The 71,630-nt window shown below is 38.2% G+C and overlaps 4 protein-coding genes across 13 annotated transcripts; 1 reads left to right on the forward strand and 3 right to left on the reverse strand.

Annotated features, from left to right (window-relative positions):
- Positions 1–337: 337 nt before the first annotated feature.
- LOC306852075 (polycystin-1-like) lies at positions 338–26,254 on the reverse strand (the record flags this gene model as incomplete). The annotated part of the gene is made up of 42 exons (XM_079388693.1): positions 338–1,329; positions 3,894–4,208; positions 4,292–4,426; positions 4,676–4,963; positions 5,073–5,244; positions 5,413–5,535; positions 5,681–5,822; positions 6,212–6,324; positions 6,830–6,984; positions 7,122–7,319; positions 7,409–7,611; positions 7,889–8,055; positions 8,135–8,249; positions 8,363–8,514; positions 8,602–8,660; positions 8,782–8,934; positions 9,333–9,456; positions 9,693–9,903; positions 9,969–10,112; positions 10,191–10,358; positions 10,459–10,654; positions 10,830–11,082; positions 11,183–11,333; positions 11,969–12,574; positions 12,674–12,818; positions 13,040–13,174; positions 14,726–14,870; positions 14,961–15,186; positions 15,273–15,558; positions 15,678–15,815; positions 16,333–16,497; positions 16,578–20,197; positions 20,467–20,603; positions 20,713–20,888; positions 21,615–21,746; positions 21,927–22,634; positions 23,897–24,162; positions 24,258–24,405; positions 25,020–25,138; positions 25,574–25,749; positions 25,858–26,035; positions 26,191–26,254. The coding sequence occupies 42 exons, from the start codon at positions 26,252–26,254 to the stop codon at positions 586–588; spliced, it is 12,051 nt and encodes a 4,016-aa protein (XP_079244819.1). The 3' UTR covers positions 338–585.
- Positions 26,255–31,598: 5,344 nt separating this feature from the next.
- On the reverse strand, positions 31,599–42,717 carry LOC306852767 (large ribosomal subunit protein bL27m-like). Of its 2 annotated transcripts, XR_013782671.1 has the most exons (5): positions 42,663–42,717; positions 42,164–42,289; positions 41,956–42,029; positions 34,746–35,174; positions 31,599–32,102 (listed from the first exon to the last, which is right to left on the reverse strand). XR_013782671.1 is itself a non-coding variant. In XM_079389833.1 (4 exons), the coding sequence occupies exons 1-4, from the start codon at positions 42,700–42,702 to the stop codon at positions 34,968–34,970; spliced, it is 447 nt and encodes a 148-aa protein (XP_079245959.1). In that variant the 5' UTR covers positions 42,703–42,717; the 3' UTR covers positions 33,338–34,967. The 2 variants fall into 2 exon arrangements, 1 of the variants encoding a protein (XP_079245959.1); XM_079389833.1 differs by lacking the exon at positions 31,599–32,102 and having other exon boundaries at positions 33,338–35,174.
- On the forward strand, positions 42,710–49,581 carry LOC306852766 (crossover junction endonuclease EME1-like). 4 transcript variants are annotated; one of them, XM_079389829.1, is made up of 9 exons: positions 42,710–42,764; positions 43,525–44,258; positions 44,424–44,551; positions 45,885–45,974; positions 46,348–46,472; positions 46,713–46,860; positions 46,959–47,074; positions 47,174–47,363; positions 47,544–49,581. In XM_079389829.1, exons 2-9 carry the CDS (start codon positions 43,553–43,555, stop codon positions 47,718–47,720), a joined length of 1,680 nt encoding a protein of 559 aa, XP_079245955.1. In that variant the 5' UTR covers positions 42,710–42,764; positions 43,525–43,552; the 3' UTR covers positions 47,721–49,581. The 4 variants fall into 4 exon arrangements, with proteins under 4 accessions (XP_079245955.1, XP_079245956.1, XP_079245957.1 ...); XM_079389830.1 differs by having other exon boundaries at positions 42,759–43,028; XM_079389831.1 differs by having other exon boundaries at positions 42,759–42,912.
- Positions 49,582–55,847: 6,266 nt separating this feature from the next.
- LOC306852055 (uncharacterized protein) lies at positions 55,848–61,787 on the reverse strand. Of its 6 annotated transcripts, XM_079388658.1 has the most exons (7): positions 61,704–61,751; positions 58,961–59,017; positions 58,583–58,811; positions 57,970–58,125; positions 57,679–57,771; positions 56,718–56,838; positions 55,864–56,625 (listed from the first exon to the last, which is right to left on the reverse strand). In XM_079388658.1, exons 3-7 carry the CDS (start codon positions 58,796–58,798, stop codon positions 56,606–56,608), a joined length of 606 nt encoding a protein of 201 aa, XP_079244784.1. In that variant the 5' UTR covers positions 58,799–58,811; positions 58,961–59,017; positions 61,704–61,751; the 3' UTR covers positions 55,864–56,605. The 6 variants fall into 6 exon arrangements, with proteins under 6 accessions (XP_079244782.1, XP_079244783.1, XP_079244781.1 ...); XM_079388656.1 differs by having other exon boundaries at positions 55,848–56,838; positions 61,704–61,733; XM_079388659.1 differs by lacking the exon at positions 58,961–59,017.
- Between the last annotated feature and the right edge of the window lie 9,843 nt (positions 61,788–71,630).

Consider the following 71,630-nt stretch of genomic DNA (forward strand, 5'->3'; position numbering starts at 1 on the left):
TTATTTCAAACTTGTTTCTTTCTTCTGTCGAACATAAAGTTAGATATTCTGAGAAATGTCTCAGGGGGTATATATAATTAGGAGAATACATTTTTGAATTGCTATATATAGGATTGAAAGTTTAATTAATCTTCAATTTAAGATTGAATTTGTTGGGAGGGAAAAATGATACAATGAAGTTTGTTTCACTCAAATTTACATATTCAGAAAATAACGTAATCTATAAAGAGTTTTTTTATTTGCTCAAATATGGCAGCAGCTCACAATATAGATTAATCTTGCTAATTTCTACTGACCTTAACTCTTTAAGATGTTTTAAATGATAAACACAAATGCTGATGTTTAAGCCACAGTTTGGATGGCCATGTCATTTTATTGGCAAAAATAAAACCGATTTGATTAATATACAAGAAGATACATGTCCCAGAAGAGAGATTGTGGTGAAATCAAAGGCAAACAAACATGAAAAGCAGTGTAAATAGGTAGAAACACCATTTACAAAATCTAAAGCAGTTTTGACTAACACACTGTGTATTCACTGTGTCAAAAAATTATTATTCACACTTAATAGCATATTTGAAACTCTTATTCAGTGTGCCATGCCCGTCTCTTAATCGGCATGTTGTCACATACATGCTCTCGGTCTCCGTCTTCACTCTGGGGTCTTGCTGGCAAGGCCACAGTGCTGTGAGATACAGGTAACCTCTGAGCGGTGTCAGCAGAATGGCAGGTGACTGAATTCCAGGCTCTGCGTCTTGGGACACCCCATTTTCTCTGGTTTGGGCTGTTCATCCTTCCATCCAATGCAGAAAGTATTCTCTTACCTAACTGAGCAGCCGGCCCCATCAGGGAGGACTCTGAGTGTGTAGCACGACAATGTGGAAGGGTATTAATGACACCTTGGAGAGAAGCTGGAGCGGGGTTCCATTCCAAAACAGAGGTAGATGGATGTCGAGGGAGCGGTGGTGGCTCTGGTGTTGGTTCTTGTTCCTTAAAGGTCACTTGCTGAGGCGGAGACTTTCTTCTCAGGTAAATTCTGCTCTGGATATGCTGTAGTTGGAGCTCAAAGTTATAGACTTCTTCGGTCAGCTGGTTGATGCGGTCAAAACCAGCCAGGAGGCTGTCAACACAGGGCACCAGGCGGTCCACATAATGCTGGAAGTCAAAACTGCCTGAAATGACAGATGAATCGGAGGCCAAAGAAGAGGCAGATGATCCCTGGCGAGGACTGATGGGACTGAGCAGGACGGAGAAGCTGGAGGCGTCAGAGCCCTGGGAGGATCTGGAGGGTGGAGGAACCATTCCCTCAAATTTGACCCTGTGCCGAAACTACAAAGAAATTAAAAGGAACACGTTTATATGTGTGTGTGTGTGTGTGTGTGTATATATATAATACTTTATAAATCATTGGCTGTCTGGATAAGAAATTTCAGTTAAATATATCATATTGGAGACAAACACAGTGATATTTGAGAAGTGAAATAAAGTTTATATGATTTATGGAAACTGTGCAAGAATTATTTCAACAAAATTAGGCATGTGCATAAATTGAGGCACCACAAAAGAAAAGTTAACTCAATATTTTGTGCATCCTCCTTTTGCAGAAATAACAGCCTCTGAACGCTTTCTATAGCTTCCAATTTGAGTCTGGGTTCTGGCAGAAGGTATTTTGGACCATTCTTCTTTACAAAACATCTCCAGTTCAGTCAGGTTTGATGGTTTCCGAGCATGGACAGTCCGCTTTAAATCACACCACATATTTTCAATAATATTCAGGTCTGGGGACTGAGATGGCCATTCCAGAACATTGTACTTGTTCCTCTGCATGAATGCCTTAGTAGATTTTGAGCAGTGTTTAGGGTCGTTGTCTTGTTGAAAGATCCAGCCCCGGCGCAACTTCAACTTTGTCACTGATTCCTGGACATTGTTCTCCAAAATCTGCTGATATTGAGTGGAATCCATGCGACCCTCAACTTTAACAAGATTCCCAGTCCCTGCACTGGCCACACAGCCCCACAGCATGATGGAACCGCCACCAAATTTTACTGTAGGTAGCAAGTGTTTTTCTTGGAATGCTGTGTTCTTTTTCCGCCATGCATAACGCCCCTTGTTTTGCCCAAATAACTCTATTTTAGTTTCATCAGTCCACAGCACCTTATTCCAAAATGAAGCTGGCTTGTCCAAATGTGCTTTAGCATACCTCAAGCGACACCGTTTGTGGCGTGTGCAGAGAAAAGGCTTTTTCCACATTACTCGTCCATACAGCATCTCCTTGTGTAAAGTGTGCTGAATAGTTGAACGATGCACAGTGACACCATCTGCAGCAAGATGATGTTGTAGGTCTTTGGAGCTGGTCTGTGGGTTGACTGTGACTGTTCTCACCATTTCTCTTGGTCTGCCACTTCGGGCCTGAACTAGAACTGTGCCTCTGGTCTTCCAATTCCTCACAATGTTCCTCACAGTTGAAACTGAGAGCTTAAATCTCTGAGACAGCTTTCTGTATCCTTCCCCTAAAATATGATGTTGAACAATCATTGTTTTCAGGTCATCTGAGAGTTGTTTTGAGGATCCCATGTTGCCACTCTTTAGAGAAGATGCAAAGAGGAGAAACACTTACAATTGGCCTCCTTTAAATTTCTCATGATTGGATTCACCTGTGTATGGAGGTCAAGGGTCACTGAGGTTACCAAACCAATTTTGAGTTCTAATAATTAGTGCTAAAGGTATTGAAATCAATAAAATGACAAGGGTGCCTCAATTTATGCACATGCCTAATTTTGTTGAAATAATTCTTGCACACTTTCCATAAATCATATAAACTTTATTTCACTTCTCAAATATCACTGTGTTTGTCTCCTATATGATATGTTTAACTGAAATTTCTTATCCAGACAGCCAATGATTTATAAAGGAAAATCATGAAAATTTACAGGGGTGCCCAAACTTTTCCAAAACACAGTGTATATATATATAGACATATCCATATACATATAGATAGATATCCATATTTAGAATTTTGCATTGCATTATTTTGTGTATTAGAGTTAAAGGTGATGTCCATAAACTTACGAAGTTTGGATTCAGTGAATTTTTTTTTTTTTTGTAAGAAGTTTGCATTTATTTGATCAATAATATAGTAAAACAGTAACATTAAAATAACTCTTTTCACTTACACTATTTTGATAGTCCACTTTAGACATGTTACTAACTATATGTAACTTTGCAACTACATGTCAACTAATGCTCATTAATTTGCAACTACATGTCGTCTAACTCTAGTAGACTGTTAAGGTAGGTTTAGGGTTAGTAGAATAAGTTGGCATATACTTGCAAAGTTTCTCATTTATTTCTGTGATGACAAAACTGCCATTACTTCAGTGTCACATGATCCTTCAGAAATAATTCTTATTTGCTGATTTGGTGCTCATGACACATTTTTATCATCCTTTCCAAATAATATTTTTTTACCGAAACTTTTGTAAGGTTGTAAATATTCGGCTGTTGTAAATATCCAACATGCACTACCATACATGTCCCATTCAAAAGTTTAGTTTTTTTTTTTTAATATGTAATTATTATTTCTAAATAGGATTTATCTATATTTTCTAATTAACTTTAAACTAATTCATTCAATTTATTAATTTAATTGAATTTATTAAATGTCATTTATTTTTTATTTATTTAAAAAAAAAAGTTACAATTTTTTTAGGATTAATTCCTTTTTTTGGGGGGGGGGGGGGGATTAAAGTGTCAATTGAACAAAATACATGTAAAAATAGATGTAAATGAACGCAAATGTTGCTTTATCAAAGCACCCTTATTGGCTTTTGTAGTTGAAAAAACATGGACATTTGGAAAGAAAAAAGAAATCTAGTCAGTTATGATATTTGTACCTCTTTGGTCTTGCTAAGCCCCATCCATAGCTTGAGCCGTTTAATGAGAAGCTGTACCATCTCAAAGTCCTGTGGTTCCATGGATGGTCTGTAAATGTCTGCCTGCACCATTCGGTAAGTTCGAATCAATACAGCAGCACATAGGCGCCCCAGTACCCAAAATCCTATGCCCACGGCAGACAGGCAGTAGAGAGTTCCCACCACTGGATGATGTTCACAAAGTCGACGCAACCCCATGTGCCCCCTTAGCAAACATAGCAGAGAGGAACTCGCCTGCCCTAAGGTCCTAAAGCCCTCCACTGAACCCGAGAATAGCTGAAAGAGACGAAAGAATGATGTGGAATGATTGTGCAAAAACACAATGGAAAGTAAAATTTTAGAAATAAAAAGCATTGTACCATGATGCCTATGTGAGAGAACAGAAGCAACAGAAGGAGCAGCAGGAACACTACGCCACAGATCTGAGGGAATACCTGTCGAATAACCCGACCAATCACCAACCATCGCCTAACAAACCTCAGGATCCCCACCATCTGTAAAAACACACCTCTCAATAGCTAAACTACATTTTGACTGACAAAATTAAGGATTGTTTGTTTATAGAGCTTGACTTTAACACATATTTTATTACAGTGCTTGCAAGCCATTTTAAGCCCATTTAATACAAATTCTGCAATTAATTCAACTCAAAAATCACAGATGACTTTTAAACTTTGGCTTTTTAGATAATTTCTTAGATCATATGTGTGCAAAAATAAAAATCCTTTGCTTGGGACCAATACCTTTAGAACCAAGAGGGTTAATAAAATTGCTGAGAGCTGACTGGATTTTCTGGCCAGTCTGGCAGAACTATGGAAGTCAGCAAAGGAGGAAGCCCGGGAGCGATCTCTGGAGATATAGGCTGTAGACGTAGAGAGGAAATACAGACGAAGAACAGCAGTTGCTAGCGTCAGTAGAGCTAACAACAGCTGAAACCAGCACCAGGCTTGCCTCAGGTGCTGACTTGGCTTCGTGATCAAGGCCCATACTTCAGCACTCACAAAGCACAGGCCAAACAGCAGTAACAGAACCTAGTGAGAAAAAAGCAGTTAATATGACTATAAGAAACCCACAAATCCATTTTAACTCTGTTCAAACTGTGAAATTAGTTTCTATTTAGTCTTGTAGAAGAGCAAGTACCGTCAATGTGACGTGTAAGTCTGGACTAGATAATGGAGAGATGTGAAAAGGCTGGATGGAGATGAAAGAAAGGACTCTGCCTGTCTTTGTTTGATCCAGGAGAATAGAAACCGGTGCCAAGATGCCCGTCTGTTTATGATAGTGAGTGAACTCTATCAATACTGCCTGTGTCCTGTCGTAGAAATCATAAGAATCACTGAGTTGATGAGTATGCTGGGTCTCTGATACTAATAACTTCCATACTTACAGTATGTGTGAAGAAAGTACAAGCCTGGACATGTAGAGAACAAGATATTTTATTCTACAGTAATATTTTGTGTATAATGGTGTGACATCATACCCTGTTGTCATCCACTTTGCCGTCTGTATGTCCGACAGGATCTGACGTGTGGATTCAATGTTGTTCCCAAGCATTACTTCCTCTGTCTGACTACATACACATGATGCACCCATAGTCTTCAACCTTGAGAGAGGACATTGTGATCATTTTCCAAAAGACAAGTGTACTATGGAAAATATTGTAATATTCTCAGCTGTTCAGGCTGCATAACATCATATTCGCATGCTGCGGCTGACAATCTCTCTCTTTGTGTACTGTTATCTCTCACCACGTTGAAAGTGCTGCAGTGTTCTTGCTGTGTGCTGAGGAGCTCTGCTGTCCAGGCTTGGCATGTGATGAAACATGAGCATACGTCAGCATCAAAGGAACTCGACCAGATTGGAACTTATCTCTGATGTTTTGACTGCATACTTTGAGGAGAAAAAAAAAACACTTTTACAAAGGTTATGATTTTATGGAAGCCCGTTTTCCCCACGGAATAAAAAATAAAAAAGGTAATTGCGACATTTTCTCTCACAATTCTGACTTTTTTCTCGCAATTCTGACTTTTCTTCTTGCAATTTCGACTTTACATGTCACAATTCTGACTTTATAACTCGCAATTGTGAGTTTCTCACACTTCTGAGAAAAAAAGTCAGAATTGTGAGATGTAAACTCTCAACTGCAAGAAAAAAAGTCAGAATTGTGAGATAAAAAGTCGCAATTACCTTTTTTATTTTTGGCGGAAACAGGGTTTCATATGATTTCATGTTATTATAACATTTTAACAATATATTTTTAGACCTATAGAAGTCCTTACAGTCTTGAAAATGAATTCTCTGTAGTCTTGCAGGGCCAGTTAAAGAAAGAGAAGGGTTTTCATACAGGTGTGATATTAATCTCTCATCTACCCACTGTTCAGCATTCATCCATCTATAATAAAAAATTAAAGTTAAAATAAAATTACTGATTCATGACAAGTTGCAATTTCGAAACCATCGACTAGGTTGTTTTGACCCTGCGGTCGAGTTAAATGTTTAATACAACCTTCTGGGTAGTTTTATTTATCTCAACTATAGTTTAAAAATTGCTGTATGGCTGGCTTAAAATGTGGGGGTCCCACTCCCACACCTTTTTTTCTTGAATTATCTTGGACATTTACTGTTTTTCTAATATATTCTGCATCTCTAACCAATGCATCACTGTTTCTATTAATATGGATTAATATGAGGTCTCGCAGACCCCAAAATTCAGCAGCATTACTATACTGAAGTAAAATTTCTGAATTGCATTTTGTGATACAATGGAGGGTTAAAGTTTTGATTAGGTCAGAGGAACATATTAAAAGAGGTTGACTTCAAATTCCTATTATTATTTTTATACAAATTACTGAGCTCTCAGGGACCTCAAAAAAGAAAAATCAGTTTCAGTGCCTTACCCTGATAATGCAGTGAGACTGGGCTGGCCTGGTGAAGCTGTGATCAGCATGTGTTTAATAGCTGAGTGAAGCCGTCTGCTGTTAGCCTCATGCACATGTTCCTGGTAGTTCACCATCAGAACCACCAACAGGAAAAGCATATAGACTAAGTATCTCTGATTATCAGCATAAAACATGAAACAAAAGACCATTAAAATTAATATTAATATCCATTAGAGTCAGAATACAACTGTTATAGGTCTCTGAGGACTAAATGAGTGCTGAATGGATTCATCTGTGGGTCTGAGCTCACCCTCATTAAGCCTCTAAGCGTTCTCAGCTTCCGCGCTTCCTCTTTAGCCTGCAGCAGGCCGTATCCACAGAGAGGATGCACCTTATCCCCAAGATCCTCTTCTGTTCTTTTGACTTCTGTCTCCTGAGCCAAACGGTCCTCCACCTCTGGGTCCACCGGTCTCGCCACAGCAGCCAGATATAGTGCCTGAATACAGATCTACAGAAACGTGATAACATAAAAATGTACATCTTTCTGTTTGTTTTTTTTTTATCTAAAGAGCAGTGCAAAATAGGTTTTTAGCTTACTGCAAATGGTTCCAACAGCAAGGCAGAAGTGAGGAAAGCTGACAGGGCAGACACCAACCACATGAGAACCACAGAGCTGGAAAACCTGCTTCCATATAGTCCCACCAGAGCCAGGCTTGTTCCCAAGAAAACAGCCACCAGCAGGTGAACCACACGCAGAACCCATGATGGAAGAAACAAGCCAGGTACACCACGAACAACACCTGAACAACAGTCCATACAGTTGTAGTACAGTTGGTATTCATTTTTATTTCCATGTCAGCATCTAAGACTATCTTCATGGCAAAAACTGAGTTGGAATAATACAAAAGTTGGATCAACACAAGGTAATTATGGGAATAAAGTGAAAAAAGGGTGAAAATGGGATCAAGAAATGGCCACGTGTTCACTCATGCACAACACCCCAGAGCATGTTCCTCGCTACCTTTCAGTATCTCAATTGAAATTATCAATTCTTTCCCTGTGGATGTGTGGGCTCACCAATGCGTGTGTTGGAGATGGTGCTTATAGAGTCGGGTGGGAGACTAGGGAGAAATGTGCTGGCATCACTGAGCACTGAGAGTGAGGAGGAGGACTTGTGAAAGCCAGGTTCAGATGTAGGCGTATCCACGCTCAGATCAGACCACTCACTGCACAAGCTGTCCTGGCTGAAAGAAAAAAGTACGTGACCATGTATCCTGGTAAACTGTGCATGGGCCAGTGTGAAACATTCTTTGCAGAACTCACATGTCAGACAGGATGGTGTCGTCGGGTGTGAAATGGCCACTGTCAGATGCTTCTGGCTCCAAGGAAAGTGTATTTGCAGGATCCAGGTCTGCAGATATAGATCTAAGATCTTCCTCTAAAAAAGAGCAAAGTGTTCCGTATAAGAAATAATTAAACCCCAACAAGTTGTATAGATGACTTTAATGTTGCTCTTTTGTCCTTTTGGAGAGTGATTGTGTTTCTTCAAACCTGAAGACCTGATTGGTTCTAAGGTGTCATGGTCAGAGGTCGGAGTTGACAAATGTAGTTGTAGAATGGCTTTTTTTCTCTTCAGAAGGTGATTGGTTCCTGTCAGCTCAGGCACACCAAATATACTGTCACATGATGGCCACTGATCCATTCTGTAAAATGTGTAACAACACTGTATGATTAACTTTTTAAAGACATGTAGTAGCCTACTGCAATTCCATGTAGAATAGACTTGGTACCGGTCATTCCCAGGATCTGGAGTATTCCAAAACTCTGAATCTAGTTTCTGCAGGGAATTCTTTTAGGGGGGAAAAGAAGATGCACAGAGAATATGCTGTAAAAGTATTCATTTAGGAAATTATGCTTGATGATTCTCTATAAAATCAATTAATTAACCATGAGAATGGACTTTTTCTCACAGTGAAAGGAGACGGTCCATCATAGATGGAAGAGTCGGGGCCTATCGGCAGTGACAGAAAAGATGAACAGGAGAGATCTGGGTAACTGAGGAAAACATCCATCTCCACGGTATGAGACACCGGAGAGGGAGGCAGAGATGCCTCCAATGTCACCTACAACACAATACATCAGCTTTGCACTATGGGTGGATTTTTCATGAATGCACTCTACCATTCAGTTTAATTCTCACTATTAACTAGTTGTTTATTAGCATGCCTATTAATATATTGTGTTTATTAGGCTAGAACATTTAAGGCACACATTCTACATGACCATATTCTGCATCCTTAATCCTACCCAATACCTAAACTTAACAACTACCTTACTAACTATTAATAAGCAACAAAAAGTGTTTATTGAGGCACAAGTCATAGTTCATGGCTCTTTAATAGCGAAAATGAATACAATAAAGTCTGACCTTAAAATCTTACCAACCCCAAACTTCTAAACAGTAGTTAGAAGTAAAAATGTGATATCTAAAGTATGGTTTCAGAAGGACTGACATATATACCTTGCTCTTGATGTTTTGGAAGAGAAATCTGAGAATGGTTTGGAAAGGAAACATCAAAGCTGCAACTGTTATTCCAACCAATATGTTCTCTGCATTCATCTCCATCTGGGTAGAGACTGGACCGCTGCATTCGGAACGGTAACAAATGTGAAGAATAACCCATTTGTATTGAGAGGAATGAGAGGAAATTCATTAATTTGTCTAGTGATGAATATTATTCTCTTGTACTTTCTTGTTCTTCTGTAGCTCGGAGAAGAACAGAAATTGCTTTGTTTTACAAGATGTAATTACCTGCACCTACAGTGTAAGCTATGCAATCTCAATCTGTTATCCATGGCCTTTGTAGGTCAAGTCTATTACCTGCTGCCCTTTCTGCCCACTGCTCCATACCAAACTGCCCCAGCTGCCAGATAAAGATGTAATAAGAGGGCACAGCAGGTGACCCTCTGGGCTCGGCTAAAGCGGCTGTGGGCCGGCCGTTCCCATAATGAAATCCACAGATGATGCTCTTGAAGGCCAAATAGTAACTGGGAATGTAGGATCCTCTTAAACTGCTGCAGCTCCTGAGGACCTACGGGGATCACAAGGTTATGAAAAGCAAATATGATTTACGCTGTACTGTATGTGTATACTTACAAGATGCTAAAATAACTTTCTCCACCCTTCCAGAATTCTTCTCATTCTCCACAGATAGCCAGTCTTCCACCAAAAAGAAGAACATGTTGTCTGTTTGTATGTCCCAGACTATCACATGTTTTAGGAACCAGGATGGGTCTAGACCTGGAAAACACAGCAGTTGTTTCGCAGAAGGATTTCTTATTTTAGAAAGAAAGAAGGAAGCTATTCACAGCCACTCACCTTTGTTGTCATGCCAGATGCGTATTTTCCAGATCTCTCCGAGATTGGCATCTGTTTCAACTTGGAAGTCATCCAGGCTATTCCTCTGGAAAGCTCCTTCTCTTTGAAGGTGACGTGAGCCACTTTTATTCAGGCCATACAGGCTAATGCCAACATGTGCAGTGGTACCTGGTGAATTCAGATGTTTTATAACTTGAAAATATCTTGTTTGTTGATTTTTATGAGGGTGATGAATATTTTTAGCATGTAAATTAAAGGTTATATTTACCAGATCCTCTTTTCCAGCCTGTTTTGACAAGAACTCTGTACTGGTAGCGACCTTTCTGACCACACAGAGGAACCCAACACAGACGTAGACTTTCCAGGTGATCCAGTTTGTGAGCGATAAGACCAACCAGCAGATGAATTACCAGCAAGACTCCACAAACTATTCCCACCACCACATTTCTCACTGGCTCCTCTGACTGTTGACACAAAAAAATTTTTTTATCCCGTATGTGTTATGTATATGTCAGAGTCTTATCACTTTTGATCAATTTCATGCATTCTTGCTGAATTAAAGTATTCATTTCTTTTGAACAGTAGTGTATTCCCTTGTAATGGTGAAATTATGTTATGTCTTTGAACAAAATGGCATACAGGTGGCAGCAGTAGAAGTGCATCAGGATGGATAAAGAGGCTGGCTCCAAACATAGTGAGGTGGTGTGTGAGGCAGTGGGCAGTGTGGGGGTTGCTGCCACTCAGAGGACTCAAGCCGTCACTGCTCCAGCGCCTCTCTTCAACACTGAAGAACCGGCACAGCACGCTGAACACACACACTGAGACGGACACATCCGCACCACTGATGCTACTGTTCAACTTCACAAACAGGTCTTTAGCAGAGCCATTCAAGCTGCAAAATTTACAGACACAATGAAACACAGTTTGTTTCCTATTTCCTAATTGAACTATTTTCAATTAAATGAATTGTGGAAGGAAAAAGAAGAACTTACAGTTGTGTAAGGAAGATTGTGTGCTCCAGTGATGGAGTTTGAGCTGAGAGAGAGAGGGCGAGCTCTTTAGAATGAGTGTGTTCTGACAGTGAATGAACTGGTTGGTCAATGACAGAGATCCATACTAGTCCATAGGCTTCCTCACCAGTTCCTACTCAACAGTACAAAACACAGGCTTTCTATATTGTTTACACCATTATGTATTTTTCTCTAAATACCTCTATTACTAACACTGAGACTTACCATTACAGTCATTTCATAAAGTAAATTAAATCAAAAATAATTCAATATACACTAATGTTCAAAAAAGTCTCTTATGCTCAGAAAGCCTGCATTTATTTGATCCAAATAACAGTAGACCAATAATAGTGTGCAATTTTATATTTTAATATCTTTCAAAATATAATTTATTCATGTTGTGGCAAAGCTGAATTTCTAGCCATCACTTCAGTGTTCAGTGTCACATGATACTTCAGAAATCATTCTAATATGCTGATTTGGTGATCTTATTATTACAGTGTTGAAAACATAACATACTGTATTAATTTATTGTGGGAACCATGATACATTTTTTTTTGTAATTTTTTTTATTTTTTCCAAACTTTTGTAATATTATAACCTTCTTTACTGCTACTTTTGATGCATCTTTGTTAAACAGAAGTATTGTTTTTTTTTATTATACTTTTAATATTATAATATAATGTAATATAATAATGAACACTACATTAACGTATTATATTATATTATATTGAAATCTAATGAGATGAAATGACTGGTGTAAATTACCTGGAATGAGACTGAAGTTTAAGGCAACATAGAGGCCAGTCTGAGGATCCGTGTCCATTGCTTTGACTGTGAAATTTACACTTCCCTTGGGTGGCAGAGTACAATTTTTCCATAGTAACCTCTCATCTTCCATCTCTTTTACTTTTTTGTGTAAAGTAAATTGTATCGCAGTGTCTAGCGTCAGGTTGGCAATGGAAATGGGCTGCCCCTCTGGTGTAGCAAACTCCATGGCTGCTAGCGTGGTCGATATGGGAGGCTCTGCAGCTGGAATGAATGGGTTTTCTTCACCCTCCATTTGCAGAAGGATCTGCAGGACCTCTTGTTTTTCCTCCTTTAGTTGAGAGCTCAGTGCTGATGGGACGTGAAACTGGCAGTGGCTAAGGGGATCTGTGCACAGGAGGTCTTTAGTAGGGTCACCCTGTACGCCCACTGCAGTGATCTTTGGAACAGCAAGGGAAAGAGCTTCTCCCCCACTCATTCGCAGCAGCATTAATGAACGCATGAGCTCGAAAATCTGGACTAGTGCTGATACAGCTGTCTCTGATGGATCCACATGCTTGAGGCCTGAATTGTTCCTCTGCCTCTGATCAGCAGTCAGTGTGCTGCCTGCAGTGAAAACGGAAGGATGGTTAAATCATGGTTCATTTACAACTTCAGAGAGAACCTCTATTATCATGCTGAATATGAATTCTGCTGAGCATATACTTAAAACAGCCAGAATGTTCCTGCCGATGTCTGTGGGATTGATGTCACCCTGTCCTGTTTGTTCTCTTATCACTTTGATCATCTTCTCTGTGACCTTCAGCACCTTTGCATGGCAGCCGTTGCACTGCACTTCAGAGGGAACCACCTGCAGACAGGAAAGTACATTTTACAGTACATCATTTGCATTTGTAACATCACATGTGACAATTTGTTCCTGGGTAGCACTACTCATTATGCACAGCAGGCAATCTGTATTCAGTGATGGTCTCTGCTTCTCGTATCACATTGTGCTGGATCTCTAAAATGCTATGATTAATACTGATTAATGCTATACTGTCCATAAGCTTTAATAGTAGAAAGCCTTACAGTAGACTGGGCCAAAGCTGAGCTGATCAGAGCCACATCCTGGAAGGAGGAGATTGGCAGAGACACCAGAGCCTGAATGACATTTCCACGTGTTTGAATCTTGTCTTCCATCTCTTGAGCATTTATGGACGCTAGCTGTGGAAGTAGTGGATTTTGAATTAGAAATACATTTTCTAAAAAAAGAAAAATGGGTGGAGAATGACAGAAACTTCATTATTTGGCAGTTGTATTGGACTGACATCTTGTGGTGTGGATGCAACTACAAAAAAGTAAATATTGTCAATTGCTGATGAGCTGTCCCTTTAAATTCTAAATTTAAAGTTCACCCAAAATGCAGTAATCATTTATTTACCCGTATGCATTACAAACCTGTATGACTTTCTTTCTTCTGTGCAACACCAAAAAGAAGATATTTCTGAATGTCGGGAACCAACCGACATTGACCCTAAGTGACTTCTTTCGTGTTTCACAGAAGAAAGTCTTTCAGTTTTGGATGAAATGAGGGTGAGTAAATGATGGCAGATTTTTCATTTTTGGGTGAATCTCTTTAAGAACTTGGCCACGTTTTAGTTCATGAGTTGGAATTTGAATTAAATTAGCAAAACACCCCACAGGAAGTTGAACTGGAACTGTAGCAGGTTCAATGTACTAAATTACATTTCAGAGAAGTTCAACAGATAATGGCATTCTGGGAAAATAAAGTGCTCCTTTATGGTCCTACAACTTGGTCCATATTATCTCTATATATATATATATATATATATATATATATATATATATATATATATATATATATATATATATATACATTTATTATTAAATATAAACACACACACACACACACACACACACACATATATTACAAATACTTATATGTACATATATTTATACTTGTATATAATTTATATTATAAATAAATATAAATATTTGGTCTCACTTTATATTAGGTGGCCTTAACTACTGTGTACTTGCATAAAAAAATAAGTACAATGTACTTATTGTGTTCATATTGTATTGCAAAATACTTTTGCTGCTATTGAGGTGGGATACGGGTAAGGTTAGGGACTGGTTTGGTGGTATGGGTAAGTTTAAGGGTAGGTTAAGGTGTAAGGGATGGGTCAACAGTGTAATTATAAATGCAATTGCAGAAATTAATTACAGATGTAATTACATATAGATATTTTACAAAATATAAGTACAATGTAAAAGCATGTATGTATTGTACACAATAAGTGCATTGTACCAAATGATTAATTTAAATGTAAGTACATAGTAGTTGGCCACCTAATATAAAGTGGGGCCAAATATTTTATATATAAATCTAACATTTGTCCTTAATATATACATGTATGTGTATACATTTATATATGAATAATAAATATACACAGTACACACAAGAATATTATGTAAACATAAACTTTCATTTTGAATGCGATTAATCATGATTAATCGTTTTGCAGCCCTACAAATTTGACATCTGATTTCCTACAACAAATAAAAATCACAACTGAATTGGAATCTAAAAAGCATTCTCATTCAAGTTATGAATGAGTTATGAACATTTCATGTGAGTGTGTATGATTTTTTTTTTAAATCCAGTATAATAGTCTTTTTACTTAGAAAGATACTGAGGGCACCTCCTAATAGATATCCAGACGACTGGTTTGTCAGGGCTATCTTGGTTACCTGGTTAAGTTGGCTGCTCAGGGCAATAGAATATTGAATGATGTCCTGAGGATTGCCTTGTTGGCGCAAGATCCATAATTCTGATTGGCTCTTATTCCTCAACCACTCCGTTGTGCATTGGTCACTCAGCAGCACTGTCAGGTTCCTGCAGAATACATCAATTGTAATTTTAGAGCTGTGATATTTAGTCAAATTTTATCTTACTATATAATTGGCAAGCAGCTGAATGACTAACTTTCTCACTGCAATAACTGATGACCCCATACTGTCCTCTACCAGCACCAGTACGTGAATAACAGTTAAATTTTCAACTGTGCTCACACTACCCAGTGGCACCAGGGAGCTGAATGTGTTCTGAGTGCCTCTGTAAAGGGTAATCAAGGGACATAATAGTCTAAAATCTTCACACTGTGCCACCTGCAGTGAAAATATCAGCTGAGCTGAGTCACCATCCTTCCACCCTGGCGTTGAGAAATAATAGCAAAGAATGTGTCAATCCACAGAGCCATTACTTGGGTGAGAAATAAGAGGAGAACAGAAATGACACTACCTGAGCAACTGTAAGAGACCATGGTTTCCAGGAAATGAAGCGAGTCGTCGGGTGACAGAGTGCAAATCCCCCCGTAGGGAGGATGGTTGGGGACTAAGGTGATGCTTGCCGACCCCCAAAGCCCAGATGCCGGTTCAGACACGTTGAGAGTAAAGGTATATTCTTGGCCCTCCATTAACACCCCTGGTTTAATGACTAGTTCTCTCCAGAGACTTCCTGTCGAGGTAGTGACCTCATTTAGTGTTAGAGCTTCACCTTTCTGATTCTCTGCAGTCCACCTGTACTGTAGTTGAAGTGTTTTAAAACATTATTAAGGTGTGTGTGTGTGTGTGTGTGCGTGCGAGAGAGAGAGACTTATGAAGGCATATGAGGTTATTTTAAGGGACATTGTAAAATGAATACCTGTACAGTGTCTTGACATGAGGAACAATGGCCAGCCAATGTAACGGAATGGCTTTGACTGACATGGAATGACAGCAGGGAATTACATGAGACACACTTCAGAGTCACATGAAACAATGTGGTATTGTACACTGTAACCTGCAAGAAGAAAAACAGAAAAACAGACAAAAAATATATTTTAATCTATAACATATTTATATGTTATATTTTTAACATATTGATGTGCTTATTATGTGTTGATCAATGTTTATAGATGAATCAAAGCCTAAATTAAATTGGTTTATCATGTAAAACCATATCTTTTCAGAAGTTATGGATTAAACCACTTGATTCATTGTACAATGTCTTTTTGTACTTTTTGATGTCAAATTTTTGATCGAGTAGACTTTCAATTTATGGACAAAAATAATGAGGGAATATCAAAATTATTGTGTGTGTGTCTGTCTGCCTGCCTGCCTGCTTGTCTGTCTGTCTGCCTGTCTGCCTGTCTGTCTGTCTGTCTGTCTGTCTGTCTGTCTGCCTGCCTGCCTGCCTGCCTGCTTGTCTGTCTGTCTGTCTGTCTGTCTGTCTGTCTGCCTGCCTGCTTGTCTGTCTGTCTGTCTGTCTGTCTCCCCCTCCCCCAGAGCAAAGTGAAGTAAAATAAGTTGACACTCACCGACTGTGATATAGACACAGGTTTTCGTCCACTTTTGTAAAGGATGAGAGTAAAGTGGTACATTCTGTCTGGCAGCAGTGCACTATGGGGAAGAATCAGTATACTTCCATTTCCTGGAATATGTTGATGATGGGTGGAAACAGCTGAAGACATTGCTGTTGTGTTCTGGAAGCACAAAATACAGCATCAATTGAATGTTTACATTAAGTGAATCAAGTATTCACTGTATTTGTGATGTACCATACCTCTATAGTGTAACCCCACTGGAACTGAAACAGCTCATTATCATTCTCTTCTGAATCTGGATCAAAAGACTCCGTTGCATCCAAAACCAGATCATACTGACTTGACCAGAACCTGTGAGAACCACCATTAATCACAGGCACCAACGCACTGTGGAACACAGTAAGCTGTACGGTCCTGTTCTGATGTAGAGGAGTTCCTTGAAGTCCGGCAGTAAATGTCAGGCAGTAGTTTCCCACTTTCAGAGCATGATTCGGCAGAGAAAGAAGCGGTGTTGTGACATCCACTGAATCATTTAAGGACACCTTGTCCATTCTTGAGCAATCTTGGCCACTGAAAATCTCCCAGAAATAATATGCTTTGTGTGTAACACAACCATCAAAGTCCACTCTTGCTTCAAAGAAACTTGGTCTGGATTTTAATATTTTATATTGTTCTTTTACTACATGGATATGTGGCTGGGTACACTCCAGCTTTTGTACTTCAACTGTCATTTGAGTAGAGACCTCACTTATGTTGTTGAAAGCTGTTAATTTTACAACAAACTCTCCAGTAACATTATATTTGTGGACTCTATTGGATTCTGTAACCAGGACTCCTTCACTGCCATCACCAAAATCCCAAAGGAATTTAAGGTTGCTGCCTCCATCTATGATAGCTGCAAATGTGATCGGATAATCAATAAAAGCTCCATCATGGGCGGTAAATAGCTTCAATTTCTTCACATGCTTCTGTATTGTTGCTATACTGGTCAGGGACTGTGAACAGAAGCCATTATCAGCTTCCACTGTAACAGACAGGGATCCATTAGTGAAAGGTGTGAAGTGAACATTTTGTCCGATTTCCCGAGAGAACTGGACTCCATTTAATAGGAAAGTCCATTGGTAACTGGCTTGTGAGCCACTGGACGCTTGAAAACTGGTGTTTTTGGATGCCTCCAGGACAGCAGAGCAACATCCGATCAAATGCAGACCTTTAATTCTTTCCACAACTCTGACAATCACTGTTGCACTTTGGTAACTGACATGATTTGTTGCTGTTGCTCTTACAAGATGGTTTCCAACTGTAAGAGAAGAGATGGTAAAATTCTGCCAAATGTCCACGGAATAACTTGCATTAACAAACTCCAAAGAAAAGGAAACTTCACTTCCTCGGGAGACAGTTGGTGTGAAAGTAACTGGATCATCCTCACATATAACATCGCTGCTAGCCACAAGTATAAGTCCCTGGATGGCATCCTGAATGGTAACGGTATATGAAACAGTTTGCCAGCTAATGTCATTTGATGCATTAAGTGAGATACGGTGATCTGCAACATCCACAAAAGAATAGCTAACAGTTTGATTGTCTGCAAGAACCATACCAGTGTTGTTTTGAAACATTAAAACCCATTCCCAATGCAGGACATTTCCTGTTCCTGCAGAGCCATGAAGCAACAGGAGGCTGTTTGATTTTACGAAAAATGGTCTGAATTGTCCATTTATCTGAAAGTCTACTTTAGAGATGTTCTCCTGAATTATTAGTAGCTTTGTTGCATCATCAGACCCAAATACATTTGAGACTGATATCCTGATCTTGGCTACACCGATAACTTTAAAAACATGCAGAACAAAAGGCACATCTGATATTACAGGACTGCACTCAGAATCCAAGAACCATGAGTACCGAAGGTCTGTTCCAGATGACACACTCGCAGATATCCTCACTGGCTTTCCTTTGGCTACAGTATTCATTGGTGATGAAATACTCAGACCAGACACAAGCTCTATTCCTCTGAGTGAAAGATTAGTATCTACTGATCCAAGAACATTGGATACAACCAGCTTGATGTGTATATCACCAGGGCTGTTTGTAAAAAGTGGAAATTGTTTGCTAGTGCTTGCCATTCTTTGGTTTGCAGTCCACTCATATGTCAAGTTAGAACCACATGTTACTGATGCCGTCAAGAGCACGGTCTGATTTGTCAGAAAATATCTTGTAGACTGTAGCCCTTGAGATTGAATTCGAACCCCATGTATTCTCTCTACAACCTCAATGTGCGTTATGGATTCTACTTGACTGACAAGATTTTGTGCTGTGACTTTAATTTGAAACACCCCTGCTTTAGGAAACACATGCATGAACGTGGACATCCCAGGCTTTGGAGGTGAAGGATTCACCGTCCAATAAAACACAACATTTTCATTAACATCAGTCTGAGCTGTAATCAATATCTCTTTTCCAGCCTCCACAAATGGCTGACTGGTATTAACCGATAAGTATGACAGTGGTGCCTGCACCTCAATCTCTATAGACACAGAATCTGAATTTATCACATTGGATGCGGTGGCTGTTACACGAAATCGTCCAGGAAAACAGAAAACGTGTGATTGATTCTGACCCTCCTTTTTGAAACCATCGCCAAAATCCCACTGAAAAGAAGCTATTTTACCAGGAAGCTCAGCCCAAAAGTAATAGGACTGATTCACAGTCATTGCATCATGGTTACCCTCATATTTTATGGATAGATTAGATACAGGCCTTTGAACTGTAATGGTTGCTTTTGCTGTTCCACTGCTGACTTTGTTATGGACCAGCACTGAAATTTCATGCAAACCCTCCTCGAGAAAAACAAAGCAATGGTGTGACAGGCCTTTGACTGGGACTAAATCACTAGAAACATTGTTATACCACCAAAACAGATAATCTGTTACTTTGGGAAGCACAGAAACTTCAAAGCATATTTCCTCATTCACAGCTACAGCATTCTTGGCTGAATGCAGAGTAACATCTGTTATTTGAGTCTCAACACATATGCTGGTTTCATAATTCGCCGAAGCCACCAGGCTATGAACATTTACACCAACTGTGTAATTTCCCGAAGTTAGAAAAGTATGAGTGATAGTCGTAGCTCCTTTAATGACAGAAAATGGTGTACCATCTCCAAAATCCCAGGAAAAAGTCAAAAATGGAACATAACCTTTGACCAACACCTCAAAATTGGTCTCTGTTTTACTTACAATGCAGTCTATTGGGTTAATTTTACTAATTATCAAACGATAAACTTCCACACTGACCAATTGGTGTTCTTTACTTACAGAATTATAAGCAGTAACCTGAACAGTGTAATTTCCGAGAGATTTATAAATGTGAGAGGCTGAGCTTTCTTTGTGATCTTTAAGTACTGAACCATCTCCAAAATCAAAGGTCCATTTTAGACCTGTGCCTAAAGATACTCTGCCACTGATTTCAAAGGTGCAGTTCGGTTCAATGGAGCTGTTGTAATATAGCTGGAGACCTGAGACAGCCTCAAGTACCTCAACTGCTGTAGAGTTAGTCAAGACTGACAGGGAATTGTTGGCACATATGGTAACATTGTATGTGCCGGGTCTTTTAAAAACATGCCTGACTTCACTGTAATATTCCTTCACTTGGTCAGAGTCATCACCAAAATTCCATGAATAAAGCACTCCGTATGAAGAGGGCCATAGTGAGACCTCAAAGAGGATGGTGTGGTTGACTTGACATACAATAGGAGATGATGACACCAACAGTCTTGATATTGGAGTCCTTATTTTAACAGTTACAAATGTTTCAGTTTGATCATATTGATTGTAAGCATTGATTTTCAGTGTGTAGTCACCTAAAAAATCAATAATTCAAAATGTGGAGAAAAAATAAATATGAGTTAGTTTTTTAAAGTACTATTAATGGAATACATTTTTTAATGAGGACTTAAATTTTATATATATATATATATAAAAAATTATAATATACCTAATTATCATTTAGTTAATAAAAATATTACTAAAACAAACAATTATAATAAATATTTTTTTAAATAATTATAAAGTAAATATAATTTTATTTTACAAAAAAATATATATTTGTAATTATGATTATTTATAGTACCTGGAAAACAATATGTATGATGGATGGAATCTTGCAGATAGATATATTTGGCGCTTTGGTGAACATAACTGTCTTCCATCTCTAAAGGAGCAGAAGCTGGGTGACTGACAGATGCTGTATTATCACCAAAATTCCATCTGGAGAGATAAATCATTTCATAATATAGCATAATGGAGCATTATACATTCAGAAGAGGTCAACCTTAATTTCAACAATTGAACTGAATTATAATTCAGAGACATTAACCTGATTGTAGTGCCTATAGAGATGTCAGCTTTTATTCGAATTGTGTAGCGAGTTGAGATGTTTACAGCAATGGCTTCTGGCATGGAAATTACTGCTAGGTCAGCTAATGGGGTCATTACATCAGCTGTGAGCTTCACCTCAATTAACTGAGAGCTCACAGGGTTATTTGCCATTACCTAGAGCAGAGAAAGCAGTAAAGATTTGAAGAAAATATAAACATCAAATCATTCATAACAAAACCTAAAGCAATTATTTTCAATTGGTGAGTCATGAATTCAAAATGGTCCACAGGGTCATTGGTGGCAGGAAAACAGCAATGCTAAATGCAAATAATAAAATGCAGATAATGCATAAATTAAACAATCATGCATACGTAGTTTAACAAAATAAATAGGTTTTTAAAAGAGAGTAGAAACTGCTTTACACATCTTTTGTTGTTGACATCAAAGGTTGTGCATCCAACCAAGTTACCAGTATTTTTACTTGAAATAAAGACACATATGGATTGTGCCACTACCAAAAATAGTTTTGTGGGATGAGTTATTGGCTGCAGAGAGCATGAACCCAATGTATTTCAACATTATGGGACCAAATAGTCAGACTAATGTTAATAGTTTAGCACTTTTAAAAAAAGTAATTTTTCATTTGTTAGTTACTTCAATTTGTAGTGTTAAATTTGTTAGTAAATGTTCAATTTATTGTTCTGCAAAAATGCCGTTAATTGTAGTATTAATACATTTTAAAGTTTGATTTGAAAAACAAATAATTTTTTGGTCTTGAAACAAAACCAGCAGAGAACCACTGACCTCTGAAGACCTGGATCACTGTATCATTGCTTTAGGCAGTTTCACAAAGGGGTTTAAACTTGTACTTCAAAATATTTCTGTTATATTAACATTTACCTTTAGCTTGTATTCTGCTGGCTTCTTAAAAACCACGCTGTAAGACTCTCCTGCGTGTGGAAACTGAACCAGGTCATCAATAACCCAAGTATAGTTCACTGATGAGCCTGTGACTACTGAAGCTGTAAACAACTGTAGAAAAACAACAACAACAACAGAGTAAACACCCTGTTTAATGTTTAGTTATGACACTCTAAAAACCTTTTCTTCAAATACCATGTAAATACCATTAGCACATCAAATTCTAAAAGGTTACTGGTGAACTTTTGAGGTAATATTTTCTTTCCCAATGACACAATAAGAAATTGATACCTGTGGTATGTCTACTAGAACTCTGCTGAAGCCCTGAGGGTGGATTCTCAGCCCAGTTACAGGAATATGAGACACAACTCTCACACTTAGAGTCTGGGAATTCAAGCTGTTTGAAGCCATGATGTTTAGTATATGTTCCCCTTGACTAGAAAGCTTCATGTATACATGAGAGAACCACATGTCAAGAGAAGCCCCATCACATCCTCCTTCAATCTCAGCAGGGCAAGAGGATACAAAAGGGACTCCGTTCTTAGACACAGGGTCTGACCAGGAACTTGTTGTGTTTTCTCCTGAAATGATCTGGATGACAATGAGGGTTGGGACATTGACAGCAACATGCATTTGGTTGTCTTTGTCAAGTTTTGGATGCAAAACTTGCAACCCTGTGACAGGACTCTCTGCTTTGATTTGGCTGTTGCTCTGTGAGGTGCTGGGTATTGGTGAAACTCCAAAGTGTGGCATTGTGTCCTCGTAAATCACCCGGAGGTCACAGACCAGCTCATCTAGCCATTGGTCCTGTCCCGAATGGGCAGACAGACCCCCCTCTAACCAGCCCCCCCACTCAGGCCCATGCAGGGAGAGGAAACTCTGCCGCCAGGATGAGTTGGTGCTGGCAACACAATGTAGAAATTCACCTGCTCTTCTAGTGTGTTGCAATGCCAGAATGTCATCAGGATAGACAGTGATATGTTTGTCTTGTACCATAACCTGCACAAACACGAAAATAATTAATATTTGATTTTAGGTCATTGTGAAACTTTCTACTATCATTTGAAATAATAACTGAGAAATACGCTCTGTTCCAGAAACCTAGTGAGCTGCTTAGAAAAGGAATTTGCAAAATAATTGTAACATAATTAAATAAGTTTAAAAGTTACAAAATAAATCCAGGATTGCCGTAAATTTAACTTTGTATATTCAGGGTTTTCTGATTAATTAATTAGTTAATTTTCACCCTCGTGTTTTAGGAATCCAATCAAACTGAATGCAATAACAGGCCTAACAATTATGCCTTAAATTTCTAAATGTTTACACCCTTAAGCTTTTAAAATTTCAAAGCCTCAAACTTTTATTTTGGAGGAATACTGGTTAAAAACACCATAAACTTGTGTCCACAAAATGCTGGAAATTATGTAAAAATGTATTGAGTTCTCAAATTGCCTTTAAACTAATATAAATGTAAAGATGGAGTTTGCTGCTTGACTGTAAACTGAGTTGCTCTGAGATACTGAAAACAATGGATCATGAGCTGCTCATGTGATAATGGACAAAGTGTTCACTCTTTACTCTGCAACTGACCCTTCGCAATGATCTACCCCCTTCATTACTGTTGCTATGTCCAACAAGCCATGGCGCTCTCATGCAACACATTCTCACACAGTGAAAAATACATTGCAGAGCAATAAGGAAACTGACAATGCGCCGACAGACAAGACAGAACTGGTTATTTCTGGTACGAAACAAAGTAAATAAATAACATTTTGTGGCTCTTTTAATGTATTGTGACAGATCACTGTATCCCTCAGTTCGAATGGCAGGTGAACTGATCGTCTTCTAATATTTGCATTAAAGCAATAAACATGAATGAACATCAGAATGTATTTTATTTTAACCACGGAAAGATGTCAATACGCACAACTTTTCAAGTTTGTTTAAGTCCACCAAAGTTAATCTACTCTCCTGTCAGATTTGAAAAATGGCGAATTTGGCGTTATGATTGGTCTGATCGCCTGTCAGTCAAGCTCCCTACGATATTACTGTAATATTGTTGCAGTTGTCGTCTTGTTGCTAGGCCTATTGTTTAGTACAGTTGAATGGATTATTTTATTTTGCGGACATGTTAAGATAACATACAGATTAAAACTGTAAAATAATTAATAATAATATAAAACTTATTTTTGTTCATTTTACCTACTTATGCTTATTAGGTTTTGGAACAGAGAGTCATCAAGTTGAGTGTTGCCACCTACACTGATGTGTGTGTGTTCAGTGCTTGGGGTCAGTGTCAGTGACATGTCTGCTATCAAGTGGAAGAATGGTGGCGTCGCAGGGTAGCGGGGAGGCAGGGGGAATACATGTCCCCCATTAAAAGAGTGGTAAGGGCTGCACGGACTGGTGACGGGCAGACAGATCTCCAGCAGGTGACACCAGTACTGCCCACTGGCACAGCCACCAGTGGTGTTGCACATGGGCACCAGTGAACAGCAGCTGAAAGGGTTCAGGAGAGAACTACAACCTGAGAGAAAAGATGTTTTTTAAGTTGTATTTCTTGAACTGATTATTTGACATACTGTTAGCAATGTGTTTCTCATTAGTGCTTAATTTATTCACCAGGTGGTACTAGGTGATGACTTGGGCTGCAGTACGGCCGTAAGATTTGCACTCTAGCAAAGGTCAGCTTATCACTTGGCTGTGTCACCAAATCCAAAGACAGGACTCGACCCTCATGACTGAACCAAAGACCTGGGAACAACATAATCTGTGCAGATACACACATATTTAAAAATAGTCATGTATTAAGTTTTAAATGACAAAACAAACATCTCTGTGTGTGCGTGCGTGTTTGTGTTTGCTATGTTCCCTACATTATGAAGACCAAATGTCTGCACAAATATAGTAATACCACTAAATTTAGCTTATGAATCATATATAAGTGTTTTGAAAATCTAAAATAGCATAATGTTTTGTGTGAGGGGTAGGTTTAGGTTCAGGGTTAGGGTAAGGGGATAGGAAATACAGTTTGTACAATATAAAAGCTATTATAGTCTATGGAATGTCCCCTCTAAAATGGAAACGCGTGTGTATGTGTGTGTGTCACGACATGGGTTTTGTATTATTTTTCAAATATTTTCCTTGAGTTTCAATTATAATGTTTATATACTAAATATATTTCACAAAATACTTCTTTTACAGTATTTTGATTAAATAAATACAGCCTTGGTTATCATAACAGAGTTATAATCAGTTAAAATTGCACCAATATTGAAGTTTTAAAAAGTAGTATATTTGACACTCTTAATTTTCATAAACCGAAATGTTCTTAAATGTATATAATTTATTCCCTTTAACTGCAGATTCCTTGATAAACAATACCTCAACCATTTGTGGTCCTGGGTCTGGTGGAGAGGGTAGGAGTTGTATCTGGGACACTGTGTATATGCCTGACATTAGTGGGACACCTGCCACGTAGCTCTCCAGCGATGGCAAAGACACTTTAAAGAAAAAGTGAATGATGCTGCTGTCAGCTCTGATAAAGGATTTGAAAAATAGTTTATATTTACTGAATGTGAACAGTAAAAAAAAAAAAGTAAACTAATGTATGATGTGCTTTGTCACCTGCTAAAATTAAATGAAACAAACTAGAGCATTGTAATGCTAAAAGTATTTTAGTTCCAGAAATAATAATACTGTATAATGTAAAAAATATTATATATTACATAATGTTGAATTCAATGATTAGAAACAATTAAACTAAACTGTTTATTTTTTTCCTGAAGAAAATGTTACTGGTGCTTGATTACGCAAAAGGTTTTGTTTGAAGGTGTAGGTGATTATTTGCCCACCATTTAGTCTCTATGATGATTATCAATTGGATAATGTAATTTTCTTGTCTTATCAGTGGGGTTAAAACAGTTTTATTGGCTTACCTGATATCTTTTTCTCACAGATAATGAAATTTCCTTTATTACATTGTTCATTCATCCACTGTCCAGAGGCCAAAGCCATTGAAATACACTCCTTCACCTCACTTTCCTCAGTATCTAAATCATCGAACAGACCGTGTGCCATTCCATTTCTCAACCAGACCCCAGCTGGAGCTTCTCTGGAATAGAACACACAAAATAAGAACCAACACAGCAACAGCCAGAAGTTGCAATGTTCATACATGCCTTGTCTGTAAAACCATATAAAATCTTGTGATCTCTCTTACAGTTGAAAAGAATTTTGTATGAAGGTCTGTACAGTCACACTGTCCACCATAGCAAGGTCTCCTCTCTCCTCTGTCTGACAGATGCCTTTTGCTTTTAGCCATGTTGACTTAAATGTAGGCATCCAGTAACAGCGCAAACCATCACGGTCGATTTTTGCCCCCTTTGGGCAATAATATTCTAGTGGAAAGCATGAAATATTCCAAAAAACATTGTGTTCATATTAGCTGCATCCACAAATAGCGAACACAAGTCATGTAATGCAATGCACAATGATTGAAAATAATTAGCAAGAAAAATATCCATTACTGAGCAAGGCAGAGAAAACATCTCACCACTGAAGCAGCTTGTAAAAACACAGAGAATCCAAATGAGAAGCAGGTGCACAATATTTGCCATTTTATCTCATCCCCAGGTAGAGCATAATAAATGTTACTAATAATGAATCATACATGAGAGAGAATACAAAAGGGTCAATTTCATGCTCAGACTGTATCCGTCCATTTAACTTTTCCGTCTGCCTTTTTCTCTTCACCGTCTCCCTCTCTCTCTCCGGCCTCTATCCTTTTGTCTTTCTCTCTTACTTGTCCTTTTATTGCATGGTGACTTATTAGCATTGTGCATTTCAACACATAGTTTCACCCCCCCCCTTAACATTCAGATGACTCTTGGTTTGTCTCACAGCAACAGTCCCAGAAGAGAGTGAGAGTGGACGGAGCCCTCATTAACATGCTGTAAAATCCCATGTGATGAATAGGCAGTTAAAACTACTCATACAGGTTAAATGCGTCACCACCTCCTTTGTTATGCTAAATATATATATCTATATAAAATAAAAAGATGAGAAATGTGTTTGAGCATTCTGGCATCAGTGCTACTGTTTGATTTCAGAATATAATATATATTTTGTTCAACTTCTGCCTAACTTTTTTTTGCCTTCCAGGCCACACCGTCATTCTCCACTCCAATTCAAATGTACAGAAAATAAGAGCGAGGAAATGCAGAAAAGAGGAAAGAGCAAGCTCTTCTCGGAAGACGCACCAGCTGCTGCTAAGCAACAGGGTAGATAGAGCAGGGGTTGACAGTCATTCTTTTCAAAGCAAAGCAGACAGACGTAACAAGGCTTCCTTGGCTGAATACTGGGTCATAGCTTTCAGGGGTGAACAATGGAACAGCATCTAATAGTTTTCAGCAAAAAGGCCAATGAGAATCAGATTGGATTCCAGTGACCTTTCTCCAAACCTTAACGGATCTAAATTTTACATTGAGAATTGCAAACTGTATGATTCTTAGTCAAACCTGTTTGACTTTCTTTATGCGGAATACAAATGAAGATGCTTTTGAAAATCTTATAGAGACCAAACAACATTATTCCATTGACTTTTATTATGCAGAGAAAAAAACAACACCATTTATAAGGAGAAAGACAGGGTAAAATAAAAAGAAGGCATCATTGTCTTTTTTTGGGTTAACTATCTCTTTAACTATAATATTCTAACTCGTTTACTGTATTATCTAATATTTGATAAGTTTGGAGAAAATACCAAAGGGCTCTGTGGCTATACATAAAATTCCCTGGTGAATTCAAATAAAATGGCCTTGTCCTGATGAGCATTTCAATAAAAATTAATATTTTTCTGCATATATCTAATGACACAATGATGCAGAATTTGTAAGAAGTAAACAATGGTTCAGTTTTACTTGCATGTAAACCGTTTGAAGGTGTTAATGTCATATTCGCACAAAAATATTAATTTCAATAAAAATTAATATTTTTGTGCGAATATGACATTAACACCTTCAAACGGTTTACATGCAAGTAAAACTGAACCATTGTTTACTTCTTACAAATTCTGCATCATTGTGTCATTAGATATATTTCAGTGATGTTTATTTGTAAATTAAATTTTAAAATTATTCATGATGTATTTGATTATACTGTTTATACTAAATTTTGCTCCGACACACCATTTGCATCTAGCTTCTCCTGAAATATAGTGTGGCAGGCTGTTGTTCGGGGCTGAATAACAATTATCTGCCAGATAGATTATTACACTGAGCATTGCTCAGAATCTCTATGATTACTTTCTAAATCAATTCCCCATTCTTTTTCATTAGCATTGAATCGCATCGCCTCTTTTTTCTTCAAAGTACGTGAAAGAGTTTCCAAACAATGATAGTTCCTTGAACATTCTGTACATCTGCATTGTAAAAAGCATTTTGAACTTGAAGCTTATGAAGTGGCACCTGCTCCAGTGTTTGTCCTTGGAAAGTAGTAGTAGTAGTAGCCCTTTATTGTCACTAGTCACAAGTACCATCGAAATTAGCCATCAACCTGTCCATACATACACAACATACATACAATATGACAAGGGGGTAGACAGGACAGGAAGACAGGGAATTTAGGAAGAAATACAGCATAATAACATAAGGAAAGGGGGGAGAAAAAAAATAACCCCCAAACTATGCTCCTTTGGGAGTATAGTGTGAGAACAGGAAAAACACCCCAGCAACAAAAGCGCATAATCAATCAATACAACATAGACACAAACATAGACTTTGCAACAGGGGAATTAATCCAGCTCCGGCAAGCAGCCATCCGGTCCGGCAGCCATTCTCAGCGCTGGTCACAGACCCGCTTGTCAGACTGGCGGTACAAAGCGGCGAAGGTGATGGATCGGGGGTGGGGAGGTGAATGCATATCTGTATATATGTGCGTATGTGTGTGTATGTATGTAGAGTTTGTGTATTTGTAGGCCTGGAGACCCGCCAAGCTGGCATTCAAATCAAGTTGTCTCAGTCCGCAGAATGTGATAGCGACACAGCAAGTTGCCATGGAGGCAGCCTTGATCAGGACCCAGACAGAGTCAACAATCAACAGGTGTCTGTGGAAGGGGGGAGGAACGCAAGAGCGTCTCACTGCAGTGTTCTTCCCGGGCTTGTTATTCCCAACAGCGACCTTGTCCGAGGCTGGTCTGGGGGAGCCGAAAAGAAGATAAGATTGCGATTGTTTGGTCTTGGTGCGAGTAGCCGCATTTCAATTTCACGGCTACTCTCTTTGTCCATTCTGATCTCCAAATCCATCAGTTTTCCTTTGCAAAGCCGTGAGCTTGTCCGTGATAGAATCCATATTGCGGTTAATAGTCTCAGTCTCAGTGCTGACCGCTCTGCCCACTGCTTCAATCATGACGGGCAGCCTTGTGAGGCTTTTGACAGCTGTTCCCGTTTCCTGAATTCTTCGATAACCCAGGGCAAAGCCTAATCCAATCAGCAGAAAACCGGTTATCCTGTTAGCCTTCACCAGAGCGACCTCGCACTGAACGCTCTTTGTTTGCATGTGTCATTGTTTTCTAATAGAATAAATGAAACGGGACAAAGTTAATCTTGACAAACTATATATCATTCTGAGGGTCTAAGCATCAAGCATCGACGACAGATCGCTGTTTTTCGATGGAAAGCTTATAAGGAATGAGTGGCACAAATTTGCTACATTTGTGTAAGCAGTACACATCCAAACACGCAGAGTAAAAAAGCCGTACGTACCTTTATCATTGTAATAACGAGCCACAAACGCGTCCACTGCTGAAATCCCAGTTTAGTTAGAGAGGTAAGGGTCCACAGAAAAACATCCCAGCGAGCACTTTTAGTCCAGCGAAACAATAACGTTGTAATAAGGATGAATATTCCTTTGTTTACGTTTCATTTCTTCAGAGAGTTATTGTTCGCGTCCGTTATGGAATAAATTACGCTCAAAAACAGCGTCTTGGTGGTAAAAAAACAAAACGATGTTGTAGAATACGGTCTTACAAACATAATGAGACCGTCTACGGAAAAAAAAGTCTCAGAAAAGCGGAATATAGATTATTTGAATTTGGCGCTCCCTCCTGCCGGCAGTGACGCTTCTGTGACGCACGCTGTCATCTGAGCGGGGCGTAACTTAGCGATCTGCTTTATCCATAAAAAACTGTTTTTTTTTTCTTCTACATTTTTTATATGTGTGTGTGTGTATTGTGTGGGGAATGTGGCCGTGTCTGCATGATTATAATATGTATGGACGCACATCAGCGTGTTTATTAGCGACTATGACGGCTATCACTGTGATTCATTGATCAGCTATTATTGATTATATGGCCCATCTGTTTGATTATAATCTGAATGGAAGCACATCAGCGTGTGTTTACTGACTCTATGACCATGTCTGGCAATATCACTTCACGTCTGGCAGTGATATTTATCATTGTAATAACGAATAACGAAGAATACTTCAGTATACATACTATATACAAAGCATTTTTTTTCTATTTTTTTTCCTTTTTTATTACTCAAATAATTATTTTTGTATTTTTTAGTGCTCAAATAAATCTGTCTATTATTTTATAATTGAAAAACTATGCAGGAACATGTATAATGACTAAAATAGCTTGTATAATTCTGTAATCCATTTGGTGGTTATTTTTCCTCAAACAGGGGGGTGGGGGGGACTATAAATAGTTTCAGAAAAAATATTGCAGGAATCTCATTTTTCATGGTATCTTCTTCAAATTTGAAATATGAACTGATGAGACACATGGCTTTCGATCCATTACTTTTCTGGATTGCTCCAGGACTTATTTCATGTATTTGTATATGAAATAAAAAAACATTCAGTGTGGAAAAATATTTTTCAAGGCACGTCAGTGTCTATAACTTTTTATCTTTTTGAGCATTATCAACTCTGGATGATAGATAGTAAAGCCCAGAGTCTCTTCTTTCCAAAGATACCTAATTTGTTTGTGTAAGCACACTTTGTCACAAACTGTTACCATTTTAATTCAGGTAGGTTATTTTCACCTGCGAGGCCCTAAATGGGGTTGAAGGTTAACAGGTTATCATGGTTCCGAATAGGTAGATATCTTCAATGTCGTCCAAGGAAAGAGCCGCCAGACACACGACCCGCCACCTTTCCCATGCGTCCATCGTGTATCCAGCTGCGAACGTTCCGCCAGGGCAATCAGGTTTGCCCGAACCCAAACTTCTTGTCGAGAAAATGCTGTCAATTGTGTTGAGAGACCAGTTGATCAAATCCATGATTTTTCAGTTTGGAGAGCAGTGCAGAGAGAGTCTCTCAAGTATTAGACAATAGACGAGACGAGAGAGCAAAGCAGGGAAGGTACGGAGAGGAGAGGGAGAGAAAAATGCGTCCGTCTTCATTGAGAGCCAAGCAAGAAAGTGTCAGCACTCTCCATATTTAATCCTCGCATATTGAAGGTGAGTAAAGCTACGTGGTGCAACAACTCATTTGGCACTGTTTCCAACCCAGTACTGGTACAATCCTTCTTATTTCTCCTTGGCTTCCTCCAACCTGAGGATACTCTCAGGCTTCACTTCCCCTAATCCTGCTAATACACATGAACAACACCCTGAGCCCAAAGGGAAATGCTACAAAGATAGTCCTTGTCTGTTTTATAGAGGAGAGAGACAGTCTAAATCCTTAAATGCTAAAGCTGAGCTGAATTTTAGGAAACATGAATAGATGGAGTCAATGAAGGAGATTAAAACTCCTCAGCAACAGGACAATGTTTGCACTGTTTAATGCTCCATGAAAAGCAGATCTTAAACGCTGCAAGTGCTTGTAACTTTATATTGATTTGCTGAAACACTGAGCCGCCCTCTTTGTCTTTAAAACCAACTTGAATGCAAAATTGACTCTATTTGTTGTTTTAACAATCCTGGTCTTAATGTCAACAAATAATCATTGCACATATTATTACAAATAAAATCTTTATTGTATGTTTTATCAAGATGTAATAGCCTTTCCTTCCGTTTCCTATTACTTTTTCCAAGTCTTCCCTTCCAACCATCTCCTCCTGTATATATTTAACAATGAATTTTCATGATTAAATTTGTAATGGCTAAAATAAAGTCATTTCCTGCATGTTTCTCATTTCATTTCTCAACATCTTGCTTCCATCAGAAATATATAAGATTATGAAAGTAAAATGGAATACGAACATCATTTAACATGGTTTCCTGCAGCTATCCACAAATTATGAATTTATTAAAGAGGACTTATCATTGAAAAAAAAAAAAACACATTTCTAGATTGCAAAATTAATTTGTTTTTAATTATTTAGTGTATATTAAAGAATTGAACAGTCACACAGTGTTAGGTAAACATGTTTATTAGAATCATGAAAAAGTTGATTTATTTCAGTAATACCATTCAAAAAGTGAAACTTGTATATTAGATTAATTCATTACACACAGACTGATATATTTCAAATGTTTATTTCCTTTAATTTTGATGATTATAACTGACAGCTAATGAAAGTCCCAAATTCAGTATCTCAGAAAATTAGAATATCAATTAAGACCAATGCAAAAAAAAATGATTTTTAGAAATGTTGGCCAACTGAAAAGTATGAACATGAAAAGTATGAGCATGTACAGCACTCAATATTTAGTTGGGGCTCCTTTGGCCTGGATTACTGCAGCAATGCGGCGTGGCATGGAGTCGATCAGTCTGTGGCACTGCTCAGGTGTTATGAGAGCCCATGTTGCTCTGATAGTGGCCTTCAGCTTTTCTGAATTGTTGGGTCTGGCGTATTGCATCTTCCTCTTCACAATACCCCAAATTGTTTGTATATATGGGGCTATGGTTTGGCTCTCAGCGAAGGCGGTCACATTTTTTCTCTCCCTCTCCTCCCCTTACCTTCCATTCCCTGCTTTGCTCTCTCGTCTCGTCTATTGTCTAATACGTGAGAGACTCTCTCTGCACTGCTCTCCAAACTGGAAAATCATGGATTTGATCAACTGGTCTCTCAATGCAATTGACACAATTTTCTCGACGAGAAGTTTAGGTTCGGGGGAACCTGATTGTCCCAACGGAACATTCGCAGCGGTTGTGTGTCTGGCGGCTCTTTCCGTGGAGGACATTGAAGATATCTACCTATTCGGAACCATGATAACAGGTCTTCTGCTGATTGGATTAGGCTTTGCCCTGGGTTATCGTAAAATTCAGGAAACGGGTACAGCTGTCAAAAGCCTCACAAGGCTGCCCGTTATGATTGAAGCAGTGGGCAGAGCGGTCAGCTCTGAGACTGAGACTATTAACCGCAATATGGAGACTATCACGGAGAAGCTTTCGGATTTGAAAAGAAAAATTGATGGATTTGGAGACCAGAATGGACAAAGAGAGTTGCCGTAAAAATTGGAATACGGCTACTCGCCCCAAGACCAAACAATCTTATCTTCTTTCGGCTCTCTCATAACAGCACTGCCTCGGACAAGGTCGTGTTGGAAAACAACCCGGGAAGAGCACTGCAGTGTGACGCTCTTCCATTCCTCTCCCCTTCCACAGACACCTGCGGATTATTGACTCTGTCTGGGTCCTGATCAAGGCTGTCTCCATAGCAACGTGCTGTGTCGCCATCACATTCTGCGGACTGAGATAACTTCATTTGAATGCCAGCGTGGCGGCTCCCCAGGCACATACACACACACATACACGGATATGCTTTCACCTCCCCACCCCCGATCCCTCGCCTTCGCCGCTTTGTACCGCCAGTCTGACAAGCGGGTCCGACCGGCGCCGAGAATGGCTGCAGGACCGGATGGCTGCTTGCCGGAACTGGATTACTCCCCTGTTGCAGTCGTGTGACTATGTTGTTGATTGACTATGTGCTTTTTGTTGCTGGGGTGTTTTTCCTGTTCTCACACTGTACTCCAAGGAGCATAGTCTGTGAATTATTTTTTTTCTCCGCCCTCTCCTCATGTCAAGCTGTATCTCTTCCTATAATACCTGCATTTCAATGCTGGTTATACTCTGTATGATTGTGTGTGTGACAAATAAATAATTACTTATAGGTTTTCTATGTGGTTAAGGTCAGGCGAGTTTACTGGCCAATCAAGAACAGGGATACCGTGGTCCTTAAACCAGGCACTGGTAGCTTTGGCAGTGTGTGCAGGTGCCAAGTCCTGTTGGAAAATGAAATCTGCATCTCCATAAAGTTGGTCAGCAGCAGGAAGCATGAAGTGCTCTAAAACGTCCTGGTAGACGGCTGCGTTGACCTTGGACCTCAGAAAACACAATGGACCAACACCAGCAGATGACATGGCACCCCCAAACCATCAATGACGGTGGAAACTTTACACTGGACCTCAAGCAACGTGGATTATGTGCCTCTCCTCTCTTCCTCCAGACTCTGGGACCTTGATTTCCAAAGGAAATGCAAAATTTACTTTCATCAGCGAACATAACTTTGGACCACTCAGCAGCAGTCCAGTCCTTTTTGTCTTTAGCCCAGGCAAGACGCTTCTGACGCTGTCTCTTGTTCAAGAGTGGCTTGACACAAGGAATGCGACAGCTGAAACCCATGTCTTGCATACGTCTGTGCGTGGTGGTTCTTGAAGCACTGACTCCAGCTGCAGTCCACTCTGCACAATCCTTTGTTTCACAATCCTCTCCAGGGTGCGGTTATCCCTATTGCTTGTACACTTTTTTTCTACCACATCTTGTCCTTCCCTTCGCCTCTCTATTAATGTGCTTGGACACAGAGCTCTGTGAACAGCCAGCCTCTTTAGCAATGACCTTTTGTGTCTTGCCCTCCTTGTGCAAGGTGTCAATGGTCGTCTTTTGGACAACTGTCAAGTCAGCAGTCTTCCCCATGATTGTGTAGCCTACAGAACTAGACTGAGAGACCATTTAAAGGCTTTTGCAGGTGTTTTGAGTTAATTAGCTGATTAGAATGTGGCACCAGGTGTCTTCAATATTGAACATTTTCACAATATTCTAATTTTCTGAGATACTGAATTTGGGACTTTCATTAGTTGTCAGATATAATCATCAAAATTAAAGGAAATAAACATTTGAAATATATCAGTCTGTGTGTAATGAATGAATCTAATATACAAGTTTCACTTTTTGAAATGGTATTACCGAAATAAATCAACTTTTTCATGATATTCTAATTTTACGACCAGCACCTGTATATCATGACTTTACAAATAAAAATAAATTAAATATTTTACTGCTGAATTTTTAGACACATTTGAAAGGAGACCATCACAATATTCCAGGGTGGTTTACCAGTCCAAAGAATCCAGATCAAACTGAAGCTGAAGAAAGTCTTTTTCATACCATGTCCACTAGTTTAAATTTATTCTCCTGTTTTATAGGAATGACATTGATACAGGTCTTGTACAGAACAGCACCCTTGGGAAGTTTTGGGATCACATCCCTGGCTTCAGCACTTCGTGGCAGAGGAACATACACCTCCTTGGTGAATCTGACAATACCATCCTCTAGGGCATAAAGTGTTTTGTTGGTTCCAATACCGACCTGTGAAGACAGACAATGAGAGATTGATTTCCATTAAGGGGAATGTTGTCCATTTATAGTTTTTAATATTTGTATGGAAATAAAATGTTAGGATCTTGAGAAATTTTGAGAAAAATGCAATATGCAATATACACACACAGTGTTGGGAAGGTTACTTTGTAAATGTGATAGGTTACAGATTACCCTACTTAAAATGTAATAAGCAGTGTAAATTTAATTACTTTAAAGTAATGTAACGGATTACTTTTTGATTACTTTTCTAAATTCCTAATGTTTTCAACTGTTAATCACTTTCAAACATTTAAAGCAGACAGGGTTAACTTTACAGCAGTACTCAACACTGATTACTGTCAGACTTTCGAAATCCTTCACTTTAATTAAGATTATAATATTTTAATTTTAAAGGAGACATTGGATGCCAAATATCTTCATTTGCATATAAATGTGTCTTGGCAGTGTGTGGACACAACCACCCTACAATGATAAAAATTATAAAAAGCCCTTTTTTAATCCCCCCAAAACCTAGACAGTCTCAATTATCAAGCCATTTTGATTTTGGAGTGACTAACCAGCACTCTCTTCCACCTTCAGTACCATGACTGAGTTGAGACCCTTCAGCAAGAACCAAAACCCCAACTGCTCCCCAGGTGCCGCAGCAATATGGCTGCCCACTGCTCACAGTGTGTGTGCACTTGGATGGGTTAAATGCAGAGCACAAATTCCGAGTATGGGTTACCATACTTGTCCACACGTCACTTCACTTCCACTAAATTTGTTTATGTCTGGCTGTGCAAATCGCTCCAGACTGTTTTCTGAATGAGGGACAATTCAAGGCAGGTTTTGTTAAAATGTTAAAACTCAAGGATGGAGCAGTACTCATTGTTCATGATACAGCTGCACCTCCAGAAGAAGTCTCACACTTTATATTTTTTATGATTATTTGCGAATCGCCTTTGCTCTGCCACAGAAGAGAGGGGCAGGATGAGCAGAGCTCATTAACATGTAAAGAGATATGCACCGAAACGAGTCACTGTGAACAGAGCTGGTTTTGACAAGGTAAAAAGGTTGTTGTTTTTCACAACCACTGAGACCATTTTGAGAAGACCCTAAAGAATCATACCAACTTGTGTAAAATGGGCATCCAATGTCCCCTTTGAAGCATAGCCACCGCAAAATTAGACTTACTTTAAAATCATTCTGAGGTTAAACACAGATTTAAAATCATAACTAGATATAGTTTGATAGCTATGATACTGTTTTTGAAATCAAATCTTTGCATAGCTATGACGGGAAACACTGGAATCTAACAATGCCTTAGAAAAAAAAAACAGTTAATCTTAAAAAAAATAAAGCATATACATAAATCCATATAGGAAATATAAGAGTTATCGCATGTTATAAGCATGTTACAGTATAAACTTTTGAAACATTGATGTTTCATATTTTAGAGCAGTCACTGCAATTTATGAAAATCTATGAAATCTGTATGTGGGAGTGTGTGTGAAAAAATCAAATGTAATCTTTAACATTTTTCATAAGTAACTAACTTAATTACACATTTTTTTCTTGGTAACTAACTAACTGTAACTAATTAGGGGCCAAGCACCACAGGTGCTTAGGCACCTATTGAATCCGTTAGGATTCTTCTTATTATTATTCTTCCGCCATTGCGTCTATGGCAGCCCATAGAACCGCTTGCGGGAAAGTTGTGAACTTTGGCACACTCATAGAGGATTAGTGTCAATACTAATCACAGCAAATTTGGAGTTTCTATCTCAAACTCTCTAGCACCACCACTTGTCCAAAATTTCAGTCATGTTTATGCTAATAACTTTTGAACCGTAAGGCAGAAAATGAAAATAATTTTTTCCTCCCATTCCTTGGCTCAAGGCGAGTCGAAAATTAAAAAATCGTAAGGTTTAGTTTATTCGCTATTTTCAATTGTTCGTAAAACCTACTTTTTCAAACTCGTCCTAGACGGTTTGTCCGATTTTCACCAAAATTGGCTCAAATCATCTTCAGACCACGCTGACAAAAAGTTATGGAATTCAAGTGGATTAGTCAAACTGTTCTCAAATAACACGAACGAAATCTAAGAAAAGCACACAAAAATGGATCAGAGGCTATATCTCCACAACGGTTTGGCGTATTGAGACCAAACTTGGTGTGTGTTATAACAAGCATGTCCTGAGACTACCTGCAGCGTTTCGGCGCAGTGCCACCTAGTGGTTAGGACATACGAAAAATGCATATTTTTGCTTATAACTTCACATTAGTTTGGTCAAATATCACAAAACTGGTCTCTTTAGATTCGGTGCATCATGGTAAGTCCTAGGTAAGGGTCCACACAACAACATCCCAGCGAGCACTTTTAGTCCAGCGAAACAATAACGTTGTAATTAGGATGAATATTCCTTTGTTTACGTTTCATTTCTTCGGGAGAGTTATTGTTCGTGTCCGTTATGGAATAAATTACGCTCAAAAACAGCATCTTGGTGGTAAAAAACAACAACACGGTGTTGTAGCATACAGTTTTACAAACAGAATGAGACCGTACACGGAAAAAAAAGGTCTAAGATAAGCAGAATATAGTTTATTTGAATTTGGCGCGCTCTCCTGAAAGCGTGACGCACGCTGTGACACAGCTGTCATCCGAGCGGGGCGTAACTTAGCGATCTGCTTTATCCATAAAAAAACTGTTTTTTTTTTCTTATACATTTTTTTTTATATGTGTGTGTGGGGAATGTGGCCGTATCTGCATGAATATCATATGTATGGAAGCACATCAGCGTGTTTATTACCGACTATGACGGCTATCATTGTGATTCATTGATCAGCTATTATTGATTATATGGCCCATCTGTATGATTATCATCTGTATGGAAGCACATCAGCGTGCGATTACTGACTGTATGACCATGTCTGCCAATATTACTTCATGTCTGGCAATCAGAATACTTCAGTATACATACTATATACAAAGCATTTTTTTTCCCCCTTTTTTATTACTCAAATAATTATTTTTGTATTTTTTAGTGCTCAAATAAATCACTTATATGATGTCTAAAATTCTGTCTATTATTTTATAATTGAAAAACTATGCAGGAATATGTATAATGACTAAAATAGCTTGTATAATTCTGCGATCCATTTGGTGGTTATTTTTCCTCAAACAGGGGGGTGGGAGGACTAAAAATAGTTTCAGAAAAAATATTGCAGGAATCTCATTTTTCATGGTATCTTCTTCAAATTTGAAATATAAAGTCATGAGACATGTGGCTTTCAATCCATTACTTTTCTGGATTGCTCCAGGACTTATTTCATGTATTTGTATATGAAATAAAAAAACATTCAGTGTGGAAAAATATTTTTCAAGGCACGTCAGTGTCTATAACTTTTTATCTTTTTGAGCATTATCAACTCTGGATGATAGATAGTAAAGCCTAGAATGTCTTCTTTCCAAAGATGCCTAATTTGTTTGTGTAGCACACTTTGTCAGGAACTGTTACCATTTTAATTTAGGTAGGTTATTTTCACCTGTGAGGCCCAAAATGGGGGGTGAAGGTTAACAGGTTAAAAACCATTTGCCAATATCATAGAAATCGTTACTCTGACATGAAACAACCGTAGGAAATTCGGAAACATAGCGTCCCGGCAAAATACTTATGCCCAATTGCCAAAATTTTGATAGTAAGTGGCACAAAAATGCAAACAAAGTCAGCAGTCAGTCATTTTTCATCTACTCATACACATATGTCTATAACTCCAAAACAAAAATGAGATCTTTTCACCAAATTTGACACTTATGTAAGGGCACAATCTAAGGACACAAAAAATTTGGTGGGATTGTGTCTCTTGGTGGTGCTATAATTGAACAAAACATGAAATTGCCATGGACTAAAATAGAGTATTATGATATAAAAGGCTATATTTTACGAATGCATTGGTGAACTTTGTATGTACACCAAAATGATTTGATTGCAGCGCTACCTATTAGTCAAAACTGCTCAGCCATTTAATCGTATTACTAGGTTGTATTTATGATTTTTCAGCCATTTCAATTGAAATCATTTTAAAATTGATTTTAGCACTCATTGTTCCATTTGGTCTGATGCTCCATGCTATGCTTAGCACCTCATTTTGCAGCTGGGGTGCTTGGCCTCGTAATTTCTGCTTGCAGCTATATTTACAATTACTTTTATTTTGTAATTAAATTATGTAATTCCGTTATATGCAACTAGTTACTCCCCAATACGGCACACTCTCATATATATATATATATATATATATATATATATATATATATATATATATATATATATATATATATATATATATATATATACACACACATACATACATACACACATATATGCAAATTTATTAAAGATAAAAAAACTTAAATGATTCCATTGCGTAAGTATTCATACCCTTATCTGGGTAAGGTTAAATTTAGCTCAGGCGCATTCTTTTTGCTTGTAAATGTTACCACAATTTGAGTGAAGTTAACCTGTGGCAAATTCAATTGAATGAGTATGATTTGGAAAGGCACACGTCTTAATAAAAGGTCTAATGGCTGAAAATGCATATTAGAGCAAAGACCAAGCACTGCGGTAAAAAATAAAACTGCTTGTAGAGCTCAGAGACAGGATTACATCAAACCACACATCTGGGGAAGAGTTCAGAAAAAAATTCTGCTGCATTGAAGGTTTACATAAGTATGTAGCCTCCATTATCCATAATGGAAGACGTCTGGAACAACCAGAACTCTTCCTAGAGCTGGCCTCCTGGCCAAACTGAGCAATTGGTGGAGAAGGGCTTTGGTTAGAGTGGTGACCAAGAAGCTGATGGTCACTCTAGTCGAGCATGATCATATGTGGAGATACGAGAAATCTACAGAAGTACAAACATCACTGCAACACTTCACCAATCTGTGTTTTATGCCGTGTGGCCAGACTCAATCCTCTCCTCAGTAAAGACACATGAAAACTTGGCATTTGCAAGCAAAAAAATAAAAAAAATAAAAAGCACCTAAAGGAACCTCAGACTGTGAGAAACAATATCATCTGGTCTGATGAACCACAATTTCAAGCATGATTTGCAGGAAGCAAACCAGGCACTGCTTATCACCTGTAGAGTACCATCCCAAAAGTAAATTGTGCTGGTAGCAGCCTCATGCTGTGGGGCTGTTTTTCAGCGGCAGGGACTGATGGACTCGTCAGAGTAGAAAAGAAGCTCAATGCACCAAAATATTGAGCCTTAATGAAAACCCAGTCCAGATCATTCAGAACCTCAGACTGGGCAGAAGGTTCACCTTCCAACAAGAGTGGCTTATAGACAACTCTGTGAATGTCCTTGAGTGACCCAGCCACAGCCTGGCCTGGAACCCAATCAAATATTTCTGGAGAAACCTGAAAATGTGCATCTGCCCACATCCAACCTGACAGAGGTTGAGAGGTGAAGAGGTGAGAAGAATGGCAGATAATTGCCAAATGCTGATGTGCAAAGCTTGTCGCATCATACCCCAAAATACTTGAGGCTGTAAAGGTGCTTCAGCTAAGAGTTCAGGGTTTGAATACTTATGCAATGTACTTATTTCAGTTTTTTTTTTAGTTGTGACAGTTCTTTTTACTTTGCCGTTATGGTGTATGGAGTGTAGATTGATGTGAGAAAAAAAAAAGTAATTTAAAGCAGTTTAACATAAGGCTGCAACATAAAGCATGAAAAAATGAAGGGGTTTGAATACTTTCGCAAGGCACTGTATAAATACACTGCCATTCAAAGTTTGGGATAGGTATGATTTGTAATGTTTTTAATGGAGCCTCTTATGCTCATCAAGGATGTATTTATTTGATCACAAAAAAACAGTAAAATTTTTGCAATTTCTAATATTGGTTTCCTATTTTAAACCATTACTCCAGCCTTCATGATCCTTCAGAATTCATTCTAATATGCTGATTTTTTATCAGAGTTGAAACAGTTTTTGCTGTTTTCTGGAACCTGTGATACTTTTTTCTTTAATTCTTTGATGAATAAAAAGTTAAAAAGAACAGCATTTATTCAAAATGGAAATCTTTTCTAACAATATTAATAATATAAGTCTTTACAATCACTTTTTATCAATTTAACATCCTTGATAAATAAAAGTATTTATTAAAAAAAAAAACAAAATAATTGACTGACCCCAAACTTTTGAATAGTAGTGTATATTGTAACACAAAAGTTCTATTTTGATTAAACACTCTTCTTTTTTACTTTTTAATTTATCAAGGATTCCTGAAAAGAAGTATCATAGGTCCCAAAAAACATTAAGCGGCACAACTGTTTCCAACATTGATGATTGATGGTAATCATTAGAATGATTTCTGAAGGTTCATGTGACACTGAAGACTAGAGTAATAATGCTGAAAATTCAGCTTTGCTTCACAGGAATAAATTATAAAGTATATTAAAACAGAAAACTGTTATTTTTAACTGCAATAATATTTTTTTTAAATGACAGTTTTTGTTTCTGTATTTGTGATCAAATAGCTAAAGCCTCGGCAAGCAAAGATTTAAAAATGAAAACAATTTTGAAGCATAAAATAATTCATAAAAAATTTGTATTGTAGAAAAATACCAAAGTATGGTTTTGGTGACCATATATTGTAATTAATAAACTGTAAAAAAAACAAAAAAAAGAAAGAAAAACAGAAAACACATGATAACTTGCCCCAGCCAGGGACAGCTATAGCTTTAATACAGCTACTCATAAGAAAATATTTGATTCCAAACATCTCACATGAGCTCCAGGCTGCCAGCGCATTAGACCCTTGCGTTGTGTAGCCAGGATGTTGCCCGCATGTACAAAGTTCCCTTAAAAGTAGGAAAGACAAAACGTGTGTTATAATGCAAGTTCACGGTGGATAATAAAGACTAGTCACAGTAACAGCACACAAAATCTCTACATGTTCCTCCTATGAGATCAACGTCAATAGTAAAAAAAGTACCATCTTGTTTCTTGTAACCATATCTGCGGCCAGCACTCTTCCCTCCTAGGTTTTTGCTGCTTCCTCCTGATTTCTTTGAAGCAAATCTCGTCAGTACAACTGTTGGTGTTTGACTGAACAGAATACCTGCAAAGACCAGAGGAACACAGAAATCATTGCCTGCAACATAGTAGATGATGCTGAAACTGGCATTCACATCAAAGGCATCAGTTTAATATAAGTTAACTGTTTACTGGGCATTAAATTAACATAACGATCTACATTACATTTACAAAATGTAAACCAAATCAGTTCGCCTATCACAGTTTAAATGCTGTCGATGGTGCTGTCAACATTTCATGCTTACTGTGCTGTCAGGGAATGGTGGCTCAGCACGCTACTACCATCTCACTGTCGCTACAAAAGGCTGAAAGGGCTCAATTATTTAATATTATTCTTGTCTTCGTTGCACTGTTCATAATACAATCCGAAAAGTGATACAAATGGTCATTCTACTTACAGGCTCTGGATTGCAGCATCAAGGACGCGAGCGCCGCCATCTTGAATGACGTGAGTGTGACGCAGCTTGCGCGCTCCCGTGATCCTTCAGAACTTTACTAGCGTGAGTAACCTAGAAAGATAAACATGTATGTTGGATATGTAACGCTACAATTGAACGCTTGAGAATATACGGAGTTATATGAGCAATTGTAGTGTGCTGTCTTGAGCAGGACACCTTTGTTCTTTTTTGTCCTTGTGTGCGTGCAAATGTAAATAATAGCTGTGTGGAGCCACACGCGACGGCTCTAGTTCTTGGTTTTGACTCAGTATCGCACTGTTTCTCTTAACCGAACATTAATTGGTCATGTTTCAACAACATATTAATGTAAACATGTTTTATTAACGTAACCATATTTTACTACTACACCGTAACGTTAATTACTAGTGTTTTAAACTGTGGTAGTTTGTCCACCGCATACTAAATCTTTTCCTGTTTCTGTGATCGTATTGAAAACTGTTGTGAATTCTGCTGATTTAAAAAAAAATATATCTCGTTATCAGATAATATTTTGCTGAAACTGTAAGAATGATTTGTGGTAGTGTTGAAAACATAAGTTATAAAAGTTAAAAAATTAATGAACAATTCACTATACCACCGTGTGCACATCGTTTGTGAATTTTTTTAATCTGTCTTGGAGTTAAATTGTTTCATTATTATTATTTTTTAAAAAGAATGAATAACATAATATTGAAGTTGTGAATGTTATTATAAAAATATATATTTTTATATTAAAAAATTAAAAGTACTTTTGAATATATAGAAAATCTGTATTGTTGAGCCCTGCGTGTTAAATTGTATTTTAATTTTAACTTTCCTTCAGACCGCAGATCTCTGTATGACAGCTCAGCATGACCTGCATCGGTAGACCTGGATTCCTCCTAAGTGACAGTGACTCCAGTGATTCAGAGAAGCTGCCTGTGTTTGATTTCTCACAGTCAAACCCCAGGCAGCCCAACTTGGTGGTTTTAGACAGTTCAGACTCAGAAATGGCTCCTGTTGCTGATCCAGTTTCATCTCTGGAGGTCCACGCCTCTGCTGGAGCTGCTAGAAGTGGCATGTTGATGGTCAGTAGTGACAGCGAAGAGGAGGAGGATGCCATGATTCCCTTAGCTGTAAGACTGAAACAAAAACAGCTTGGCCTGGGTACAGCAGCCATTAGTGCAAAGGAGACCCGGGCTTCCAATGTGGCTTCCAATGGATGTTCTTGCCCCTTAGATGTTCCAGCACATCATATGAACACCGAGGCCCAGCTGGTTGAATGTAGCAAGATCTGTAGCAATATAACAAGGCAGTGCAGCTCAAACAACGATGCGCCATACCTCACAAAAGAACCTCCACCTGAAGCGGAGAATGGCGCTTACCTGGCCAAACGCAAGAAAACCCCAGCAGAAGTGGAGGCTGCCAGACAGGAAGCCCTGAGGAAAAGAGCAATACGAGAGCATCAGCAGGAAGATAAGGAGAGATTGAGGATGGAGAAGAAAGCTCTGGCTGATGCTGTGAAAGCCCTAAGGCCAGAGGAGTGCATCAAACACATGGTGGTGACGGTCGACCCAGGTAGGTGGCAGTGTGTGCCAGCAGTGCTCATCTTTGCTGTCACAGTTGCTTTCAGGGCTCTGTGTGCTTTGATGCTTTTCTCGAGTTGTTAAAAAGCACTGGCATGAGGTATTAAACTGCATTTGTTGAATGGATTAGTATTGATTAGCTGTCTCTTCCCCATAGGCCTACTGCAGCTGGAAGGTGGTGGTGCTGTCCTGACTTCCCTGCATGCCATGGGCTGCAACTGTGCCATAGAGAAGCAATCTCTTCCTCGTAGTGTCACCTGGGCTAGGCGCTCACCTTGCCCTCAGGCACGACAGCACACTACACACACAAACGCAGAAAAGAAAACATTTTAACCACATTCCTTGTCATTTGCTTTGAGATGCAGATGGAAATAAAAAATAATGAATTAAATTAATTCAGTAAATTAATTATTTTCCTGTTATGGCTGGATATTTTAAATTATATATTTTTTAATAATTATTATAAAATTAATATTATTATTCTAAATAATAATAAAACACTATGACAACACTAATATCAGTCAATAAATGCTTTTTAATTTAGGCATCACAACATAATGTAGTGTACAGTACAGAAAGTGATTACTCATGAGATTTGCTAAAGATTACGTTTAACAGTGTTATTTTTAATGTTTTAGAGTGAGGTTACATGATGGCAAAGGTAATCTACCAGTAAATTTTACAATACAGGAAATGAACCTGAACAATTAAATATCCAATTAATTATGCTCATTTTTGTTTGGGTGATGTAATTGCCAGAGTATCGCTGTTCTGCTATGTCACCCAAGGGATTTCTGTTGAATGTCACGGATACAGGTGATGAATGTGTGACATTTTAAATGTCAAATACATGAGTATAACATTATAAGATCTATATAGATTTATCTGATGTTTGTAGATAAAGAATATGCTTAAATGATCTGTGTGATGTCTCATATCTGGGTTGAAGTTATGAACATCTTAACCAGTGGTTCTCAACCCAGAGGCCAGGAAACACTAGGGGGCCTGAACAAGCTTTTAGGGGGCCCCAATAAAGTCTGCGTCAAATCAAAATTTACAATATTTATTTTGTTAGTGCACATTGCTAATCTTACATAATCCATGCAAACTAATCCATTACTTGTTTGTTTTGGTAATCTGATCATTTGCTTCTGCTCTGATGACTTCAGTTTGACAGCATGGGCAGAATATACTTAACCACGCCCCTACAACAGTTAGATTGCTGTAAGTGAAAGATGAGAGGAGGAGCACAAAAAACCCTGCCCTCTATTTAATATGCTGTTTCAGTTAGAATTACCTCACCATACTGAAGTAAAGTCGGCAGCAACTTTTGGTTCACACATTTTAAAAGTATTTAAATGTGCTTTTAGTTACACACTATCATCTTAATATGATTCTAAACAACAACAAAAAATGTACCACATTAATCTGTCATTATATTTTTGTGTTCAGTTGTTTTGTTACATCATATTTGCCAGAGGTTTGTGTTAGGTAAGATAGGAGATTTCTTGAATATTTTCTTGGACAAAAGGGGGCCTTGTAGTAAAAAATGTTGAGAACCTCTAATTTAAATCTTTTACACATATTTTTGTAGTTCATTTGAATGTTTTATTTGCAGACTGGTGAGATGATGTCCATTCCAGACTCAAATACTGTAATCCAAGTTCCTGTGGATGACTTTGTAACCATGATTAATAACTACTGCAAGGTAGGCACATTATGTTCTGGTATGGGGTAATTTCCTATTGGATCATTATAATTACCTAATTAACCATTAATAGGATAATTGTTTGGTGTGCCCTTTTTGTATGATGTGCCAACTAAAATTTAAATTAAAAGAGTCTTAAAAGAAAGGGCAACAGAAAAACTAGCAGTTATGACCTTTCTAAGAAGAGTCAGAGCAGTTAAGGGTAATGAATATAATTACAGGATCACCTCTCAATTATGTAAAAAATGATCCATAAGCTGTTTAAAATATGCTGTTTCTCAATCTTTGAGAAATGCATTTCTTCAGAATTTTGACAGCCTTGGGATTTCTCTCCTGATTGGGCTCGTATGTGGGGCTTTTTTTTTTTACGTAGAGGCAATGCAACGGTGTGTTGACAGAAAGCGGCATATCTCTGACCGCCTGGATCCAAGGACTTATGAGCAGGAACCCAGGCAGAACCCTCAGTCTGGTTGTGATTGACATAGAGAAGTACTTCAGGTGAGTGACTTACTGAGTCAGACATTGTTTTAGTTTTTGACAGTTTATTTAAAATTTCATCTAAATGCTTTGACAAATATACAAGCTTTATACTTATTTAATACTTTATACTTTTGTTTATTAATTTTTTTTTCCCATAAATTGAGCTGTAAACAAACAATCGCATATGTATGTTAGATTTTAAATGACAGATGAGTGAAGGGTTTATAATTTCATTTTGCATCAAATGTTCTTTTGCAGAAGCCAGAATTCAAAATGTCAGAAGAAATACCGTGAGGCAGTGCTGGGCGAGGAGAAGAATGTGGGACTTCAGGGAGGGCAGAAAAAGAGAAGAAAGAAAGACGATATCAATCAGCTTCCTGAGGTCTCGCGAGTGCAGGTGGAGGAGGTAAGCTGAATCACCTCATTGGTAGTCGATATAAATTCACGGTCATATTTTAGGTGCTATGCTTCAACTCTGTCTTTTTTCCCTCACATGTCCATCAGGCTTTGGTAGACCTGCAGCTGCAAGCTGGGGTGCAGGTTCGCTTCCTCTCTACCTGGAAAGACTTCACTGATTATATTACCATGTTAACCAAAGCAGTAGCCGAGGCACCGTTCAAGTGAGTGGGAAGCCAGTTTCCATATTTATAGCTCTCCAACCAGCTGCATCTTTAGCTACAGTGGTTTATTTTTTACTTGTGTATGTTTATTCTTCCCAGGCGGGAGCGAGAGAAGACGGGATTCACGTTTTGTTTGGAGAGTGAGTGGGCAGGGGGTCAGAAGGTGGACCGCTCAGGGAACGGCCTTCTGCAAGTTTGGAAGAGACAAATACAACAGTTGAACCGCGTCAGCCCTGATATGGCCAGTGCTATACTTAGTGCCTACCCCTCTCCTCGGCTTCTTGCTCAGGTTAAAGCTGTTTTCAAATATGAAGTGCCTAACAGAAAGTACAAATTGTTTGCCAGCCTGTTATCGGCAGACGGATTAACGACATATTGGCATATACTGTTTTTATTTTGTAAATAATTTTTAGGACATTTAGTGTTTTTGTTGCAAGATCATGTTTGAATGTATATTTGTTACTTGTAGGCATATGCACGGTGCAAATCGGAACTTGAAAAAGTTGGTCTGCTGGCAGACATACTAATTCGCCGTGGAGAGGGTGTGACATCTACAACCCGCAGAGTTGGTCCGGAGCTTTCCAAACGGCTGTTTCTTTTGATGGCGTCACATGATTCCCATCAGCCCCTTGATTCTGCTGTATAGGTTCTTCTGTCTCCTTGTACACATGAGGCCAGATGTCAAAAGTATTGTTATAGATATTTATTACTTTTCAGATATTTTATTAATTTCAAGCCTGAATTTGCCAGATTTTCAAAGTTATATTTTTGTCTGTTTGTGTTATAAATGGTTGCCATTAAATGTTTTTTAAAGTATCTGAAGACAATTTTACTTTACCTCCATCAGAATTAATTTTTCTCAAATGACCTCGGTCCAAACCTTTCTGTACCTTTTTGTACTAAAGGGGGAACCTTGAAAGTTTAACTTTTTCTGGAATGCTCTGAGTTTTTTGTTCTCTTCACCCCAGTGGCAAATAACCTTGGACGGCAGAAGCCGAAATGCAGTAAATTCTCAGAAATGCTACGCACGCATGATATTTCTTGGACGCATTTAGGTCATACCCAAGCGGTTTCATTTAGAATTCATTCACTTTATGTTATCCTTACATATTTTGGCAGCACTAGAGAGGGCACTGTTAATTGCAAAAGCAACAGTTTCAGTTTTGGCTTTTTTCCTGTTTAAGGCACTACTGCGCTCCTTTCAGAACCAAAATGGCCCCTTGAGCACACCGTACTGACTTTCTAAAGACTGTAGAGACTCATGGCTCATTTCCAGCACATTAGAGAATGGCACCTGACCAAGGAGTGTCATGTTGCCTGAAATGAGCGGTGGGGTAACGAGCCGTTAAATGTGCTTAAGAGATGAGCTGCATGCTTCATCCGTGTCCCTGAAGGCAGTATTTCCTCTACAGTTTAAGGGATGGCATAACAAACTATGGCTAGTAGGTGTGTGCTTGTGCCGAAGGGAATTATACGAGCAGAATTACGGCAGCTTGAAAAGGGATCACCTTGGAGTGATTGTTTCGCTGAATAGTATGAAATCCAATTTTCATGTACTCTGAACGCAGACCCTACTAGCTTTTATGACCTAGAGTCTGCAATGCTGTCATCTTCAGTGGCATGTGAATGGTTGAATGGGACTTTAATTTCCAAAAAGCAGTTGTAGGATATTACGACTTACAATGTAACTCATCTAACCTAAATGTTTTGGAGGAGGAATAGTTTATCTCTGCATGTGTTCCATTTGCATCAAAATATGAATATCTATGGAAGTGCAAAGGGGCTGTATATCTTCAGCTGCAATGTGCATATATACGTCATGACTACTCCACATGATAGATTGCACCCTGTAGAGTATTTCTATTCAGCAGAGTAGCAGTTTCTCATTTGTGGTGCACGTGGGATTCTTGTTGGAGATTAATAAGTATTGGGAGTGGCGGTAGGTCAACGTCGGCCACCTTCACTCCCAGTCAATAGAGTAGGACGCAAAGCAGGGCTGTTAGTCACTGTCTTTCCCTGGATATTCTCAACTCGGCTCCTCTCTTGGAAAAACGTGCCGCCTTATCGGCCGCCACACAAGATGGAGTGCCACAGACAGTGCTGTTTCTGTTTTTTTGAATTAGTTTTTTTCCCGTTTCGTATTCTTGGCAGAGTGGGTGCACTTCCAATTTCTTGGGTTGTGGCACAGTAATGCCACCTGTAGTATGCTGGCCGTCTGTTGACAGTGGCATAATAATAACACATTTCCTCAGGCAAGTGATATGGCAACAAGACAAAGCCTCTGATATTATCCTTCCATTGCATTCTCGGTGCGTTTTGCCTTGGCGCTCTGTGAATCACGATCCACTTGGAGCCACTTGCTAAAACGACAAGAGAGAATGTCAAAGACTCCAACAATCTATTTCAGAGCATGAGTAGGCTGGCCACTGTGGTATTGGTTTGTTTGCCACCAGCGTTCAATCAAAGTTTCCTGATTCTCTTTAAAAATAAATCATTATATGGCTTTGCTTCTGCCTTTCTTTTGTTCATTTGCAAATCAGACACAAGCAATTAAAGTGTTCAGATCCAGCTCTTGTGGGAAAGAGATGCAAAACCCTCAAGAAAACAACTTTCGCTGCCAGAGCTAGAGGCTTAGGGAAAACATTGCATTGTTATTGCAGGATTTTGTTTTCTACCTTGCCCTCTCCTACCAGCCTTTTTTTAGACTGCACATATGTACAGAGTTTTCTTCTCTCACTGTGGATTTTTGTTGTTTTTCATTCCAGTCGGTTGGCTGAATTTTTGATTGCCACATGAGGGCAGAATTGCGTCACACTGACTGTACACTAACTAGACCAGTGAATCCACACTGGTTCTCAACTTGATGTTTTATTGAATGCCACATTGGGATCCAACACAGTAGCAAGATTGTTTTTAAAACTGAAGAAATGTTTTAATATTACCATGAACTGCACAGACCCAACAATATGCAAAATTTGTTATCGTGACAAGCGTGTATGATTTTAGTGTCTGATGTCTCTTGAGTTTTGATGGTTTCTTTCTCTCAGCAGGCAGTAATACACTGCACAAGTTTCTGCTCCCTACAAGTAATATGTAGTCTGGATTTATTTATTATTTTATTTTACTTTACTTTGCATCACTTTGTTTGTTACACAACATTTCCATGTTGGCATCTGAATTATTTGACTAGATCAACTGACTTTTTATCATCCAAACCCCTTTGATGTAAAATATTTACTTAAAGTACCATGAGATTTTATTTTATTATTTCAATAATTTATTTATTTATTTAGTCATTTAGCAGACGCTTTTATCCAAACTGACTTACAAATGAGGACATTTAAGTAATTTAAGTAATTACATAAGAAGCAATCAAAACCAACAAAAGAGCAACAACGTGCAAGTGCTATTACAAGTCTTGGTTAGCCTAACGCAGTACTGATAATTATTATTATTTTTTAAATAAAAAGACATAGATCAAATAAAATTAGATTAGAGAGTGCTAGAGTTAGAGGGTCAAGTAAAGATGGAACAGATGAGTTTTTAGCCGTTTCTTGAAGATGGGTAAGGATTTGGCTGCTCGGATTGAGTTGGGCAGGTCATTTCACCAGATGGGAACAGTTAATGAAAAAGTCAGTGAAAGTGTTTTTGTGCGTCTTTGGGATGGTACAATAATGCGTTGTTCGCTTAAAGAACGCAAGCTTCTAGAGGGCACATAAGTCTGAAGTAATCAATTAAGGCAAAGGTAATTTAAAACCATATTCATGTTCCCAGCTCTCTGATGTCAGTTAATGGTCACATGACATGCAAGTAAACAAATAAAATACTTTAGTCTTTTTAGTACATTTTGATTTTACATTTTTATGATTTAATTATCAGCATTTTTAGCACCCTGAAGATTCCACTCATGAACCACCAACAAACCCCATTTTAGGAAACCATGGTCTAGATTGATATCCAGTCAAATATATGATATGCACCACTGCAATGCTTTACTAGATTACCCTCCAGCTAGCACTATCAATCCTGTATAGGAGATTCAGAATGCAGCAGCATGTTGGTCTTCAGTCAAAGATATGCCACAGCCATATCACCCTGCAGGCCAAGACCGGTTGCCCACTGAAGCTAAGCAGGGTTGAGCCTGGTCAGTACCTGGATGGGAGACCTCCTGGGAAAACTAGGTTGCTGTTGGAAGAGATGTTAGTGAGGCCAGCAGGGGGTGCTCACCCTGTGATCTGTGTGGGTCATAACGCCCCAGTATAGTGACGGGGACACTATACTGTCAAAAAGCATCGTCTTTCGGATGAGATGTTAAACCGAGGTCCTGACTCTCTGTGGTCATTAAAAATGCCATGACACTTCTCCTGGTCAAATTCCCTCTACTGGCCCTTGTCTATCATGGCCTCTTAATAATCCCCATCCACTTGATTGGCTCTATGACTCTCTCTCCTGTCCACCTGTAGCTGGTGTGTGGTGAGCGCACTGGCGCCGTTGTACTGTGGCTGCCGTCGCATCATCCAAGTGGATGCTGCACACTGGTGGTGGTAGAGGAGAGACCCCCCCCCCCCCCCATGATTGTAAAGCGCTTTGGGTGTACAGCAATACACAATAAAGCGCTATATAAATGCATCATCATCATCATCAAAGAGGAGCCATGTCACAACCCTCTTGTTCGCCAGCATTAAATTTAAGGCTCTGAAGATAGCATATTGGGCCACCTACCAGTCTGCACGCTCTTATCTAAACACTCTCCTTCAGATTTATGCTCCTCCTTATTCCTTGCAGTCAGTCAAAGTGTGATGCCTTGTGGCTACATCAAAACACAATATAGTGTCGAAAAACCTCTTCACTCCCATGATGGTGGAACATGTTCTTTCTTTGGTCTTTCTTTACCTAACAGCAGTAAGGTTCTACAAAATATTAAACCAAAATATCTTAATTTGTTTTCTAAAGATGAACGAAGGCCCTCATGGAACGACATGAGGGTGAGTAATTAATGACAGAATTTTCATTTTTGGGTGAACTATCCCTTTAACTTTCATTGAGCATTGTTTATTAATTTCACAATATTACAATTTTTAGTGTATGTTTTGATCTCATATTGATTAATAACCAAAGTACAGCATTTTACTTCTCATAAATCTATGCATTCCACAAAACTTATTCTAGCACAAATTCAATTTTAGTATATTTTCAAATATGCCTGAAGGTTAATAGTATCCTAAGCTTTAACATGTCTTAAAGTTCACAGAACAAAAACAAAGCCTCTTTTACTGCGTGTGTGATATCAACTTCATTATTTGTACAAACAAAACACTAAGGTCAGTAAATACGCTTATTACAATGGAGTCATTCAGCTTTCATGTATTTCTGCTTTTTAAATATCTGAATATTTGATGTTATTAACCTTGGGATAAATGCTAAAACACTCAACATATTAGAAAAAGCTTGTATAGTTCTCCTCCATTCCCATTAAAAACACACACACAAAAAAGCTCTCACTGCGATCTGTAAATCCTTTTTTTCCCCATATGTGAAGGTGAGGCCAAAAAAAAAAAAGCCTTGTACAGTGCATCTCTTTCTTTGCTGTAGAAACCATAAACATGATGAAGTGAGGTTGGCTTTTACATCATGCATTAAGCTTCAGTGTTAGTCAAATGCTTAAGCTGGTAAATAATTCAGGGAAGGTGATGTACTTCATATTTCCTGAGCTTTGGGATTTATGTAATTTTCCCAACACCAAATGGTGATTGATAGACAGATAATGATGTAATTATCTTAGCGAGACTTGGTGCTCTTCCATTAAAGAGGATAATGTTGCTGTTGTCCTTCTGGAATTCAGTTGCTAATTTTACCCTTTAGAACTATTACGAAACGACAGCCGACATCCTGGAATGAAGGAATCATTTAAGGTGCACAGTCTGATCGCGTGATACAAAGGTTAAACTCTTCTTTTCTGAGCCAGCTTGTAAAAGTTGAATGTGCTTACTTGCTCTGAGCTTTTGAAGGATTACATCCACGCTTTGTTTTATGAAAGGACTAAAAGGTCACACGGCTTAATAGAGAAACCAATTACTTCAGCTCCACTTGATAATGAGAATGTTGATCAGTTGAGTCCTCGCATTCATGTATCAGATTTCCTCACAGCATTTATTATTTATTATTTCCAATTTAAGGTCTAAAACATTCATTCTAGTTGATTGACTTTTGAGGTGATTTTAGAACACCACATCGTTTTCAGTCATCATATGTCTCGTTTCTGCGTGACTTTGTTGTGTTTGGAACAACTTTAAAGTCTGGTAATCCTATTTTTTCGATGATGCCCAGTTTTTTTCCCTGTCAGCAAGTGAAATTTTTTTTTCAGATTTTAAAGTTGTCTAGTATTCAAACTTTTAAATGCTTACACTCTTATGTTTGCATGACTAATCTTAGAGACATTCACACAGGGATTTGCAGCAACAAAACAACTAGAAGTCATATTTTCAATGAGAGGAATTTCCAATGGCATGATTGACTGTTGGCAATGCATTGTGGTCGTGTTCAGTGATGCAGTGTGGTTAAAGCTTACACGCATAGTAAACTGTCTCAATCGTCTTGTGTTCAAAGTGAGTTCGATTTAAGCATTGATAATTATTCTTGTTCATGATATGATGCATTATTTAATGCTTCAATTTATATTCAAACCTTTCCTCTTAGAATGTTCATTTTTAGCAGTAAGCAAACGTATCGTTTATCCTATGTTTTAAATCTTCAGGGCATCCAGAGGTAGAAAGACACTTTATGTCAAGCTGTCACTCAGCAACTGTGAACATCCCATTATGCTGTATACTCTTGCCCTGTTTTTTTATTATTTATTTTTTGTTTTTATTTTTTGCGTAGTAGCCTAGTGGATACATTTCAAGTTCATTAACATCTAATTTATAAGTTAAAATATTCAGAAAGTGGGTAGACTGAGTTTAGACTCGCTAACAGATGTTCTCCTTTCATCGGGCTCTTAATGAAATGCGGTCATCTCATGGAATTTCTGAAGGCAGTCTTCAGTTTTCAACCTTTGCAAGACTCCAAAAAGTTTCTATAAATTTTATAAGTACAAAATGTACCACATTGAGAAATGCATTTATGTTTGTATTTTTAAAATTCTTTTATATACAGGTGCTGGTCATAAAATTAGAATATCATGAAAAAGTTGATTTCAGTAATACCATTCAAAAAGTGAAACTTGTATATTAGATTCATTCATTACACACAGACTGATATATTTCAAATGTTTATTTCCTTTCATTTTGATGATTATAACTGACAACTAATGAAAGTCCCAAATTCAGTATCTCAGAAAATTAGAATATCAATTAAGACCAATGCAAAAAAAAAATATTTTTTAGAAATGTTGGCCAACTGAAAAGTATGAACATGAAAAGTATGAGCATGTACAGCACTCAATATTTAGTTGGGGCTCCTTTGGCCTGGATTACTGCAGCAATGCGGTGTGGCTTGGAGCATTGCTGCAGTACAAAAAGTATTCTCGTAGCTTCATAAAATTAAGGTTGAACCACTGATGTCACTATTCTATGATTGTGGACTATTTTATCGATGTCCTTACTACCTTTCTGGGCTTTGAATGTGGTATTTGCATTGCAGGGTTAGAAAGCTCTTGGATTTCATCCAAAAATATCTTAATTTGTTGTTCCGAAGATTAACGAAGGTCTTATGTCTTTGAATAGACATTAGGAAGTAATGACAGAATTTTCATTTTTTAACATTTTCTAGGAAGGCTGAATTTAGGCATAGTGAAGCAGAGTTGAGAGCATAGAAAATGCCATTAACTCAGTGTAAAACAATAGAAGTCTCCTCCGTGTTTGTGTGTCGGTTAGACAAGTTAATCTCAGCGCTATCCTGTGACATGTTCCCATTCACAATTAGATGTGTCTGCAGTAAACAATACAGTTTACTCTCTGATCCTTTTTTTGCTGTTGAAAGTCTTGTGATGATTGTGTTGTCTTGAAATGATTGTATAAATATATATGCTATCAAATCCAGTCCATGACAAAACAGTAAAAGCACCACCAGATGATACACACAAATGTAATATGTCACTTTCTATAAATGGCTCATGGGTCTTTTCACTAGCAGAGCTTTAAGAAGTGCCGTGTTTGTTTCAGTGGATACATCCTTCAACTAGAGTACACTTGCTTTATATTTGGTAGCTTTGTGAAGAGGAAGTTTGTTTGAGGGCCACATAGTTAGGCTTGAAGTTTGACAACATTTTTATGACCACACAGGTAGGCTATTCCTACACTCAAAAAAAAAAAAAGTTGTTGAACGAACTTAAAATTAGAGTAAACTTTTCCATGAAATTTAATTAAATTTTTCCACCAAAATCTAATTTGTTTGAAGTGATTTGTTGTAATCTTGTTGTATAAACTTAAATTCCTTCAGTGAAGACTACAAAAAAAAATTAGGTCATTCCTACTAGATAAAGTTTTGCCATGCCTAATAGAGAAGATTTTGTCAGGTTAACTACTCAGAATTGTGTCATGCCTACTATATAAAATAATGTCATGTTAACTACATTCAATTTGGTCTCGTCTACTATATCTAACAATGCACTGTCAACTACATACAATTTTGTCCTGCCTACTAGATAAAATTTAAATCATTATACTTTTAGCTAATTTGACACTACATTTACTTCCAAGTAAGAGTGAAATACTTGTGTTCTATTCAATTAAATCCTTTTTAACACTTAGTCTACTGTGAAGAAAAAGTCAATGTTAAAGTCAATACGTTTTGTAACAATCTGTATTTAAAACATGAGCACACAAGAACATTTAACCTTGCATGTCTTCTTACTTACAACTGCAAATATGGCAATTAAACATGCTCACTAAGTTCAAAAATAACAATGCAAATAAAACATGAGCATACAAGAGAATATAACAGCATTTGATTTTTTTTTTTAAACATGAGATTAAATGAATGAGACGAATAAATGAGTGATTGAGAGACTTAATCACCTCTGCCCAAAGTGCAAAAATGGCAATATAACTAACATGAGCATACAAGAAAATAAAACAGCGTTTCTTTCTCTTTTTTTCAGAACTGTAAATGTGAGAATGGCAATTACATGAGTGATCAAGAATAATCACCTTAAACTTATAATCACCCCTGCTCACAGTGCAGAAATGGCAATACAACAATGCCAATACAACACGAAAAGAACACGACCTTACAAGAGAATATAACGCAGCATTTCCTTTTGTTCTTACTGTTAATATGAAAATGGCAATTAAATGAGCAACTGAGAAACTTAAAACCACATGTGTTAAGAACAAACATGTTCAATTAAACAAGAAATCCAAAATTGAGAAAAATAAAAAAAACTGCAGAAAAGTGCAAACACGATAATTCGCATACAACTTAAAGGGGTCCAGCACTACCCACACCTTCTAAGTGAAGAGTTTTGTTTTCAGTGCCTGTGCTTTGGCAGACAGTTTATGTGAGTCCAGCTCCAGAATAATTTTTTGGAGCACCTCAAAAGTGTAACGGAGCTCCTGTGGATAGGTAAGATTTAAAGAGTATATAAGTCCAAGTAGCATGGCTGTAGCCAATGCTACATTACCTAAACCAGAGAGCACCTCCACACCTTCCAGCACAATGCCGATATCTTCAGGGTCTTCTGTTGCATCAGCAAATTCATGCTTTACAACATAGACCCCCAAAACGGTCTTCTTGATGTCCGCCTCGGTGCTCGCAGGGTCAACATCCTTTGAGAAAAAAAAAAAAAAATTGTAAATGTATGGCATATAAAAAATGAACACTTGCAGAAATTATGCAATAGTATTATACTATACAGCATGTGACTCATTCTAAATGGTCAGTCTGTCATGTAAAATCAAGAAGTTTTGATTTTTATGCTCCATGTGTCTTTTTCTTTCTTTTTTTTTTTTTTTATTTTGATGAAAACTGCAATATTAAAAACACGTGTACTCAGCTTGTTTTAGACTTGTAGACCTCAATGGAATAGTTCTAAATAAATTAATTAATAAATATCAGTACAGTAATGTAATAAAATGTACTGTTTACCCAAAAACATTAGAAATACTGTGACACTGAAAAAACACATTTTTGGAGAGAAATAATTAAAAATCCAACAAATTATATAAACCTTTTTTTGGTCAGGAAAAGGAATATTTGACAAATTAACAATATTAACAAATTAGATTTTTAAAATCCACATATTTTCAATTTCAATCAAAACATTTGACATGTACGGATCAGTTTCAAGAGCCATAAATACTTATTTCACATCAATATTACTATCTTTAAACCAGTGGCTGTGTGGAGTACAAAGGTTTAAAGGGAAGTTAACATCAGTCATTTTTAATTAATATCTTGACTTTACAATTTACTCAACATTTTAAAATATAAATATATATATATATATATATATATATATATATATATATATATATATAAAGTGTCTCTGCTTTTATACCAAACAAACCATTTTAGGCGCTGTTCATGTCACATCTTTTTTGCATGCTCAAATTTGTTATTATTACTTGTGATTAATGTTTTTTGTAATGAAAGTACTCAATACTCACCAAATACTCCCTCACTAGATCCTGTGGATCTTCATTCAGGTAGATGCATAGCCCTTTGAGAATGCACTCTCGCTTGGTCTCTATGGTGGTGTTCTAAGAAAACAGACACAATAAAACATTTTATTAAAGATCTGATTAGTGTTGTTGATGTTCATACATTTGACATAACACCCTCTAATACACATCTCTGAGCCCTTATGCATTACATAGCACTATATAAATAGCTTGCATTAAAAAGCTATTTGAAAAAAAATGTGATTAAAAAAATTACAAATAAAGAAACAATACAACCTGAGACATTGGCACCATCACATCCTGAATCCTTTTTCTAATCACTCCACCCTTTTTGGTAAACACTTTTAGCAGATCATCAGAGAACCGATCCAGTTGGGACAGGAATTTGGACTGTAAAGGAAGGGTTGTGATCCGACGAAATTCAGCATTTATCTGAAGACATAAATTACAGAGGTCAGAGGTCCGCTGGCAGAACCTTGCTCCTTCAGGCATGGATGTTTGGCTACCAGTGCTTCAGCCACTTCACTGAACTCAGAATCAGATGGATATGCCTTGTAGTTTATTATTTCCTCTGCCAAAGCATCTAGGATACCTGACTTGAGTTTGGGGTCAGGAATCAAAACTTTGCCATGGGTTCTGAATGCTGAGTTGCCCTGATCCAATTTCAATTGAACATCATAAGGGAAACGAGGCAGAATGAAAGGTGTTGGCCATAATGATGACCTTGCTGATGTGGAAGAAGACAAAATGTCAACATCTGAAGTCTCAGCCGATGAGTTCTCATTATCAGCATCACAGGATTCAGAAGAATTACAATGGGCAAGGGAACTGAACTCATCAGGCATATGGCTGGAAGAACTGGAGCTAGAGGTAAAAAAACAACCCTGACCGTGTCTTTGTCAGCGAGGTCAGAGACTGATGTCAAGTTCATGAATTCATTGAAGTCTTTATCCATATTTTGAAGATGAAACTGCTGCCCTTGGAGGCCACATTCATTTTCAATCTTTTTGGAGAGTACATTCAGAGATGCTGGCATGCCATCACTGAAAGTGAGCCTCTGAGAATTGTCATTGCCCCATACTACCTGCAGTTTGAATGACGCCATTTCCTTTCCTAATCTGTAAAAGACAAGACCATGTTTTAGTGTCAACCAGACATATAAAGCTCATTTAGTATTATAACCATTTAAATCTGAACAATAATGTTTACTAACAGAAAAAGGGTCTATAGTAGTACACAGGAACAATAAGACTGCTGGACCACAAACCTGTCATGGTCAGGAATCGTTTCAAAGTAACCATCTTCATAGATTCAATGGAGTAAGCTGCCAAAGGGTATGGATCTGTTAAATCAGCAACTTCAAGCAAGGTGATGTCACTTGTAGCATTTATTTCAAAGGCACGGTAGTGTTCTCTGTACCATGATGACATTCTCTTCACAATGAAGCACAACCTTTCCTGAACCAAGCAGATTTGAAGGATCTCACAAACGTCTGGCAGCCCACTTGTAGAGCCTTGTGCAACTACCATTCCATTTCTGAACTCTACACCCTTACTGATCACACTGTTGGTCAGGTGTACTTCACTTGCACTTGGATACCTCAACTTAATTTTCTCAGCAGCTGCTTGGTTCAGAACATCAACTGAAACTGCTGAAATGTCGTGGGCTTCAAAGTCAGGTTTCTGTAGGCTACAAGGCCTCATGTAGTAAGAAATCATCAGCTGGTGTTTCACTGCTAATGACAGTGGCACGTTTTTAAAGCATTTTGTATGCTGTGAAACCTGCTTGAAGAAGCTATGTTTAGCTTCATAGCGCATGGTCCACTGCCCTACAAGTGGACCATACAACTTTATGAGTTCAGCATATAGTGCTCTACAAAATGATGTTTTGGTAGCAACACAACTCCTGGAAAAAGCTCTGTGTACTTCTGTCTATGTTCAGTAATTTTGCATTCAAGATATGCAATTGTGTCATCGGTGTGAAACCTAGCCACAGCAAGTTCCACTATGTCCTTCAAATCCAAAAGAACTTGCCATGCCAATTCGTCCTCTGGAATCAAATGACCTAACATCAACGGGAGCAACCTTAACAACGTCCAGTTTTCATGTCCGTTGCCTCCTATCGTGTTTCTGCTTGCAATGTTATGTGGTATCACATGTGGTTTGCCTTATCTGTTCCTGTATAAGGAAATGTAGCGATGCTCTTGTTGAGAGTTTCTACAGTGAAATATTTTTTGGATACAAGAAAAGAAAGGCACTGTGCAAGCTCAATTGGCACAATTCCCTCCAAAAGGTCGTGTAAAATATCTGGTGGATACCCAGACTTATAAGTCTCGAACACTTACACAGAAGTGTTCGAGATGCTTGGTGAACACACACTCTTTTTTAACCCCAAAGGAAGGAGAATTTGTTTGCTGAGCTAGCTTCACATGAGATTCATGATTTTCTTTTGACCTTCGTACAAAAGAACCAGAACGGACCTCATTTGTCTGAATATCTGAGCGTTTCGCTAAGCAAAATCGACAGAAATATTTCCCAGAAAAGTTTTCAATAAAACCTGCTATCCCATGCGCTGCAAGGTTGTCTGCTACTACAAACTGAAGGGCACCTTTGAGGAACTTTCCCAATTGAGAGACAAAGACTCCATGTTGCTCAAGAATACGCAAATCTTGAATGAGAGGTTCGAGAACTCTATGGTACCCAAATTTCTTCACATCCTCAGTTTTACAAAGCACTGCTAAGTAAATTTTAGACAAAGCTGAATTTGATCCTGGAGGTAGGTTGTTTAAAATCCAATAAATAGCACAGATTTTGTGTATCTTCCGAGAGGTGCCAAGGGGATTGCAAATTTCAAAATCGTCCACATACAAACTTAAAGACAATCTCAACTCCTCCCCTGAGAAAAATATGTTCTCTTTATAAACTTTGCCATCCTGAAATGTTCTGTACTCTTGACAATCTTCACTGTACTGCTGAGTTCTGTGGTTCTGAACAATGCAGTCCACTACATCTCTTCGTTTCAAGATCTGCTGTAAAGATTGCAGTATGGGGATGTACTGATAGGTTTTGTTTTCTTTAAAATCAAGAATATATTCCGTTGGCTCTACAACATGAAAATTTTCTTTGTAATACCTCTTGCGCTGGTAATCAGAGCTAAGAGGACCACCCTTGCCAATAGCTTTGAACAAAGGGGTAGAGGCGGATGCTGCTGAAGCGATTTCCTGAACAACTGGTTTATCAACAGTAATGTTATGACTCTGCAACACGTCCTGAATATTTTTAATCGAGAGGGGCGCTGATGCAGATGTATGCAAAAAATGCAATTCCTCCAAAAATTTATTTACTACAGTAGCTTGCACATGTCTAACATGCTCTAATTTTAACAATGCTGCAGCTAAATTAGTCTCAATAATTTTTGACAAGTCTAATACTACAGAATCACTGCTTTGATAAAGACTGACCGTTGCATCTACACTACACATATCATCATCCTCCAAAACATCATCTTGCAAGTCCTCAGATTCCCCTGAAATTTTAACTACACCAGGCTTGAAATCTTTACCTGAATGTGGATTATGCTTTCTGTTCTTGTGAGACTGATAAGTTGCATATATATTATATATTAAATATTAAATATATATATTTGAAACTTTTGATTGTAACCCTAGACACAACTGAATGCAGAGCAGAGCAAGGTTTCATACATTAATTCATGGTACTGAATATCTGCCAGGCTTTTCTGTCCTCTCTGTTCTGCGATTCTTCATGCTATTTGATACGTTTAGTAAAACAAATAAAAATAAAAATGAACGACTGGACATATTAATGACTGCACCGTGCCGAGTCCTGAAACCTAACATCAGCTACAAACTACACACTTAAGAGCTATTTTCATACAATGCTCATAGAAAAATTACTTTCTGCTATGCAACAAGATGTTAACAAAGCATATTTTAATTAATTTGTTAATTAAATTTGATGGATGGTGATAGATTAAAAATGTCCACTTACCCTTCTCACACGTTCGCCGCTGAACAATCCATTTTTTTTTTTTTTGCCGCTGAAATCCATGTGCGTCACATTTTCATCTTGATGACGTACATCCGGTTAAGACGAACGAAAAATATTCTTGTTGACTCAATTTAAAAAAAAATTGTAAATCAAATTTTTTTAAAATTACATTGTATATATTTAATACAATTAAGTTGGGACCATTTTTACCAAGAGTTATGTTGTATGAGCTCATTTTAATTAATGAAATTGAACAAAGAGCAAAAATCATTTTTTTGAGTGTAGGTATACTCTTGTTTTGGAAATGCGAATAACTTGTCCCTAGTACATAATAAATATCACTTAAATTTCATATTTTAAGTCATACTTCTGGGGTGTCATAAAGTCAGCCAAGCACCTATAGTATGAAATAATTTTTCATGCCACAGTTTTGTGCACTAAATTGTACCTTAGGTAATTAAAAAGGGCATTTCACACATTTGTGAACTGAGTTTTGTGGAGAGCTATGTTGTGAAATTGACTTTCGTTTGCTCAAAATTAGGGCTGTCATGATTCCTCGATTCAATTTGAGGACTCGATTTAAAAAAAAAAAAAAATCCTCAGTTACATTTTGCTTGTCGGTTAACCGGCAAAATACCAGAAGTGTCACATTTGTGAATTCTGTGCTATTAAGAATTCACAAATGTTACGAGTCAAATAAATGTATGCAATGCAGGTTTAATACTGTATATGTGCTTTAATTCTTAAAAATTAAACGTACGTGCGTGTCAGATCGGCTCCGTTCACAGTAAATGCCGCTCCACACAAGGGTTGTGACGGTGAGGAAATTTTCCAACCAGTTAATCGATGCGTGACCATTCCATCTTTCCATCTCACTTTTCTTAGGTTTTAAATATAGCCTGTAGGCGCCATGCGCATGTTACTTTCACTTTTAATTTGCGGCAATTCGGCGTCAAGCAGTTGTTTGTTTTTAGTTTTTCCCTGTTTTTCCCTCTTTTCCTCACTTTCCTTTGCTTAAATAGCTTATAAAAGCTCCGTGCGCGCTTTACTTTCACTTTTAAATTAGCGGCAGTTCGCCATCAAACAAAATACAACGTAGAACATAGAACTTTTATTAATAAAACGAATAAAAATACACCATGCTATATGCCTAATATAAAATAACAAATAACTTACACAAATTTTAAATAGGTATACAAAACTAAAAATCAGTAAAGATTGAGGAACACATAATTATGAAACATAGAACATTAGCAAAACGAATAAGAAAGTTTGGAGGCACGGACGGCATAGGCCTACATCTTGATGTAAAATAATGGAAATAATGATGTAAAATAAAATTAAAATCAGCAAATAGCTGTGAAACCAAATAAATGAGAAACTAATGTTTTTTTGTTTGTTTTTTTTTTACTTCCATTATCACTTAGATTAATGGCAGAAGTCAACCGGCTTTTCAAAATCCAAAATATTTTTTAAAACAGGCGCTTTTACATTTCGTTTTGAAACTCTTCTTCCATGGTCTTGTCTGTCTCACCCGGGTGTGTCTCACTGGTACTGGAAAGTGAAGCTGTGGCCTCTTTGATCGCACCCTGGTGGCTGGCTGCAGTACAGGTCATAAACCCCGCCCTCTCCATGTAAACGAATGGGACTTGTCATAAGAAAAAAACTTCCAATACAATTTTCCAAAATATGATTTTTGTCATTTAAGGTAGTTATCACGCTGATATATATTTACTCATGATGGCAGCGACCATACTGAGATGTTTTGGCTTCACTTTTCTATAATGGAAGGAAGCAGAGACGTGTCATCCATCTTTTTTTTACAGTCTATGGTCTCACCTCACTCTTCTTGTCAGTCAGCTCGAATCACTCTCCTCACGTGATAAATTAAATCTGATCTGTGATGTTAGTGTGCTGCATTGAGCAGCCGCGTTCAGTTTTAATTGTAGTGTCCTCTAACTGAACTAAATGAATTTTATTACTATAAAAAAAATATATAAATGACGGTGGGGGATGGTGCCGCGGTGGCAAGTGACGTAACCGGTGTTGCGGCTTAACACCAGTATCACCGCCAACACCGTCTATCGCAGCAAGCCTACTCCACACAAACTGTTATCATTTACGTGTGGAGTGTCTCAAACTCCATCTCTGCATATTGTTGTGGGTTTGGGTTTGTTTTGAGTTTGAGCTCCGTTAAGTTGATTCTTTATCGTCTATTTTCTATCTTAAAAACAATTTTATACACTATCATTTTCGTTTCTATAACGTGTGAATATATCCACTATAGCATTCTAAAACAAAACCAATCAGAGCACCTTGTTATCACTAGTTTTATTTTGATTTCTCGAGTCTGTTATTAGCTTATAGCCCGTTAGCATCGGCAGCGTGGCTGCCACTAATCTCACTTACATTGCTAATACTCTATTCACACACATTACCATTGTTTCACTGTTACTTGCTTAAATGGCGGATTTGTGTCTACCTTTGAGTGCAGGTGAGGACATATTCGAGCTGCATTTGGTGCAGCTGGAGCTGGAAGCCGTGGAGAAGCAGATCCGCGACCTGGTGGAGAAGCAGGCCCAGCTGAGAGAGCGGAGAGCCGCGCTGGAAACATCCCAGGCTGACGCTCACAAGTCTGGGGTAAGTATACAGCACGCTGCTATCACTCCCACCACCTCTACTCTGTGTGTTTCTCTGCACAGACCCTGTGCACCCAGGACACAATCTTTGCAGATGTCCTTCACTCCGGCGCCGGGACGCCACGGATCCTGGGTGCACCATCAGCGGAAGACGCGAGCCAAGCCCCGGGCGACAACCTCTCCCCCTCCACCGCCTCCGGCCTTCAATATCTCCACCCGGAACCGCTTCACTCCCCTCTGTGAGATGGAACGCGACACTGTGATCGTCGGAGACTCCATCGTCCGGCTGAAGGTAAAGTGCACACTCACTGTTTCCCCGGTGCTCGTGTTCTCGATGTTTCTGCGCAGATACCCGCGATCCTGAAGGGCGACGAGAGCATCGGTGCTGTCGTGCTGCACGCGGGGGTTAATAACACCAAGCTGTGGCAGACGGAGACACTGAAGAGGGACTTCAGGAGCCTGATCGAGACGGTACGCAGCACATCGCCTGCGGCGACGATCATCGTGTCAGGACCGCTTCCCACGTATCGACGAGGAAGCGAAAGGTTCAGTAGACTGTTTGCTTTAAACGAATGGTTATTGTCATGGTGTAAAGAACAGAAACTGCTCTTTGTTAATAATTGGAATATTTTCTGGGAGCGTCCTAGGCTTTTCCGTGCTGATGGTCTGCACCCCAGCAGAGTCGGAGCGGAACTCCTGTCGGACAACATCCCCAGGACGCTATTCTCCATCTGACTAGTAAGCCAATTCTCAAATAACTGCTATGATGACTTTTGTTCTATATTTCATTAGATTTTTAAGGCAAATCATTTATAAATCTATGCAAACACAGGAGGTTACATCAATATCTTTCTCAATATGCTGTTTATTGCAATTTCAAAATAAGGGTTTAAACCATCGCTTTGAGTTCACACATTTTGATGTCTACATATTCAAGACATTACAGTGTCTGTAGCATTTCTGTCATAAAGAAATGGAAAAATATTAAAGTGGATTCATAGTGAATTAAATGTTGTATAGTCAATATTAAACAACTAGATTGTGCTGTGAAGTATAAAAACAATTGTCCGGCCGTTGGCATCTTCTGCGGTCATTTGTATGTGTAATGCACATTAGCTCTATTGTTTATAATAAATTATGTATTTTAACACTTTTATTCAATAAAACCATATGATTACTTGCTTGTATATGTATTTAAAGTAATTTTAAAGGCTATTTTTTCACTTGGGTCTCTTTTTATTACCACAAAAATTGTATTCTAGTTATCCGATTACTCGATTAATCACCATAATACCGTTTACTCAGATTACCAAAAATAATCGTCAGTGACAGCCCTAATACTTTATTCTTTTTGAGGCAAACATTACTACACAATACTCAAAATATGATCCTGCATTTGCAAACTTATGAAACAAATATAAACCCTAAGAAGCTGCCATTGAGATGAATGAGAATGCTTAATGGACCGCTCTCTCCAGGTGTTATAGAACTCCCCAGGTTAAAACGTTGCAATATGTGGCTAAAGATAATCAGAGAATTCTCAGGCAGTAAATTATCTGATTGTTGAAACATTATAAACTGCTGATTTATGTTTGATTGTTTGACAGTGGGAACACAAATTTCATGTAATAGATTCAAATTTGTGTGTTTTCAATAGACTAATTATCCCATTTATGTCTTTCTTTTTAAACGATCAGCAGTCTAGATACACAAGATGAAATGTCCCAAACACAGAGAAAGCTGGAATACAAATAGTGGAATATCACAACACCATCAACAAGAAGAACTGCTGGGTGATCTCACCTTTCTGTCATAAGAGACAGTGTGACCAGTCATTACCGGTGTCATTCAGCACTTGATGATGTGTACCTGTTAGCAGTATCAGTGATGTACTACAGATCAGTTGTTACCATGGTCACAGCAATGGAAGTGCCAGTTATATTTTGTGCTGGTGTAATATCTTATAGACTCCGAAGCAATTTATACGTTTTTTCACTGTGTACCAAACAGTATGTACACTGAGAATACTTCTTAATGCACGTACAGTCTATGTCTAGCTTTCTTCAATTCAGATTGCACAGATAAAAATTTAGGGCTGCGTCCAAAATCGCATACTGTCTGAGTAGGTGCTTCTTTTTAAATAATTACTTTACGGGTTTAAAAAAAAAAAAAGTGTTTTATATAGTATGAGTGTGTATATATGATTTTAATCTGGATGTACTACACTCTAAAAAAACATGGTTCTTTAAAGGTTCTTTACACATAGTAATAGTTCTATTTAGAACCATATCATCCTAAAGAACCATTTTATGCTGAAATTGTTCTTTGTGTTAGAGTTTAGGATTCTTTAGTCCCGCCTTTTTGTTTTTTAAATCTGTAACTGTCAAAGGCATATAATTATTGATTTACTGGAGTTCAATCATCCAACTACACAACCCAATCTCATGAAAGTGCATATAAATAGTACGGCAAATAAAAATGAAAACTTGTGGTATTTATACGCAAAAATGTACTTTGGCGTGTATATGCAATGCCATGGGTAGGATTAGGGTTGTGGGGTAGATGCATATCATATGTACGTGAAAACTGCGTTTTATATGCACGCCAAACACATTCGTATCATATACAGTATATGCTAAAGTCCATTTTTGCATATCATCACCACGAGTTTTAGTTTTTATTTGGCGTACTATTATATGCATTTTCATGAGACCAGGCTCAACAACAGAGACGGTCAACATACTCTCGACAGGTAAATGAGGGTGAGTAATTAATGACAGAATTTTCATTTTTAGGTGAACTATCCCTTTAAGACCTATGTTTTCTTTGGCATATTAGCGTCAGCGTTACTTCACTATCATTCACAGATCCTCTCCTGTGGCCTCATGGGATATTCTGATGAATGCATGCTTCAGAATTGAAATCAAATTCAACTGATAACTGGAAATAGTTGATCATCTGTGAACTTTTACCTACTGTTTTATGAATACTGTGAATTTGGACATAATACTGTTTTCAAATATCATTTGTCGATTTGTATGCGATTTCAAATGCAGCCTTGGAAATCAGATTTAACGCATGAGTTTTTCAGATAATAATTTGAGTACATTTTGGGGAAATTAAAATGAGGAGTCTTGAAATTTTTACCTGAACCAAATGTTAATTTTGTATGACTACATCACCCTGTTTGTGTCTGTCAGATGTCCCTTCATTGCAAAATAACGAACAGCTGTATTTTGTAATTCATCCTTTTTACACAGCCTTAAAAGACAGAATTTCATCTAAATGGCTTTTTTGAGGGCTGGTCTGTGCTTTTTATGGAATAACATCTGTTCTGCTTCATTGCTTGGTTGCAGTCCATCTTTTCATCTCAGTCAGCCGAGTACATAAAGATTAAGTACTGTTTTGTGGTGGTTTGCACATTGATGGAATGGAATCTACTGTGCTTTAAAAATGCTCCACAGGAAAGGAACCAATCAGACATATCACTGACTGTGTGCCTTCACTTGTCCATGCAACAGTGTTACTGGAGACTTTGAGGAAGGCACAAATGTCGTTTTTGAAGACAGCTGAGAATGTATTGATATGCTGATTGGAAATATCTAGCCAGGGGACAAATGTGCTGGCTGCTGATGCATTAATTGGGAAGGCGGCTGTGGTGTTCACAGCTCCTGCTGGGAGCCCTGCCTCTCCTCAGACTTATTCAAAACACATCCAGACAAGCACCCACGCTGCTCCACACACATTGTGCAGAAACCAACACGAGGAATCTGGCGGCTTTGCCACATTGTCGGCCAGTGTTGTCTGGGCAGGCTGACGGAAAGCAAGAAAGATGAGTGTAGTCATTTTTTCTTTTATTCGCATCTCGGTTGACAGGGAGCAGTTTCAAAATACCAGTCCTTTTTGAGAAATGGTGAAAGGTGATGAAAAGGAGCAGTGATGAGGAGTGTGGATCGGTCAGTCTACCCCAGAACTAACTATACACACCACATGCAGGTAAATTTCACCCTTTCACATTGACATTGAGTCAGCTCTCTTTAAGAGAAACATTAAATGACATCCATAGCTAGGACCCTTTAGTGTGGCGTACAGACTAGAACTTTGCAGGTTAAACATTGACTGATCCCGCGAACGAAACAAAAAAGAGAAAAGGTATATCATTACGGTTTGTGTTGAGGTTCTCTTAACTGTTCTTTACTCAGACAGATGGTTGCTTTCAGCCTGCTTTATTGAATAAACTGCTGACAGAAGAGTAAGCATATACAACTGAATAGACAGGCTCTTGGTCTCCACACAGGGGCCTGCGTCTGCCAAATGCTTTTTGGTAATGTAATGACTTCAGTTCATTCGCAGTTAAAGACAGAATATATGACGAGACTGTTGTGTTAGAAGGAAATGCAAGTTGATGCACTGACAAGCCTGGGACTGAATCTGAATATGTTTAATGCAATGCTGAATGATTGAATTTCTCACATACAGTAGTGAGCTATACACTCAAGAAGGAACACCACAATAATAAAAAACAAAACTTTGCATAACTGTGAGAAATAAAGATTGTGCCATTTAAAATGACATGTAACATTTAATTTAAAAGTCACAATTGTCAAAAATAGTAATTATTGTGATATGTAGTCATAATTATGAGATACAAAGTTGTAATTATGACAATTATGTTTGCAGTCGTCAAAAAAGGTAACAATTGAGATATGTTGCTAATGTTACGTTTACTTACTTACTTTTTTACTTTTGTCATTTAGCAGACGCTTTTGTCCAAAGCGACTTACAAATAAGAAAAAGTAACTAAAACTACTCTATAAATACTATATACCCACATATGTAAGAAAATAAAGAAAATAAATAAATTACATCAAATTGACACATGCATATAACAACATTTCAATAATAAACATAAATAAATATAATAAATGAATAATAAAATAATAAATGAAAAAGCTCAAATAAAAAGCGATACTTCTATCCCTTGCCGGTGTCCCTGCCGGAGTCGCACGGTAGAGTTGATGGTCTTCACACTAAGAGGGCTTCACACGACGACTGCCGCGACCGCTGCCGCGGTATAATAACCTTTTTTATACCAATCCAACAAATCATCATTTCAATTCAGCTGAACCCACTTTCCTGTTTATCAACTAAAAATGGCCAAGCAAGTGCACACACTGACAAGATACGCGATACAGTACGAGACCAAACGCGATTTCAGCACCTCTCAACACAGTAAACAAAATAAGCGTTAGTTAATGTTAGATGCAGTATTATCAAAAATAGTATAGCTAAAGTTTAAAATGTGAGAAACAGTCAGAATAACTACAATTAATATTGTAATTTTCAAAAATAGTATCAGTTGACATGTAAATGTGCAAATGTGAGATACTTTCAGAATTTCTGGAAAAAATATTGCAGTCGTCATATATAGCAATAATTGAGAGATATAAAGAATATGTGAGAAAACTATGTAATAATGAGGAAAAACACAATTGTGACAAAGTTGCAGTCGTGAGAAATAAAGTTTCAGTTGTGAGATATAATTCTGCAATTGTCTGAAATTTTTTTAGCAATTATCTATTGTTTTTTTTTCTTCTAATTGTTCAGTGGTTCATAAAAGTGTGCTTCCTGTAACAATAGTTTTATTGCATAAAATTATTTTTCCAAAACAATTGACAGAAACAGTGACAGACAGTCACGCGTGTTTTGAGTTTGAGCTCCGTCAAGTTGATTCTTTATCGTCTATCTTCTATCTTAAAAACCATTTTATACACTATCATTTTCGTTTCTATAACGTGTGAATATATCCCCTATAGCATTTTAAAACAAAACCAATCAGAGCGCCTTATCGCTAGTTTTATTTTGATTTCTCGAGTCTGCTATTAGCTTATAGCCCGTTAGCATTGGCAGCGTGGCTACCGCTAATCTCGCTTACATTGCTAATACTCTATTCACACACATTACCATTGTTTCACTGTTACTTGCTTAAATGGCGGATTTGTGTCTACCTTTGAGTGCAGGTGAGGACACATTCGAGCTGCATTCGGGGCAGCTGGAGCTGGAGGCTGTGGAGAAGCAGATCCGCGACCTGGTGGAGAAGCAGGCCCAGCTGAGAGAGCGAGGAGCCGCGCTGGAAACATCCCAGGCTGACGCTCACAAGTCTGGGGTAAGTATACAGCACGCTGCTAACACTCCCACCACCTCTACTCTGACACAGACCCTGTGCACCCAGGACACGATCTTCGCAGATGTCCTTCACTCCGTCGCCGGGACGCCACGGATCCTGGTTGCACCAGCAGCAGAAGACGCAAGCCAGGCCCCGGGCGACAACCTCTCCCCCTCCGCCGCCTCCGGTCTTCGAGATCTCCACCTGGAACCGCTTCGCTCCCCTCCACGAGACGGAGCGCGACGCTGTGATCGTCGGAGACTCCATCGTCCGGCACGTTCGTGCTACATTAGCTGAAGGTAAAGTGCACACTCACTGTTTCCCCGTTGCTCGTGTTCTCGATGTTTCTGCGCAGGTACCCGCGATCCTGAAGGGCGACGAGAGCATCGGTGCTGTCGTGCTGCACGCGGGGGTTAATGACACCAAGCTGCGGCAGACGGAGACACTGAAGAGGGACTTCAGGAGCCTGATCGAGACGGTACGCAGCACATCGCCCGCGACGAAGATCATCGTGTCAGGACCGCTTCCCACATATCGACGAAGACACGAAAGGTTCAGTAGACTGTTTGCTTTAAACGAATGGTTATTGTCATGGTGTAAAGAACAGAAACTGCTCTTTGTTAATAATTGGAATCTTTTCTGGGAGCGTCCTAGGCTTTTCCGTGCTGATGGCCTGCACCCCAGCAGAGTCGGAGCGGAACTCCTGTTGGACAACATCCCCAGGACGCTATTCTCCATCTGACTAGTAAGCCAATTCTCAAATAACTGCTATGATGACTTTTGTTCTACCCACTTAACCTGTTAACGTTTACCAGAGCGACGGCGCACTGAAGCGTTTTTTCCCCCACTAGTTTAATGTTTATGAATGAATTTAACGTGAAAGAATATCATTAATCTTGACAAACTATATATCATTCTGAAGGTCTAAGCCTCAAGCATCGACGACAGATTGCTGTTTTCCGATGGAAAGCTTATAAGGAATGTATTTGCTACATTTGTGTGAGCAGTACACATCAAAACAGGCAGAATAAAAAAGCAGTACGTACCAGATTCATTGTAATAACGAATCACAAACGCGTCCACTACTGAAATCCCAGTTTAGTTAGAGAGGTAAGGGTCCAC

Source organism: Barbus barbus (assembly GCF_936440315.1).
Source record: "Barbus barbus genome assembly, chromosome: 32".
NCBI lineage: Eukaryota > Metazoa > Chordata > Actinopteri > Cypriniformes > Cyprinidae > Barbus > Barbus barbus.

Bases quoted from the DNA above. Each gene is read 5' to 3' on its own strand.
- LOC306852767 (XM_079389833.1), bottom strand. From the start codon at position 42,702: ATGGCGGCGCTCGCGTCCTTGATGCTGCAATCCAGAGCCT. The intron at 42,290-42,662 runs GTAAGTAGAATG...TGGTCTTTGCAG, and splicing joins GATGCTGCAATCCAGAGCCT to GTATTCTGTTCAGTCAAACA. The intron at 35,175-41,955 runs GTGAGATGTTTG...CTGTCTTCACAG, and splicing joins GCTGGCAGCCTGGAGCTCAT to GTCGGTATTGGAACCAACAA.
- LOC306852766 (XM_079389829.1), top strand. From the start codon at position 43,553: ATGACCTGCATCGGTAGACCTGGATTCCTCCTAAGTGACAGTGACTCC. The intron at 44,259-44,423 runs GTAGGTGGCAGT...TCTTCCCCATAG, and splicing joins GGTGGTGACGGTCGACCCAG to GCCTACTGCAGCTGGAAGGT. The intron at 46,473-46,712 runs GTGAGTGACTTA...GTTCTTTTGCAG, and splicing joins GACATAGAGAAGTACTTCAG to AAGCCAGAATTCAAAATGTC.
- LOC306852055 (XM_079388656.1), bottom strand. From the start codon at position 58,798: ATGGCGTCATTCAAACTGCAGGTAGTATGGGGCAATGACAATTCTCAG. The intron at 58,126-58,582 runs GTCAGGGTTGTT...TTATGTCTTCAG, and splicing joins ACCTCGCTGACAAAGACACG to ATAAATGCTGAATTTCGTCG. The intron at 57,772-57,969 runs GTTGTATTGTTT...CTGTTTTCTTAG, and splicing joins TGATGGTGCCAATGTCTCAG to AACACCACCATAGAGACCAA.